The sequence below is a fragment of the Agelaius tricolor genome, unplaced genomic scaffold (assembly GCF_023055355.1).
Source record: "Agelaius tricolor isolate 1412-34295 unplaced genomic scaffold, bAgeTri1.0.p SCAF_37, whole genome shotgun sequence".
Taxonomy (NCBI): Eukaryota; Metazoa; Chordata; class Aves; order Passeriformes; family Icteridae; genus Agelaius; species Agelaius tricolor.
Window position 1 is genome coordinate 620,220 of NW_027269297.1, and position 72,089 is coordinate 692,308.

Consider the following 72,089-nt stretch of genomic DNA (forward strand, 5'->3'; position numbering starts at 1 on the left):
GTGATGTCTGACCTTTCCCATCCAAACCCAGCATTAATTTATAGTTCTTTTATGATCCTGAGCACATCAGCTTCACCTCTCTGTATCTCATTTTATCTATATGTAAAATTAGAAGAGTAAAAATATGACCCCATTCTACAAAGGTGTAACAGGTCTTAATAAATTCCTGATATTAAACTGCTGTGAAGCCTTTGCTTTATGAAATGCAGGCAGTGTTTTCAAAAGAGCTCAGCTCCTATTTAGATACCTCTGCAAGAACCTGGGGCACTGAGGATGTTTTATGTTCTGAATCTTTGCAAATATGTGGTTATGAGAACCTTGGTGCTCTCTGTGGGACCCTGAGCTCTTAAAGCAACCCAGATTTTACTTAGATGCCAAAAGTGAATGAAGGCTTTTTGCAAGGGAGCTCTGCTTCCCATCCAGGTCTCCTTCTCCTTCATCACACTTTGCTCTGGATATGGATTGAGGGAAAAAATGCCAATATCTGTGGACTCAGATATTTAATAATGGAAATCTAGGGCAGCTCCACTGGAATTCATGTTTTCTGCAAATTTTTATTGAACTAATGGAGAAGGTTTCTGCCTTCACTTGTTGTACAAGGTGGAGGAAACTCTTCCCATGATCGATATGTGCAGGATGAAGAGGGGAAAGCAGAGGGCTTAGAGCTCAGAGAACTAGAAACACTCAAGAATATTAAGAATAAAAGATAAAATGTTATTTTTTCAGGAGGCCAATGTAAGAGGATGATTTAAACCAAGAAGTACCATGTCAACATGTTGCATGACCTATGACAAGTGTGTGCTCGCCCTTGGAGAACCATGAGACACATGAACATAGAATAGACTCAAAATGGAACCAAACATGTCATTGTTTGAACATGAGATCCACCTCCCCTCGCTTTACTAATGTAAAAATTTGCAGTTTCACCTCGCCCAGTTTCCTCAGCTTCCTCAATATTCAAGGGAGGGGAGGCAGCTTCTCTGGGTGAGGTTTATAAAACAGGATGAGCAACACTTTAGAGATGTCTATCCATCTTTATGTTAATAATAAAACGAGCCTGGAAGCTACCTTTAGCAATTCACATAAATTCAGATTACTGAGGTGAAACACGTTGCATGTTAACTGTAGCAATTGTCATCCTGGGGACAGGCAGAATTACAGCAGCTGCTGTCACCAAATCCATGTGCTACAACTTGCTCTGAGTGGCCAAGTTTTAAGTTCATTTAAACCATATTCTGTGATGTTTCTTTAAAAAAAAAATGAAAAAGCCCTTTTTGTGTCCACAGTTAATTTCTTATCAGGTTTACAGGCAATTATCTCATCTCCAGAACAATTAAGCACAGTGATGGCTGGGGGGGAGCCTGTTTGGGCTGCCTGGAGTCACCTGCTTATGACTTAAGATATCTCCTTGCAAATTCAGCTCCATCCACAGCTGGCCCACAGATAATGTATCACACACAGCTCCAACTCTCCTGGTGCAGATGGATTTCAGGGAGAACAAGTTCAGCCCACACTGGAGTCATTTTTCAGCGTTTCACTGTGGGAATTCAGAGGATTTTTCCTTCCTTCACCCTTGTTTTTGAGGAAGGGAATCTCTGTGCAGAGGCTGTTGCTTTCTGCTTGTAATGAAGAGGTGCTCGAGTGTGAATTTCTGTGCTCTTCTGGCTGTTCCGAAAAACTTGTCAATTCTTCATAGAAGCAACACATCCCTTCCCAAATCCTCTAAAGAACAAGTGTGCCACACTGGAAGAACAGTTAATTCACTTTAGAAATCTATCCAGAGTAATAATAACAATAATATAAATTCAAGAGAGGAAAATCCTATACAAAACACTCCTCTTTCCCTGTTCTGGGAATGAAAAAAGGGCTCCAGACCTTATTTCACAGGGATTTGTTTTACTTCTATCCCAAGTTGCCAGACTCATGCAGTGCCACTGAAATTTTAGGAGCATTGAAGTTGTTGCTGGTGAACTGCATGGGGCTGTCTTGAAAACAAGGTCCATTCCCTGAGCAGCCTGAGGCAGGGAGGAAACCCTCTCCTGCTAATTTTTTTCTTTCTCTGAAGGCAAAATAAAAAAAAAAAACAACTAAGTGAAAACAGAACAAAGCCCACGAAGGTGCCTCTGCATTTTTGTTTGGAAACAAAGCATTTGTAAAGTTTTGCTTTGACACCCTTAGATCTTAGTCACATTTTTTTTTTTACAACTTTTTTAAATGCAGCACATGTAGCTAAATTCAAAAGCACAGTGGGAAAGAGCCATAAGCTTGAATCCTAGGGGCTGCAGTTTCCAGTAAACACTTCTTTTCCTGCCATCAGTGGAAGTTTCCATGGCCAGATTTAACCTGGGGCTCCTCACTGGCAATCAAGTCCTTTTGGTCTCTGTAAGCCACTTCCCCAGTCACTCACCATTTGGAACTGAAGAGGGGAAAACAGAGTAACTTCCTAATTAAGCAGGCAAATCCTCATGACCTGGGCAGGTGCTGGGATGCCTTCAGTAGATTTATGAGTTCCAAAGCTGACTTTCAGCTGTTGAGGAATGCAGTTTGATTTATCAGGGGGGGTGATTCCCTTATCCCAGGGAATCTCATTTCCTTACAGATGGATTTTTCTCTTTACAGGTAATGGTTTTTTTGCTTTAAGACAAATTGTTGAAGACTCTGTTGCATATACCAGGGGAGAAAGGAATTATCAAGGTGGGCTGAAAATCATTCCAAGATTCTCAATGTCTCCATCAGACTCTGAACCTGTCCCAGGTAGCAGCAAACTGTGGCTGACAGCAACAGTGATTTTGACTCCTTATGAATGGAAGCTGAGTTTTTATTTCCTCTGGTAGAATCACAGAATCCCAGAATGGTTTGGGTTGGAAGAGACCTTAAAGATCACCTTGTTCCACCTTCCTGCCATGGCAGGGACACCTTCCACTGTCCCAGGCTGCTCCAAACCCTGTCCAGCCTGGCCTTGGGCACTGCCAGGGATCCAGGGGCAGCCCCAGCTTCTGTGGGCACCCTGTGCCAGGGCCTCACCACCATCACAGGGGAGAATTCCTTCTCCATATCCAACCTAAATATTCCCCCTGTCAGTCTGAAGCCACTTCTGTGAGGTCTCCACACAACCCTCTTTTGTCCAGGCTGAGCAGCCCTAGCTTACCCAGCCTGTGCATGCAGATGATTCAGTACTGGTTGATAAAAGAGGCTCAAAAAATGAGGCTCTGACTCAGCACTTCACCAAGTTCAGCTGTCTGAACCAGCCAGGGTCTATGGACACATGCTGGTGTGGGAATTTTGGACTAAATGTTCCTTTCCAATAGTGGGGATACTCTTATGTGGGTTGAATTTGGGATCTCTCCTGTTTTAGTGAAACAGAAGAGACAAAGGCAAATCTCTGGCCATCACTAAAGGACCAAAAGTTCTTTTCTGTCCCTCAACTACTCTGGGGGAAATTTTGGATCCAAGCACATCGTTTCCATACATTCCAATATCAGAGAATACAGCAGTTTTTAAATGATGAGGGCTACTTAAATGCAGCAAGGAAATTGTGCAGAGTGCTTTCCTCAGGGAGAACAAGAGGCCACTCACTCCTGTGACCTCACTGAGGTTTCACAGCCGAGGTTTCCCCATTCCCAGGGGTGTGAGAGTGCCCAGCATGGAACACAGGGAGAGCTGAAGGGCAGGGGGCTCCTCTCACCAGAAATGTGCTCAGCTGAGGGCAAGCTCTCATTGTGACCTGTGTGTCTTCCTTCTCCCAGCTCTGAATTTCACCCTCAAATCTGCTCCATGGGAATGAGCAGTGCCACTGCCACTGCTTCCCAGTGGGGAATGGAGACATGGAGACACTGCTTGCCTTGCCTAAAATCCCAATTGTGGCTTCAGGGGCACTGGAGGCAGCAGCAGCTGAACAAGGAATTGATCACAGGGCTTCTGATAGCACCCTGATGATTAGAATAGCTGGCTTTATCTGCAAATAGGTGTAATTCCACTCTTTTTACCCAGCTTTTTGTCTGCCTTGCCTTCTGAGACAGCAGGCTCTTTTGAAGAGGTACCATCTGATATTTTATATAGCACTTAGCAAAATATAGTCCCAATCTCACTGAGCCTCTGGGCATTACCATAATCAGTGCATTAGGGGTCATTTTTTCAGGCAGAGATTTGAAAATAACTTTGAGGAGTCTCTTCTAATGAAAGTTTTTTGTTTGCTGCTCTCTGGAGAGGAGATGGAGAGGGGGATTTCCGTTCTCTCTCTCTCTCTCCCACACAGAGCTGCACATCTATATTAAATCTTGAAGAAGATGTAAGTCCCCAGCTCCCCCAAAAGAAGTGGAGCATTCTGGGTGTTTTGGAGGAGAAAAAAAAAAATTGTGTTTTGAATGAGCCAAGATATTTAGCTTTGAAAATTACCTACTCAGCAGGCCAGCATTAAAATTAATTTAATGGAGTGTAAATTAACATACTTGACACTTTTTTGATCATTTTTCATAGACAGTGCTGACCGATGGAAACAAAAGCTTCGTCTCCCATGAGATCAGGACAAGAAAATTCACAAATTTGCCATTCCCACACCATGGGGTGCTTTATATTCAGGAGTCAAAGTAGTTCATTGAGTGTAAGTCTTTAAATATTAAACACTGGCATTTGCTTTTGCATATGATAAACGGATGTTTTAGTGGGGGACTTGGCAGTGCTGCTTAATGGATGGACTTGACAATCTTGGAGGACTTTTCCAACCTAAACCATTCTGTGAATCTGTGACTTTAAAAAAAAAAAAATGTTTCATTCACTAACAATGAAATGTGTAAAAAATTTCCCTTTCAAATAATCTGTGAAAGTTAATTAAGTTCACTCTGAGTTTATGGCAAGGATTCTCTAAAAAACACAGGGGGATATTTATAACCTTGCCCAAAAATGCCACATAGTGAAACTTTTGATATGTTGATAAGTGATAAGAATGTCATTTGAGGTTTATTTTTTTAATAATAATTTAATTGTCATTGTAAAATGCCTCATAGTTGGGACAGATTAAATTACCACAAAACCCATTACTGAAATTCATAACCCCCATAAATGTAAAGTGTTTGCTGCTGTGCCATAAATAACCACTCTCATTCCAGGAAAATGAGGTGCAGGAAATAAATTAACAAAATCCAAACACACAGGACATTAGGTTACAACAATTTGCTGTAGAGGAGGCTGATGGGAACACAGCAGAGCCCAGAGGAGAGGCAAATTCAATGTTTAATTATGGCCTCAGCAAATCATGCCCCCTCTGTGTGTTTTGCCATATTGACGTGTTTCAAAGATTATTTCACAGTCCAGTTCAATAGCTCTGGTAAAGCATGTGCATTTCAGATGTCATTATACTTGAAAAGGTCTGAAGAGCCCAATATTTCTCCAAAGATGTGGAGGATCCACTCATGGTTAAATGAAAGGAGGTAAATCAATTTTTGTTAGTCTCACTCAAAAAGCTCTGGATCTCATTTTCCATCCTTTGCACCCTTGGTGGTCAGTTCACCTTGTGTTTTGTGGAAGAGAAAATACAGTTAATATTCCAGAACTTTCTGTCAGCTGGAATGGCCACAACAAGGTTCTGACCTCGGGCAGGTTTGATCTTTTAGCTGGAGCGTGGCATCAGCCTGGAAAAGGAACCAGGCTGCAACAATTCCTCTTGGAAAGAAGATGGGAAGGCTGGGAGGGACAGAGTTGGTGGCAAAAGGAGATTTTAAACAACTTAATTGAGACAGAGAAATGGCATCTGTAGTCAACATATTGAACTGATAAACAATGCAGCTGCTACAGATTTCACACAGAGAAGTAAATGCCATGGCCATATGCAATTCATTACCTGGGATAATTGGGGAATTACAAAAAAAAAAAAAAAAAAAAAAAAAAAAAAAAAAAAAAAAAAAAAAAGGAAAGAAATGGTAGGAAAAGGGGACAAATTGGATCACCAGACAGAATCTGTGTCTGTGAGCTGCACATCTGGCCTGTCCCAGACTGCACAAGAGACCCCCAGCTCTCACTTCTGGCCAAGGCAAGAGGGCATCACCAGCACCTTTCCTGATCCAGGATAATGCACTGGGCACTGGTGATACCTTGGTAATGTTTTCTGGGGAACAAAAAACCAACACACACACACACAAAAAGATAGGCAAGAAAATGAAGGGAAATTAATTTTCAAACACCAGTTCTGGGTGTGTATGCTCAGCCCAGTTTTCCAGCCAGGTCCCTCTCTGTTTACCTGAAGTGAAATCCCACCATTTCAAAGCAATATGAGGCCTCTCTACATGAATATTTTGATTACAATGCCCCCAAAATGCAGCTGGTCCCTGGTTTTGAAGCTGAAATAGGTGCCAGAGCCAGTCATAGGCACTGAAGGCACTTTGGAGGATGGAGGGGCTCAGGGATGGAACATTTCTGCTCCGCAGCCAATTACCACCTGAACTCACCAAGATGGTCTCCCTTACACATTTAACAAAACCAGCAGGAACTCACCTTGAAGGCACTCCAGATACACTCCTGCAGACATGAAATGAAACTAAAGACTCCTTATTAATTGGTTGGAAACCCAGCAACAGCTGCTGAAAAATAAAAAGTTATGAAAACTCTCAGCTTTTCAATAGGGCTTCATGTTAGTACTGTAAATTAATGTAAATGTCACTTTAAAAGAGAATACGGAATAGAAACCTAATAAAGCAGCACAGCTCTGCAGGGGTGGTGAGTAAATTGAGGGAATATTTGATTAGATTTCAAATGCTGCTCTTTAATTTGTATGCTCTCACTTATTTCCCCCCGCCCCTCCCCACACTTTCCTCATCTATTATATCTGCTGGCACACAGTGAATTTTTGCAGTTGTACCTAAAAGGTCTCTCTCTTTGCTGGATGATAACCCACATTAGCTTGGACCCATGTGGTGATGACTTCCTCCAGCCTGTGCTGCTGCAGCAGCAGCTGGGGAGACACGAACAGCATGAATTCCCTCTCAGGGTACTGCACCTGTGACACCAGCAACAAGATCCTGGTCACCCCCATGTCCCTCATGAGCTGAAAATAAATGGATTGCAGCCCAAACAGCCTGGAGTCAAATCCTGTGATGGAAAGGCAGGGCCTCCTTTTGGCTCCCTCTGTGCAGCAGAGCCAGGCTAAGATTAAGTAAACTGTGAGCTCTCAGGGTGAGCTGCGTTGGCAGAGACCTGCAATCCCAGGAACAGGTGCTTCTGGATTAAACCAAAGAGTTTCAACAAAATGGAATTGAGAGGTTGTGAAAGCTCCTGTGTGTTGTTTCTGACTCACAGTGCAGGTACCCAGTGAGTCAGGAATGGGAGTCCCTTCCAACCGTGGCTATTCTATGAATCCCTGGCTCTACTGGTGCCAGGAACTGTAGGGGGATAGAATATAAGAAAATAAAGATGGTGTGGAAAGTAATCTTACCCCTAAGGAGTTGCAATTATCAAAGATTAGGAACAGGCCTGACTTTACCAGGCCACAGCTGTGACCAATGAGAACAAGATGCTATAAAAGAGTGGGGTGTGTGGGTGAGAAGGCAACTGGAGTCAGTTGGCTGCTTTGTGGAGAAGAAAGAGACGGTGCTCTGAGGAGAAGCCCATGAAAAACCACCAAGAAGGTATGGAACTTCTTATATTGTTCTTATGCTTCTTCTTATATTGTGATAAGGAGACAACAGTATGGAGCCCCTGCAATAAGATGACAACAGGGAACCAAGTCAGTCTGCAGCTCATGTCCCCTGTGTCCCAACTGCACAGGTTTGGGAGATCCCCTGGTCTCTTTTCCTGCCCACCAAAACTTTGCAGTGATTTGGGACCCACTGGGATAGCAGTGCCAAGATATGCCTGCAAAGCACAACTCCTGGTGCAGTACATTTTGCTGCTGTTAAAAGCTGGTGTCCTGGCAGAAAGCTGTGCTCTGCTTAGGAACAGCTCCTGTGTAGCCGAGATAATGGTCTGAAATCTCTGTGGCCTTTATCTACCTCTCCTCCCCTTAGTGAAGTGCTGTTGTGGCCTGGCTGCAGCTGCAGACTGGTCACATCTGAGCTGATGGGGCTCTTATCTTCTTTCCCTGAGCTTTGGCCAGACTTGCAGAAGAAACATGCTCAAAGGCTCTTCTGTCTCAGCCAGAGAGTTATCTTGGCATTGCTGGGCCTTTGCTGCTCTCTTCTCAGGTGGCATCAGTTATGTCCTTGTGGTTTGAAGGCAGAAACGAGCTCCTTCATCCTTACACGTATTATTCCTTGAGCTGAGCAAAGATTGACCTCTCCGTGTCCTTTCTATTCCCCTGCTGCTTGAGAGACTGGCAGGAAGTGATGGACTCTGTGCTTTGCTCTTGGAGATCTGAGGGCTGGTCCTGGTGTGTCTGTCAGCCTGAGCCCTCTATGTTCAGACAAGAATGCTGACAGCAACAGGCTTGTGTTCCTCAGTTCCCCAGCTTGTAACATTTCCAACACTTTCAAATCCATCCCTTCCAGGAAGCAGTGGGACGGTGGAGGTGAGGCCAGACAAAGTGAGGATTTTAGCAGTGTTTCATTATTCCTTACTAATTTCTGCAGGCACCACAAAGCAGTGAAGCAGCCAGGAAGAGTTCCTTCAAAATCAGGAGCTGAAGGTGCATCCTGATGGTGGGAAAGCAAACACAGGAGAAGGGAATTCCCATTAGGAAGAGACCCAGCCTGAATGAGGCAAGCACACTCCCCTCCCTCTCTGCAGGGCAGTGCCTCTGAACGTGACCATGTGGGATTTTTGTTTTAGTGTTTGCTCCTGTTGCTGTCTGAAGTGCCTTGGGACAGATAACAATGACAAGCAACATAAATTAATGAAGCAGGGGCTCTGTTCTGCTTGAGTGGGAGAAGAGCTGGGAACAGGATTGGTGCTGCAATGCAAAGTTTGGCCACATGACACATCAGTTTTGCCTTATCAGGCTAAGAGCTGTGATAAGGCAGTGATTCAGCTGAGGGAAGATGAGGCCAAGACTTTCCTTATGTCCTTACTCACATAAAGAAAGTCAGAGTTATTGGACACTGCCAGGTGATCTGGCTTTATCCAGACATTACCAAAATTGCTAAAATGGCCAATTCCCTGCTGAAACACTTCCTGTGAGTGCTACACATTCTTCCCCCAATGGCTGGTGGGTTTGGTGGTGTAGCCATTTGGCCATGACTCACTGTTTTACAGATCCTGTTGCAAAGCTAAATTTATAGCAAATAAGAAAAGGTCAGGACTTTCAGCAGAAACAGACCCAAGAGAAAACTTCTAATGAGTTTTTCTTGGAGATCATCAAACTGCCAAAGGAAACCTCCAAAAAAAAAAAAGTAAAGGCAAAACTTGGCTTTCCTTTAATGTTCTCCTCTACACAGTCATTTTGAGCAGTCCCAATAATCCAATAATCTAAAAGTGAAGATCACAGGAATGCAATGTTCTGCTCCTCTTCCCTCCCATCTCAAAGGATGGAGATGCCTTTGAAGGACACCTGCACCCTTGCAGGAGTTTGTAGAAAACACAAGATTGGGCAAAAGGGTAAATACCTCCCCAGCTTACCCTGTGATGGCAGAGAAGGACTTTGGAAAGGCTCCTTGTTTTTTGTGCACACTGAATTCCCTGGAGCCCCAGGAAACCCTCCTTGATGAGTCTCAATTGTGTGGCACCAGAGTGCCTGGGTCCTCTTTTATGGCTCCTGATTAATTTAAATGTCCTAACCCTGGCCAGGATGAATCACAGTTACATTGTGAACAAAGTCACAGCCTCTAATTCCAACCTTCCTCCATTCACCCCTTCCAAAATTCCTTGTCTCTCACACTGAAGATGATTTCTGCCCCCTCCTCCCCCAGCTCTGATTTCCAAGGGCTGGACACTCCTTCTCTTACCTCCTTCTCCTTTTACTGTTCTCCAAAACTCCTCAATCAATCCCAAGTGTTGCAAGAGCCAGTGGGAAGCCTCTAACCTTGTTGTCATTGAGTTGAATAATGCAAATATTAATGAGTGGAAAACTCATTAGGAGCATTCTCACTGACAATCCACCTCTGCTGTAAAAGCAGGTGGCTCCTGCTACAAACAGGAGAAAAATGAGGGAGGTTTTAATTCTGGCTCCACTGGAAAGCTTACATCAGCTCCACAGCCTAGGGACTGTGTCATCTATGTGACCATATTTTTAAGAGTGATGCTCTGCTTGCATGTTCCAGACAATATGTTTTGAAACTTATTAATCAGGAAATGTCCAATCTCTTTATGCTGAAGCATCAGTAAAACAATTACTTCAAGGCTAAACGAGGTCCACTGAAGAATCACTTGATTAAAGTGAGAATTTGCAATAAATAAATACATCAAATATTTCATTATTGATGCTCCAGGGGAAAAACAACTCTGATTAAGTCAAAGAAGGGGAAAAATATTTAAATTTGAGTAAGTATGATGGACTGGCTACTGTGTTGGTGTGAATCAACATAACTCAAACGAATTCACTGGCTCTGTGACAGCTTGAGTGAGCTGAGTGTTAGATAGAGTGTGTCACTTCTCAGTGGGGATATTGTCTTAAAGGAACTGGGAGGAAAATGCTCGTGTGCCATCCATTGCTCTGACACCTCCTTGCTGAGCTCCTTTCTGGAGAATCCCTCCACATTCCTCTTGATAAGGTACCCACCTTTAATCCAGGGCTCACGAGGTTTACAGGTACCAAAAAATCCTGGGAATCCTAATAAACAACAGTCAGGAAATGTCACTTTTCAAAAGTTGGTGCCGGGTGCCATGGATCCTGCAGAACAGCAGAAGGATGTTCAATTTCTTATTAACCCTGTGAGAAGAGATAAGGAGTAATGAGTAAGCACAAACATTTATTTAAGTGAGGATTTGAGGTGGATACTGTAAACACAAAAAAGCCAGAAGGTTTCACAAGATGAAGGGTCTACATTTCCAAGCTTGGAAGTCTGAAGTCTCTGAATCCAAGTGCAGAGACCAAACACATTGTGACTCAAATGTTATGGGCGTTGAGCACCCGCATGGTCCCTTTCTAGTTGTTGCACTGCTTCTCACACACATGGAATTCAGTGGAATTCACAGGTGGAATTCAGAGTACTACAGCATCAGAGAGATGTAGAAGTTACAAAGTTTAATGGTTTGCTTGGGTCCTGACAAAAAAAAGAATTAAAAAAATGAAAGAAGTCACACTGTCCCTGCAAGCTCTTGGCTGCCTTCTGACTCTGCTTTTGGGGACAAGGACTGGGTCTGACCAGGTTTTGTGTTGTGTCTGGCACAGTGGGGTCTCGATCTTGATTGGAACCTCTTGCCACAGGTCACAGCAGAAGCAGCAAAAATACAGGCAGGAACAACTGGGGGAATGTGATTACAGGGTATAACAGCACAGGGAATCCTGATGCAAGGCAGCAGGACATCTGTGGGATGGGGGAGCAACACTTCCAGGCTGTATTGCTGCAGTCAGCAAATTTGGGACCTGGTTTTTTCACCTTTCCTCATTGTGGAAGTGCATCACTGTCCAAAAAATTGTGCTAAATCAAAGTATTGGGCCTTCATACAGCAATAGTACTGCATAAAAGAAAAGACAAGTGTGTCTTCAGCCATTAAGTGTATGAAAATCAAGCAGTGTTCACAGCTACCAATAAAAAACCCCCACAAAAAAACACAAAAGTGTTTCAATAAATTCAGCTTTTCATTTCACACAGAGCTAACCTCAAAGTGGCTAAATACATACTTATTAAGACAGGGGTTTCTTCCCCTACAAAAAATTTCAAAAATAAATTTTGAAATCTCATAATTTTCTGGGAAGAATCTTGAAAAATTTTACTTGTAAGGGTATTTTCATAGAAAATTTTTTAATCTTTTATAATTAGGGAACAGAATGAGAATGCCTCTTCCACCATAATTAAAAGCAGTGTTCTCCATGGCAGAAAAACTTAGATTGTGATACTGATGTTTGCTATAATGTACCTAGAGCACATAAATAGGCCTTGGATTCACTGCAATAATTTTATGTGCTGCTCACCAAATTAACTGATTTTTTTTTGTATTTTTCATAAAGTAGAGGTGTTTTACATGTATACTTTTCATTGGAAGCAATTCCATTTTTTACCAGTTACATGGTGGGGAGAAGCAGCCAGGAAACTCAAACTGGAGTTGCCATGTGAAAAGGAGTAATGGTTTAAAGGTTTTATCCCATGATTTTCCCTTAGGAGGACAGAACTTCTGATGGGGTGTGTTGAGAATTTTCAGATAAACAGGTTTCAGCTCAGGAAAAAGAAGTTGGTATAAATTAGCAGCTGAACTTCTTCCCTGGAGAAAAGGGTGAATGGTAAAAGATCACTAGGAGTTTCCATTGCCATGTTTCAGCTTAAAAATCAAATAGAAAAAATTAAATTCTTTGTATACTTAATAGAATCACGGAACAAAACCTGAAAAAAACCCTAACATTTCTTTTAAAATTAGAACAAAGATATTTTCAAAATAAGGAAAAAGACCTTCCATTTACACTCAGAAAAATCAGTTAAAGAGTCTTTTTCAGTCTAGCAGAGAAAACTTCACACAGCTGGTAACTGACACAGAAATGAATTAAGTGGATTTTTTTAAAGTATTCATTAATTACTAGAACATCTACCATGGGATTTGGAGAATTTGCTATTTCTCTCCAGCCTGGGTGTCTGTCTCAGAGCCACTCCAGCAGCACTGAGTTGTGTGTTTCAATACCTATCACTGGAGTAATCTTTACTCAATCCCTTCCTATCAATGGGAGCCATGAATCTTTGACATTTCCTATCTCAGGCAAAGAAGGGCAGAGTCTGTGGTTTGGAACATAACATCTGATGTCAGATCCAGTGGCTTGAGATACACTGAGATATCTCATGAGGATAATGATTTTATATAGAAGCAAATTAGTCTGGCAGCTGGAGTGGGGCTGTCGCCGTAACGGCTCACAACCAATTACATACATTCTTCTCTGTATGAGCAGTGCTTGCATACCATCAGTAAAGTGCCACACTAATGAAATAAAGCAGGAAAGAACAAAAAGTAGCCCAGTCCCCAAAGGATGTGTCCCTGCCATGAAATGCTGGTTCCCTTCTGTTCCCCTGTCTCCCATCCATCCCAAGCAGAGCATGGTGTCGGGTCCGTCTGTCTGTCTGTCTGTCTCTGCCCCGACACGGGTAGGGTGGTTCTTGGGCAGCCCGCGTTTCAAAGGATGAGTCTGGACTCTTCAGCTTTTCGATCTTCAGATTGTTTATTGTTTCTTATCTACAAAATTTTCTGTCTGCCCAGCACAGGTCTGATCTGCAAGGCAGCCAAGGGCACTCTGCCCACCCACAGGGCGGTCGTGTCTTTTTATACTAAAATCTACGTACATGATATTTACCTTTATTTTCCAATACTTTTCACCCATGTTGGCAAGTGCACCTTCACCATAAACCAATCCCCAAGTGCCACCATCACCACAGGAGATGGAAGACAAGAAGAAGAAAGAAGAAGGACGAGACACGCCCCGATCCCTCCATCTTGTCTCCATAACCCCCCTGTACCAAAAACCTTAAAGTTTATATTTCACCCTATAAATGTGTCCCTTTTACACCCTTCACTCTAAAGTGATTCTCATGTCCTCAAACTGCTGTCACTTCTGTGGATGGATCAAAATCAAGCCACCAAACACTCTTGGGAACATTCCAGGATTTCCGAGACCCCCAAGGGTTCTCCTGGCATCTCTGGACATCGGGAACGATGTGCTGAGTTCCCACACATGGAAATCACACCCGGGGATTTCCAGTGCTAGTGCCTCATCCTGGGCCCTCCTTATTGTAATGTGAGCAGTAGAAATCCTGTCCCATGGCAGGAGATTAGAATTCAGAGTAGAACTGAACTGCCCCTGACTCAACCATGCTAATTCTGGCTTTATTCCACAGACTGCCTGCCAAGGCACTCAGGGGTTCCAGGTCTTCCCTCTGCCCCTTTGACTGGGCTGAGCCTTCCAGAGCTCTGTGGCTGTTGCCCCAGGCTGTGTTTCTATTTTATTTGTAATCCTTTGAAAGCAATAGCCATTTCTGGCAGATGAATTATATTCTGTTGAGAAGCAGCAGGGGATGGCTGGGACCATCTCTCTCTCCCTCTCTCTCTGAATTCTAATTTAAAGAGAGGAAACAAGATTTCATTGAATTTTAACAAATTAACCATTAATCACTTATGAAAACCTCCTGATGAGGACATGGATTGCCTGGGTTATGAATGGGAACAGCTTCATTTTGCTGTGATTGTTCGACCAAGTTAATCCCCAGCTCTCCCCTTTACCTCCGCCGTGCTCCTCACCTTGCTCCCCGTCTCCCTCACTGCTGCCTGCTCTTGTCTTCTCTCCCCCACCTCCACCCAGCACAGACACCTTGCTCCCTCTTGTCCTCTTCCCTGGATGCACAGCCCCTGCTGAACCCATCTCTGAAACATTTTTGATGTCATGCTGAATATGGAAATTAAGGAAAAAACAAAGTCTTCCGCTGGCTGTGTGGTGTGAATATTTATGAGGAAGCCAGCAAGGAAGCTAAATAGGGGCTGTGAGGGAGCCAGCCAGTGAGGATGGCAGGGGATGGCAGCTGACAAGGGCTCATTCAGCAGCACATCCTTGGCTGCCAGCAGCATCCCAGAGAGTGGGGGCTGTGTGAGTGACAGAGCTGCAGCATCCTTGCCTGGGCAACACAAAAAAAAACTGTCACAGCTGTTTCTCTGCTTCCTCTTTATTCCTCCCTTCCCCAGCTGATCAATTCCAGCTACAAAAATAATAATAAAAAAATCTTGGATGTCGTTCAGCTGCAGCAGACGATTAGGCCTTAAAAATCAATGTTTATGTTCAACAGGACTATAAACCCCAATGCTTCCTTCTGCTTCTCAAATCAGGACTGGAATCAGAGGAGCCCCTTGGCTCCTCACACAGGGGGCATAGGGGGTGACATTCTAAGTCAGGGCTCCCTCCTGGGCTGTTTCTCCTCCTGCTGCCACAATCCCACATTCAACAGCAGAGTCCTTCCCACAGGGAGACATCATCCAGCTAAAACCACCCAAGGGCCCAGGGCATAGGTGGCTACCAGAGACCTGCTGGGGGGAGAGATCCTGTGAGTGTTTCCATTGAGTCACACCCTGATGGAGATCTGAAAAATGGCACCTTTTGGGGGTTTTCTGGCCTTAAGGATAAAGCAGACCTGGGAAGGAAAGCGATCAGAAGCTGTGTTGGGCATGAGTAAAACAAAAGTCCTGAAGTGAATCATGGATCCTTTTGTTTGCCCTGGGCCCTGCAGAGCCCCTGCAAAGTGATTCTCCTGATAGATGAACTCGAGGGACAGGGCTATTCCTGCTGCTGAGCACAGGATGCATGTGGAGCAAGGAGAGAAACTCTGCCTCTTCAAGCCACAGCCTTCTGTGGAATAAATCCTGATTCTGCCACAGAGATGTTAATGATTTCTAACTTACCTGCTGTCTGAATTCAATAGAAAATAAAGCAACTTTTTGATTGTGGGGTGTGCAAATCCCACACACAACTGAGCTGTGCTGTTTTCCTAAATATCATCACAATTCCTCCCCCTGGGCTGCATGGCATCACTTTTAAATGTCTTGGTGATGGCAGGTCCTCCCAGAAAACATCTTGAATGATCTAGCAGTCAACTGCCCAAAGAATGGGTGGCCATGAGAATCAGTGGCCCAGAAGGTACCACATCCAAACTGCATTCAAACCATCCCCAGATACAGGCCAGGCTGTTAAATGTTTGCACTGCTGGGCCACTCAGCCCCCACCCCACTGCAGCCACACAGAGATGTCTTCTTCTTCTTCTTCAGTGAGCTTTCCTAGCCCACACCCAGCATTTTGCCCATCTTGTATTTTTTGTCAGTTCCCCTTCAGAGTGGTCTGGACTGACTCTTCTTGTGTCCACTTGCAAATCGAGGCACACAAATTTTTGTAAAGATGCAGGACTGGGAGGCTCCCTCCTTAATTAGAGCCTCTTCCCAATGATCCTTGATCCTATAACCTTGTCTAACCTTCCCAGCAAAGAGCTGGGAACTCTTTGCACTTCCAGACTCATCCTGTGGGTTGGAAATTTCCTGCTCCATCTGGGTAATCCTGTTAATCCTTCCCCCTGCACACACATTTCTGGTTGTAGAGCTGTGTTTTCTGCTGCTTTCCCCACCAAACCTTCCAGAGAGGAACCCAAAACCTATAAGGAGTCACTGGTCAATGGATGGACTTGATGGCAGAAAACTGAGACAGGAAATAAAAAGGCAAGAGGGTGGATTTAATGATGTGGATGAAAATACCGATGTATAAATCCCATGGGAAAGTATGCTGGAATAAATCACCAGTGCCATAAGAAAAAGGGGCTCTTCTGCCTGGCATTGTAGCAAATAAGATGTCTGAAACATGCAATATAGGAGGCTTTTAAATTAAAATTGATTAGGCCATCCATCTCCACTGATAAATGGCGCTGAAATCCTATAGGCAACCAAGGCAAAATCATCCTAAGGACACTCCTAAATTTTGTGTCTTTGCTCATCCTCCAGCTCCTGTGAACATTTATATGACTGGTACAGGCAAAAAAAGACCTGAAAAGAAAAATCAGAATTTTCTTTCCAGGGGAGCTCAGGTATGGCTGCAACATCAGAACAAAAGACCCGAATATCTCTGTTTTCCCAGATGTACTTCTTGGTTATTAGTCATGATTAGTCATTTTCTCAGTCATTAAGTCACTTTAAAGATCTTTCCTCAATCCTAGATTGTATTAAATCTCCACTTATTTACTCATTTCAATCCATCAATCATTTCAAGAGTGAGAAGTTAAAAAAAATTGAGGAGAGCAGAATGTTTGTTCCAGGTTTATATTCAGTTAAATGAGTAAATCTACACCAAAAGCATTTTACATGACATGTTAAATGTCTGAGTTAATGCACATTGTTTGCACGTCCAGAAGAACAAAATTCCATTAAAAAAGATTTCTGGGGGAACTACAGCTAAGCGAGATGACCACTAATGTACAGAGTCATTTAAAACTCAGTATTTTACTTCATTATCACTGATTAATAAATAAAAAGAGCAGCCTCTAAAACATTTTTAATCCTGCAAGAGAAAGCAGCAGGCAATGAATAGAAGCTTTCTCATGATCAGTTGTGAAACTACAGATAAACAGGCAAGCAGCTTCCCAGGTAGATCATAAGTCAGTAAAATATATTAATGCATATAATAATAATATATCTGTGCAGGGCTGCAGAAATGGTGCAACATCCTGACAGTGCCTCAGTGCTCCTGCACATGCCTGCAGCAGCAAGCCCAAGCAGCCCAGCTCAGAAGAGGCCATTATTTAAATAGCTGTCTCATTTCGTGTAATTTCGAGTTCAATGGTGCAGCAATTCTGCAGTATTAGATGTGCTGAATGATTATTAAAATCACACCTATTCAAGATTAACTATGAATTAATTATGAGAGGAATTCAGAAATTCAGATACCTTCTGAGATAGACTCAGGGGCAAGGGTAGGGTAAGTGTCAAAATCTGGCACAGGCTTAACCTGATGTGAATCTCTCAAAGCTTAGGCTCCTCTTTGTCTCAGCAGCTCTCCAGGACAGGGGATTTCTTGCACCCCAGATGTGAATGAGGGCCACACATTGTACTAATTACATATCCTCTGAACTGAGAGAGACATGGCTCTCCCAGGAAAATCTTGGGAAGCTGTGGGAAACTTAGAGGAAAAGAATTCAAACAATTATTATCTCTCTTTCTGTAACCATTGTTTATAGATATGGTTCTCCAGAGAGTTTGATTCATAGCTCACCAACAGGTGAGAGAAGATTCCTAAAGGCCAAGCAGGTCTTAGGTCCACCACTGTTTCTATAAGAACAGTAGATTTCTAATAAAAAAGTGTCTTTTCATGCCTTCTGCTGATGGAGCCTCTGTATCACCTTTAACTGTCCCTGATGCCCCTGCAGGAGTAACAGGCAGCAAGGCAGGGGAGTCCTGCCCTGGGGCTGTTATTTCTCTCCCTTGATGAGGAAGGGAGCCCTGATTACCCTGGATGCAGAGAATGACACCTCTGTTGAGTCACAGTGAGTCCCCACGGGGGAAATCTGAAACATTCCATCCCTGAAGGACCTAACAATCCCATCCCTGAAGGACCTAACAATCCCATCCTTGAAAGACCTAACAATTCCATCCTTGAAGGACCTAACAATCTCATCTTGAAGGACCTAAAAATCCCATCTTGAAGGACCTAACAATCCCATCCCTGAAGGACCTAACAATTCCATCCCTGAAGGACCTAACAATCCCATCCCTGAAGGACCTAACAGTTCAATCCCTGAAGGACCTAAAAAGCCCATCCCTGAAGGACCTAACAGTTCAATCCCTGAAGGACCTAACAATCCCATCCTTGAAGGACCTAACAGTCCCATCCTTGAAGGACCTAACAATTCCATCCCTGAAGGACCTAACAATCCCATCCCTGAAGGACCTAACAATCCCATCTTGAAGGACTTAACAATCCCATCCCTGAAGGACCTAACAATCCCATCCCTGAAGGACCTAACAATCCCATCCCTGAAGGACCTAACAATTCCATCCTTGAAGGACCCAACAATCCCATCCCTGAAGGACCTAACAATCCCATCCCTGAAGGACCTAACAGTTCAATCCCTGAAGGACCTAACAATTCCATCCCTGAAGGACCTAACAAGCTCATTGTGGGACAGAGATGTCCCATCAAACCCGATTTTGCAGGGCAAATTGCAGATAATTTGGTGAGGGTTCAGGTGTTGAGTTGTACTTCACAAAGCAAATCAGAGCCTCACAGTGAGGCCTCACAGCTTGGCTTTGTTCTGCAAGCAGCTCATCCAGGCTCCCTCTGCTCCTCCTCCCTTCATCTCCCAGGTGTGCTGGGACTCCTGTTCTGCTGCCAGCTCCATGCAGGTGTCACTGGGAGCAGAGTGAGGCAGATGGACACAGGCAAAGGGTGGAACAGCTCCAGATGTGTCCATACACAGCAAAGAGAGAGAGCAAATCACTTATGTTTGTCCACAGAAGGCTGTAAGAAACTAAACATCAGACAGGCTGGCTCAGAGGAGGGGCCTCTGCTGATCCCTGCAATGTGAGGGACATCAGTGTTTTCTCATGAGGGAAAAGCTCCTTGGTGGCTCTGCACTGTGCTCTGGGGTCTGGGGAGGGAAAGGGAAGCTGCAGGTGTTTGTGGCATTTTGGTCACATTTCCTTGGCTGCTTGCAATAATTCAGCCCTACAGCTCCTCATGGACAGTGAGGTCTCTTTGTGTCTCCATTCTCTCCCAGTTTCTCAGTATGGTAAAAGATGGAGTGAGCTCTGACAAGCCAAGGACAGTGGGTTAGAAGATGCTGGAGACTCCTACCAGTGGCAGCTAAGCAATTCTGGGGAGATCTAAAGTGATGAAACCCTTTTTATGTTTACTTTATCCCCAAAGTAATTTCTGAATTGCAGGAACTTGAGGAGAGGAGGGTCACATTGTCAAAAAATCCCTTTGGATTGAAGCTGAGACCTTTCCTTTGCCAAGAAAGCTCAATGGCAGGGCTGTTAAAATCTGGACCTGCATTTCCTTGCTCTGTTATGTGAGCCAAGAAAGAAAACCCAGCTTTTTCAAAGACCAGAGGACTTATTTTTGAAGCCCACAGTCTGAAAGCCACAATGTGAGTGTGAACTACCAGCAAGAGTGGGCAGGGCTCTGTGTTTGGTCCCTTCTCTGCCTGACCCTGGTTATGAACATTTCATTCACCACAACAATCACAGAGATGTGGAATAAACAAGGGCAGGATGGGCACTCAGAGCTCTTATCTTGCCTCTTCAGTGGGGTTACTGAACACATCTGGAGCCAGCTGTGGTGTGCAGCTGTTCCTCAGGCAGGGCACAGCCTGTTCACCCCTGCAGACACAGTCTTCTTCACCCCAGTCCTGCTGTACCTAACCTGAATGCCCTGAGATACACGAGAGCCAGGCCAGACTTTGTCCATTAAAAACCATCTTCCAGCTGGCAGGAACTGAGGCTTGGACCCGTGTGACATCCCCACCCTCACCATGGGTGACCTCAGGAGAACCCAGCTCTGAGTTTTTCCATTGCTGTCCTTCTTCTTCTTGCCACCCTGGTGCTCCTCAGGGAGCGTGGGGAGGTTTGTGGCAACCCAGAGGATGTGAAATGCACTGCAGTGGTGGCAGGATGGAGAGCAAACATGACAAGGACACCTACAATGGCATTTTAAAGGACAGTGGGCCACACTGAGAGGCTGGCCCTAGGAAAGGCCATTACACTGGAGACATGCAGGAACTCAAATGGCAATAACTACTGTTTTCTCAGGAATTATTTTTCCTTCTCCACTTGAGAAATGGCCCTGAAAGAAGCCCAGCTGGAGATGCCTATACTGTATTTCCTCATTAGAGTTTGGCTGTCCCCTCCATCTCCTCCTCACTGTTTCAAAGTGTCTCCTAAGCAAAATGAGAAGCCACCAGTGTTCCAGTGAGTTCAGCATTTGGCAGAATGAGTTTGTTCATTGCTAATTAAAAGAAAAGATTTCTGAGGTGCTTTGCACTTTGGTTTATTAGTTTTCCTGTGTAATAGCAAATCAGAGCCCTTGTTACCTTGTCAGCAGAACTATTATTACTATTATTATTTTTATTATTATTATTTATTATTTACAGTTCAACTTGTGACTCACTTCCTATGTTGGTGGATCTTTCACCATCTGTTAAAAATAATAGCAGTCATTTTCTGAAATATTATTCTAATCCAAATGTTAAAATAGAACCATATGAAGCCAATTAAATAGACTGTGTGTTGTTAATCTGAGTTACTTCAACTCAGCTAAAGAAAAAGAAAAAAAAATAAAAGGATTGAGATCATAAAGCAAAGATGCAGACTTCAGAAATCTGCAGAGATTCTGCCAGCATTCTCCTGGAATTTTAAATTTGAAGTGGAAAAATTTGCAAAGATGTCATCTTCCAAGCTAAGTTTAGGAGCCAGCTATGGATCCAAATCTGGATGTAAGATTGCAACTCCAGACCAGGCTTTATGCAAATCCTTAAAAGATCAGAAAATTTCAATTTTAATCCCTTTAATATTTAGTCCTCTTAGCTGTTTTTATTCTTACTTGGAGTGAAAGCAAAAATACTTGATCTGGTTTGGTTGCCTCCACCTGAGAGTTTTATGTTGGCTTGTGCCTAATGAACACAGAGTTCCCAGGGGGTGCCTCTGAGGATGCTGCCCCTGCCTGCAGGAGTCAGGGAGATATGAAGGAAACCTGTAAAAACCCATCCTGTAAGAAAAAATAGGGTGCCCCAGCATGAGGAGATGATTGGCATCTGACTCCATGGATTCAGAATGCTGAACAATTGCTTTATTAAACTGTACTATACTACATTAATACTATGTTATAACTATACTAAAGAGATACTAAAAAGATACTAAAGGAAAACCCCTGACTGTCTCCAGACAGCCAGGACACAGATTTGAGTGATTGGTTAACTAATACAAACAACCATCACCAGAATCCAATTATTAAACCCCTTCAGGTAAACAACACATTCCAATCTTCCTAACACATTCCACGTGTGCAAAAACAACAGGAGCAGCAAGTAGAGATAAGAATTGTTTTCTCTTCTTCTCTCTGTGCTTCTCCAGGAAAAAACCTGGGAGAGAATGATGTTCAAAGAGTGAATGCCACAATGCTGAGGAGATGGTGGTGGCCAGGCTGGCAGCTCCACTTCAAACAGCTCACACCTCTGAGCCCAGGCCTGAGCTCATTGAAAACATTTCATTTCATGCTAACCCCCCTTTTAATTCATGATATCTCTGAGCAGGGCCTGCACTGCAGCTCTTGTTTAACTCAATTTGGGTGAAACTGTGCACGTACTGAGCCTGGAGGAGAGAGATGTGAGCTTGAGGGGTGTTAGGTGGGAGCTCCTCTCACCTGATGGGTGATCACACCTCACCCCACCTGTCCTCTCTCTCACAGGTAAATCATACCACTGGAAATTTGAATCATTTTCTGAAAGAGGGAGATTTAGGTTAGGTGGTAGGAAGAAATTCCTCCCTGTGAGGGTGGGCAGGCCCTGGCACAAGTGCCCACAGAAGCTGTGGCTGCCCCTGGATCCCTGAGGTGTCCAAGGTCAGGTTGGACAGGGCTTGGAGCAGCCTGGGATAGTGGAAGGTGTCCCTGTCCTTGACAGGAGGGTGGAACAAGGTAATATTTAAGGTTCCTCCCAACCCAAACCATTCTGGTATTCTCTGTTTGAACACATAGACAAAACTCTGATAGCTACAACCCAAAACACAGCACCTTCCCAAAAGGCCCAGCATCATGGATGCAGGAAAATTGGGCTCTTTTAAAAGGCTTCTTCATGGTTTTTCAGGTGAGGATAAAAAGGCTTTTTGAAAAGCAGCCTCCAGTGCTGAGGGCTGAGGCAGAGAAGGTTGGGATGCAGGAGCATCCTCCATTTGAGGAAAGGATCTGGGCTGTGCCCCAGCCCTGCAGCAGGAGCTGAGGGATGCTGCTGAGCAGCACTCCTGGCTGCAGTTATTTATATTCCCTGAACAGCGTTGTTTACACAGACTGCATGAATGCAAATCAACGTGAGGAAGTGCTGGAGCCACTGAGGTGTGCAGCAGGAACAGGCTCCTGGGATTGGTTTTAGTAATGTAGTGTTAACACAGCTACACATGGCTACACACACTTTCAAATCCAAGTGAGGGAGAGGGCAAGGGAATGCTCATTACCTGGGACACTGGCCGAGTCCTTGTACCTTGACAAGAGATAAAAAAATCAAAATGGACTTCATTATCACAGCCTGCCTGTCAATCAGCAAGCCTGCCTTACATTTCCCCCACTGAGGGGTTCCTGCCAGTGCTGGCCAGGAGAGGTGGAGGGAGCAGAGCAGGGAAGGTGAGGAGCAGCAGCAGGCTGGGCTGGCTGCCCTGCAGCACCGGGGTGTTCCAACCCCTGCAGATGCGAAATGAAGAAGAGGAGGGGAGGCTTCTCCTTCCTCTGGGCAAGGGATGCCTGGTGGGTGACACCTGGGTCCTCCAGACCCTGTGGGTGGCCTCAGAGGGTGGCATCAGCCAGCTGCCCCCTAACATTCACCATCTGAATTCACCACTTCCAGTTTGTACCCGCTTGAGCCGTAGTTTTCTGATACTGAGGTACCAAATACTCACCCCTAGGAATCCCAGGTAGTTTCTTTGGACATCTTTAGGGGTACTCCCTGTTTGGTTTTTTTTTTTTTTTGTCAGTAAAATGGGGTTAATGATGCTTCAATGCAGGTTTACCCATGTGCTGCAGGATCTCTTGAGTGGCAGTGACCTTTTATTTAACCCATCAGCATCAAGCTGTCTTTCATTCCATCACCTTGTATTCTCAGGAGGCTTTGCTGGCAATTCCAGTCTTTTTTTTTTCCCACAGTACAATAAAACAATAGTAATAAAAATTATTTTAAAAAGTTCCTTGCTATTTTATGGTAATTAAAAGCAATAAATATTTCTGCATGCAATACCATAGACCTTGACTCATTGGTGGGTCAATACTGCTTTCCTGTCGAGGCTGGGTAATAAATCTTTATTCCTTTTTGAATGGAAATAAGGATGGGATTTTATTCATGAATTCTGTGACCCGTTGAAGTGACATTTTCAAAACAAACACTCCAGAAATGAGGAGTTTTCTCTGCAGTGTGGGTTAATCTGCTCTCTTCTCAGCGTGTCTCTTTCATACTGATGATTTGCCCGATGCCTTTTTAATCCCAGCAGCAACTTCTCAGCAAGAAGGAAGAAAACTGAACTAAAACAAAGTGGCATGGTGAGAGCTGAGCTGCCTGTGCTGGGCAGAGCTGGGGAGGCTGCTCTGGGAGGGCTCTGTGCAGATGTGGCACAGCTGGTGCTGCAGACCCTTGGCCCAGGCACGCTGCGCCTCGTGCTGAGGCTGGGGCTGGCTTTGGGCTGCCAGCCCTGCACAGCCACACTGCTGCTGGCCTCTGGGAACCCAGGGCACAGGGAATATTTGTCTGTCTGCTCTGGGGGGTCCTGACCCCCGGGGGAGCACTGACTTTGATCCTCATCCATGGAGAAAGCTTCTGAGACTTGAAGGTAAACTAGAACCCAGAAAAGTGTGGAATAGATTATAGAGAGTAGTGTAGGTGTGTCACAGACATCTTTTATGGAAAATCCTTTCCTTGGGATTTTTCCTCCTGAGAAGCTGAGAGGCCTCAGGAACAAAATGTAACCAATGGTTATCTGCTGCTGTGGAATGCAACAGGTGCATCTGGGATTGGTCTCATGTGGTTATTTCTAACTAATGGCCAATCACAGCCCAGCTGGCTCAGACAGAGAGCCGAGCCACAAGCCTTTGTTATTCATTCTTTCTTTTTCTATTCTTAGCCAACCTTCTGATGAAATCCTTTCTTCTATTCTTTTAGTATAGTTTTAATATAATATATATCATAAAATAATAAATCAAGCCTTCTGAAGCATGGAGTCAACATTCTCATCTCTTCCCTCATCCTCAACGTGGTCATATAGGTGTGAAATTTAGGTTTTGGGATTTTTAGTATGCTGTGAATGGAAGCAAGATGAAGGACACAGGGTGTTGTCCTAAGTTCCTTCTTCATGCTTCTTCTTCCTCCTCCTTCATGGATTTGGGTGGTATTATGTAATTGGGCAGAAAAGTCCACATTGTGGGCTCTGTGGGATCAGTTATTGGGTTAAAAGGGGAAATAATCCAGGTGTCAGCTCTTAATTGGATAGTTTAGTCTTAAAAGACCTTGGAAAAGAGATTTTTGGCCATTTTTGTGGTGCTTTTTCATCGCGCTTAACCTGGTGTGGACAGCGTGCAAAACTCTAGATAAGATAACAATAAACAAGAACCTGAACACCAAAAAAATCCATTGCATCTCTCTTTCCTGACACCAAACCACTCCATCACCCTCCTCCCCACAGAGCAGGGTTTGCTTTATCCTGCTGAGTATGGAGCACACCCAGGCCTCACAGAGAGGACGTGTGAGGCTTCCTGAGCTCGTGCAGTGGCTGCAAGGATGCAGAGCTGCAGTCACCAGCCAAGCCTGTGCTGAGACGGGACAGGGCTCGTGTCTGGCTGTCCTTATTTGAGCTGACTTTGAAACAAAAGAGACTCGACTGGAACAACACTTCCCCCCCTACATTCGGAGCACTGAAGTGGCAGGAGCACTCACCAAGATTAATTTGAGTTATTTTAATTATGATTCTCTCCTGTCTCTCCCTTTTCCCTCCTCCTCTCTCACACACGCTGTCTGGACAGGGAACTGCAGGTTTTCTTCCACTTAGGATTAATTAAAAAGGAAAAGTCAATAAGTTTCTCAGCAATTACTGTCTTTTCCATCTGGTCATTTGAGACAGAAAGTGGCTCAGAAATTGAATTTCAAGACGAGAAAATCATGCCTCACGGATCCTAGCACAAGGGTTTTGGAGGGAGGAATATCTGCATCTTCCTCAGCCTGCCACCACATCTGGGAGAGAGCAAGAGGCAACACAGGTGGGAGACTGGAGGTAATAATGACAAACTTGGACTGCCCTGGCTTTTACTGATGTTTTCTTCACCAGATAAGATGTCTGGATGTTATCACAACTCTAATCCAGAGCCCCATCCACAGTCCTTGTAAGTCAATGGGAATCTTCCTGCTGTCATATGTGATCTTTGGGTTAGACTTCACCTGATGCCTGCAAATGCAACGAGCTTAGTTCAGCTCTAAGGTACAGCTGCTTCCCAGATTTCTGCTGGGACTCTCAGCTCTTGTTCCTTTGTTTTGAGACTGTGTAAGGACAGTAAAACACACCACAGGTTTTAAGTTCTCATTTCTTAGAATGCACCAGAGCTGGAATGGAGAAAGGGTGTAAATCCAGAAGGTGGGGAAAGGAATGAAAATGAGCAGAGGCCTAAAGAGAATGACAGGGGAGGGAAAAAATTAGAAAAGAAAAGAAGCAACCACTTCACTTGGTTTTGTTTTGCAGTGGAGTTGCACCATACAGCAGTGAGTGCAGATTCATTCCCTCCCCTTTCAGTTTAAACTCAGCACAAGCAGAACTTCAGGTTTGTTTCCACATTCCCGTGGAGTTATTTTCTGCAAGTATTTCTTGGAATGAAAAAGCAGAAAAACGAGGGAAAAAAAACCAACAAACCCAACCTCCCGAACGCTGTTCGTGCTCTTTTGCTAACAAACCCAGTTTGCCCCAGAGGCCCTGCTGGGTGTGAGCGATGCTCCCTGCAGCTTTGTTTAGGAAAGTTCCATTTGCTTCTCCCTCAGCGAGGCCATTAACAGCCTTTTCCCAGAAGCGCAGAGCCTCCTTTTGTTTACCTGAAATTGCCGGGCATCCAAATAAATCTACATTCAACGAGTAAATAAATAAATGAATAGATAAAAGGGGGAGAATCAGAGAGAGTTCTACCGGGAAAAAAAAAAAAAATTACAATCCCAGAGAAATAAAGCGAAAACCTTGGAGGCTGGGTGCCTCACACAGTGCTCTCTGCAGCTCCTGGCCTGTGTGAGCTTGGCTCCCAGCAAGACTGATTACACTGTCACCACAAACAGCATGTAAAAAATTGTGCCTCATTTTATTAGCTGGAAAACAGTGTTTAGTGCTGCTGGAGCTGCAGCTCAGGGTAAATGAGTTTCCTCTTGGGTAAATGGAAGTTTCCTCTTGGAAAACTGTCGGGGCTGCTGACGACATCATTTCTCCAGGAGTTTGACCACAAAGGGCCGTGGCTGTCAGGATTTATGGTCAGTTCTGTCTCCCCTGCCTTCCCCATGTCCCATCCTCAGGGAGCTGCAGAGCTTTAGGGCTGTTCTGAGCCAGGAGAACTCATGGATGGTGGGAGGCAGCCACCAGCCCTGCCATGTAGGGGGATACAGGATGGGTGAATGGAGGTGGTACAGAATGTACTCTTAGCCCACAAAGAGTTGCAGCTGGACCAATCACTAAAGATTAGGAGCAGGCCTGATCTTAACAGGCCACACCTGTAGCCAATAAGAGCAGTGGTATAAAAGAGTGGATTGGTGGGATCAGGAGTCAGATGATGGCCACTGTAAGGATAAGGAAGAGTCAGTGCTTAGAGGAGCTGCCTGTGAGAAACACTGAGAGGTATGAGTCTCTGGCAATGGGGAATCCTTGCACTATAATGATAATAGAACTCTTGATATATATGAGATACCACTGCCAAGGGTTTTCCTCATGGCACAGCAAATCCATAGGGGTGGCACTGAGAGCTGGGATTGATCCTTGTGGATAACAGCAGCAGAAGTGGTTGAAAGCTCTGCCTGCCCCCTGCCATTGTGGAATGTGGGGGAGCCCAACCATCCCTGAGCTGCTTCTTTCAACTCATGGATCCTGGAACCCTCCTGTGCAGCTGGAAAGGGTGACAGGTGGATGGATCTGTGTGTCACTCTAGTTTTTTAAGATTTTTCTTAGCTTTCTGATGTTGACATTTTTGTAGTGAACTTTTTCACACACTTTTTATAAATTACTCATTGTTTTACATTCTTTTATAGAAGAAGAAAAAGTTAATAGACTGTTAGTTTGACCAGTGTCATTGGAGAGGTGGCACTATCACTTGCAATCCACTGTCACTTTTGGAAAACTATAAATGTTAAATTCAAAAAATAAACTTCCCTTTTTTCTTCACCTTGAGAACAGCGGTGTGAGCTTTTGTGTCCTATAGTGACATCTGTGCTCATTGATATTTCATTTCCACCCATTAGATTTGTATTACAGCATTGATAATTTTAGTATTCTGATTTCTATGACTTCTAGGTGTGACAGCACATGCCAGCATCTGCAGAGCGAGGGATGGGAGGGAGATCTGAGGAGTGAGATGTGCCAGCACTGGAAACCATTTCCCAATTCCTGTGTGCCCGTGTAGCCCAGGGCAGCAGATTTAGGGTGAAGGCACAACAGCCACATGGGGAAGGCTGTCTGCTTAGTTCAGTGACTCACAGGGGGCTGTTCCCTTCCAGGAAAGGTTTCAGGGTGAGTCCTCCACTGGAGATGGGTAAATCTCTGCATCTGCCAATCCACAGCACACAAGGAACATGAATTTTCAGCTGAGTTCAGTGGAAAAATGTGACTCACTACTGGTTTTCTGTCTATAGAGCTGGGCTATTGAGCTTCCTGACAGATATCCAATGATTCATCACAAAAATCCAGTCCCCCTCCCCTCCTGCAAGTGGGCCACTCGCTAATTGCAAAATTCCCAACAGCTCTTCATTGCTGAAATGTCTATTTATGAATGTCTTCAGAGGATGCTGAGCTGCTCACAAACAGTGCATTGAAAATATCCAACATTCCAAGTCTGAAATCCAGGCTCTGTGGATGGTTACATGAGCTGCATTGTGTTATTTCTGATCCCTGGCTGGGCAAGTTGTGTAACTAATCACATCAGAACCAGCATCCATTTTGAGCTGCATGTTCATGTGTGTAATTTGGAATATGCTTTTGGAAAATATTAAGCTATTTGAGTTCCAAATTGACTTTTGATGAGTATTCACACTAGTAAAGCTCATTTGCTGGAATATTTGTGGAAAGCAGCCATAGAAGCAGACCAGGAGATTCAAAGCAAATTTGTTCAGGACTTCAAATGAATATACACAGACATCTTTCTGCAGTGTTCACTCCCTATTAGTCATGTTGCAGTAATACCTGCACTACACACTTACAACTGAGTTACCCTTCCCACTGCAAGGCTGGGGCTGGGAGATTTATTAGCTCAGTGCTTCCAGAATGGATTTGACTGAGATTTTTAATACCAAGTTCCCAGCTTGGAGGGACACTTTTCAATTCCATCCCCTCGTGCCCCCTTCCCTCTGCCACCCATTACAATAATTTAAGCAATTGATCATTCCTATAGCTCAAAAACCTGGGCACAGAAGAAAAGGAGAGGGAAGTGGTGGCTGGGGAGGGGGGCACTCAGGGGATTTTAAACACTGAAACAGAGAAGCTCCACGTTCTCTCTGAGTTGACTTTCTCATGCTCAGTGAGAATGCCCAGAAGTGTGAGTAATCAAAGAAAACGCTCCAGAGGTAAAAAATGAAAGGACAATATGTGAAATCTCATTTACAAGGGGGAAGCAAATGAGGCAGGATCCAAGTGCTATATAGCCAAGCAGGCTCTAAATCAGCATTTATAGCACTGACTTGGCAGGTGGGTTTTACCTCTCACCAAGCACTCTCTGTGTTAGTCAACAGGCCAAAATGTGCCCTTTGTTCCATTCAAACAACTCTCAGCTAAATGTACTGAATTTAAGGAATTTAACAGGCACAGCCATGAACAGAATGTGCCTCAAAGAGAGCTGGCAGAGAAATTTCACTTCTCAGGAATCTTGCCTCAAACAAAACCTCTCCAAAAGGGTCTCATTTAGAGAACCCCCATGGTCCTATAAACCTGAATATCAAAACATCCCCCCCAAAAGTCCATACCAACCATATTCCTGGATATCTGTTTTGAAAAAAAAAAAAAAATTAAACCCCAGACAATGCACTTCAACAGTCAATTTTGGCTCATTTGCAGAACCCCCTGGTCCTGTAAACCTGAATATCAGAACATCCCCCCAGGAAGGTGCCATCCAGTCGTGCTCTCCCTGGAATTGTCTATAGCATTGCTCCACAGCTTCCAGTTTCCTCCAGTTCCCTCTGCTCTGCCCCATCCCCAGCATTTCCTCCATGCCTGCATTTTCCACATCCACTTTGAATTCAGTGCAAGCTGATTGGCACCAGGAAGTTTTGTGGGGTCAGAGGCCAGTGGTTCAGCTCACAAAATCCAGGACAGGGGCAGAGCCTTGGGGCTGCTCTGGGACTGTCATTTCTCCAGCAGGTCAATGCCAGGGATCCCATGGGGCTGGAGGGCTCACATGGACCTGTCCATGCCATGCCTGACCACTGGCTTTGTCTCCTGGCTTTTCCCTGTGTCTCTCAAGGCTCCACCTGATGCTGGCAGGGGGCTGTGTACAAATCACAAATGGGATGAGACTGCTGAGGAAAAGTGCCTTGAGCTGTTTGATTTTCCAGCATCAGCCTCATTCCATGGTTATGACAATGGGAAGATGCCAGCAGCTCACATCCCAGGCAGCAGACACAGAACTTAATGTCACAACTCACTTTATAAGTGTTTTGACCAATCACACAAAGCAAAAGCACATTGACAGTAGTTCCATCCAATCACCATAAGCACAGGTACCTTTGGTTAAACAATGCTTGCTTATTTCAAATACAATACCTGCTTGTGAGCCTTCAAACACAGCACACAGAGCTCCATTATTAAGCTTCAAACTTCCTAATATCTTGCTAGATAAACTTTTCTGTAGCTTAGGGAGTTACTCTAGACAAGTGTTAATACACAGACCATTGTTCTATTTGTCCTTGCTTTTCTACAGTTTAAATAACTTTTCTGCTGACCAATCTCATGGCTGCTGCTCGGCTCCAATCACAGTTCTGCTGTGTCTGAGGCTGCCTTTTGCAGCTTTCCCAAACCCCTCTGATTTTGTGGATTCCCACATCCACCACTGTCCTGCTCACTGTCAGAGTCCCAGGCTGAGTCTCTTGAGCTGCTCTTTTTCACCTTGCACTGCTCACTCTAAGCACTGACTGACTCATGCTCTACCAAAACACAAACCACACAGCACATCAGCACAAAGAGGCACAACAATGCTGGGGCAGGGTCCCAGAGCTGCCTGCTGGCTTCCAGGAGCACTGTGGGAAATGTTCTTTTCCCACAGAAAAATCGCTCTTCTTACCCACAAAGGTGGCCTTGCATTTTCTGTTTGAAAACTCCACTGCACTCTGCAAGAGTTATTTTCCTTCCTTCTCTAGAGTGGAGAGACAGAGGCATTAAAAAGTTAAATCATGCATGCTAAGAAGGGAACAGAGTTCACCTGAGGCAGAAATAAGGCTTAAACCAAAGCATCTAATAGGTGTTTTTCTCTTACCATTAATCCATTCTGCCTTACAGGAAGGTAAAAATGAAAAGAGACCAAGCTCAGCAAGAGCCCTTCCCCATCCTCCCTGATTGCAAGCAGGCTCAGTGAGGAAAAGTCCATACCAACCATATTCCTGAATATCTGTTTTGAAAGAAAATTAAACCTTATAGCAGAAAATACATTTCAACAGTCAAGTTGCTTTTTCTTCCTGCAAGAGCCCTCCCTTTCCCTGTGATCTGGAGACAGATCACAGTGACTCCTCTGAGTACTTCTGTACTACTTTTGTTTCCATGTGGGCAGATTAAACAAGGACTCTTGGCCACAGGAGCCAGCCTGGGTCTGCCAGGGAATGGGTTGTGTGCAGCTGGACACCTAAAGGGGTTTCTCTCCCTGAGATTTCTCTTCCCTCTCTGGTATTTTCTGCAATTACCCCAAATACCTGACCACTAATGTGGCTGCTGCATTATTTGTTTGTTTTTTTTTTTAATTTGCTCACACTGGACACAATCCACAAAAGCTCTTACTCAGTCAACAGAAGAGAAAGAGAACACAAGGATGGGAAAGGCTTAAACACCTCTGCTTTGCAGGAAGTGTTTACCCAACATGCTTCTCTAGGTTGGTTTTAAGCTGTGGTTCTTCCATGGGCACAGCCCTGCAGGTCCCAATTCCACAGCAAACCACATGAAAGGGAGTCTGAGCTTGGGTGATCACAGGGATTTTGTGATGCAGAGCTTGGTCAGGGGGTTCAGCACCTCCTGGCATGGATCAGCTCATGGGTTTGCTGTTTGTTGTGTGGAACTCCCCCTCTCACCTGCCCCTCTCTGATTTGTGGTGTAGAGGCTGTCAAAGCTAAAGGGAGGAAGGGTTTGTTCTGGCATGAAGCCATGGCCACATTTGATCCTAAAAAACCACTGTTTGCTCAGTTTTTCACCAGACTCTGGGCTGTGCTTGGCTCTTAGAAGCTACATTTGACCAGGTTGAGTTATTGCTCAAAAGGAAAGGCTCTGGGCTGGAGGGGGGGAAGTTTTCTGCAGAGCTGTCCCCAGGGGAGAGGAAGGAACAGTGGGAATGGGGACACCCCAGAGCTTTCCTTTTCCTTTTTTCCTTTTCCTTGTCTGGAGAAACCAAGGAAGGGACTTGTCACTGTGGCAGTGACAGGAAATCTCCCCAGTGGCACTGGCAGCTCAAATCAGACACTCCACTATCTCTACATCAAATATAATCCAGATATTTAACATCCTTTAGCACTGATTCCAGGGCTGGAATACTTTGGGGTGATTGGAGCAAGGCCACCCTGCACATCTGACCAAGGGATGAAACAAGAGCTTGGGTCACCCCAACCCCTGAGGTTTCACAGCTCCTAGGGCTGCAGTTCACAAGGTTTTACCCAAATATTCCCATTCAAAACACACCTGCAACTGCTCCCAGTGCTGCAGCTTTCTCTGTGAGCAAATAACTCGGGAATCAAGTTCTAAGGGAACAGAAACACAAAATGCAAAATGACACCTCTTGTAATAGAGCTTTTATGCTCCTTTCTCTGAAAAAACATGCATTCAGAAGAGTTCAGGGGATGGGAATGTGCTCATTGTGTGGGCAATGCCTGTAGTCAGCTGGATCGTGGTGATCTCAGGGCTGGAATGTGGGGCCTGCAGCTCCTGGCACTGAGGTTTTGTTCCCTGCTCAGACATTCCCAGCACAACAAGGTCCTGCTCCAGGACTCAGGGTCCCTCCGTGCTGCTGCTGGAACACAGATCAATGGTGGGAAGAATGTCTTTAGTGCTCAGTTTCATCTTGTAAGTGTCCCAGTTTTGAACAGGGAATGTAATTATCATAACATTACAAACTGGCAAATGATAACTGAAAATGTGTTTTTTGTATGAGAGGGGGATTTTTCAGGTTAAAGGCAAAAAAAGCAAAGTACTCTTTCTTCCCATTTTCTTTTTTTTTTCTCTCTCTCTCTTTTTTTAAATTTAACTTAGGTAAATTAAGAGGACCTGCCCCACAATTTTTTAATGTTAAACTAAAGGCATGGATGAGTCACCAGATTGTTATGAAAATGAGAGAGCTGCATGGCTGACCATGCTAATACCACTCCCTTCAAAGCTCATCTGCCTTTAACGTGCACCTGAGAGAGCAGGCACAGACACTGTGCAGCTGGGGAAGGCAGGAGAGCAGATTTGGAACAGCCCTGCCTCACCTCAGGGTCTGGGGGACAGGGATGTGTCCCCATCCTCCTCCTCCAGTCAGGGATAACCAGGTCCTGGCCCCCAGCTGGTTTTGCTGCCTGTTGTTGTGTCAAGTTCTCACATTTCTTGGTGGCTTCTGTTTAATGTGAGACCTTTAGAGCTCAGACCTCCACCACAAGAATTAGGTTTGATTTGGTTTTATATCTGGTCTTGTCTGCAGTAATCTTGTCTCTCTTCATCCACTGACCATGTGAGGAAAGGGTGGAAGAGAATTTTGGGTCCTGTCAGCATCTCTTGGGAGAGGAAGAGAAGGGACTGTGACTGTGTTCACAACGGTGAAGAGATGAGGAACTGACTCCATGTTTCAGAAGGTTTGATTTATTATTTTATGATATATATTACATTAAAACTATACTAAAAGAATAGAAGAAAGGATTTCATCAGAAGGCTGGCTAAGAATAGAATAGCAAAGAATGATAACAAAGGCTTGTGGCTGGAACTCTCTGTCTGAGCCAGCTGGGCTGTGATTGGCCATTAATGAGAAACATCCAACATGTGCCAATCCCAGATGCACCTGTTGCATTCCACAGTGGCAGATAATCAATGTTTACATTTTGTTCTTGAAGCTTCTCAGGAGGAAAAATCCTAAGGAAAAGACCCCGGTCACAGTGGGGTGGCAGCAGCAAGGGGCTGCCTGGGACACCTTTTGGTCCCTGAGTTACAAACACATGCCTCTAATGAGTCTTTAAAATTGCCCTTTGGAGAAGGATGGGTCTGGTTTTGATGAAATCTCCCAAAACAAAACAGGAAAATCTTTTTGTATCCTTTTTCTGTACAGGTGTCCCCTCTCATGGCTTCAGCTTTGCAAAAGAGCCACCAAAGCATCTGAAAATCTGGATGCTAAATAACCCCCAAGCTGATCATTTACCACACAACTAATTATAAATTTTTCAAGGCTCCCATTTGTGCCCTTTCCCTCCCCTGAATCCTTTTCATTTCCTGTGTCCAGGGCCTTGAAATCCTTGGGCTTGACATGATAATTGATGGCTTGTGGCTGTACAAACATAAAACCTGGAATCTAAATAGAGCCAGATGGAGCTTGTGTTGTAGTGTGTGTTTTTCTTAAATAAGGGAAAGATTTATAAATTGATGAAATCTATTGTTAATAAGAGAACATTGGCACTTTATAATAGTCTGTTGTAATTGAAAAACACCCAGGAGCAGTCTGCTCTTGGGTCATATTAGTGCTTTGTTTTCCATTTGCTGCTCTCCTGAAGAGTTCACGCAGATGTTTTGTGTCTCCTGTCCCTGGCTGGGCTCTGTGTGTCACATTCACCCTCACTGCAAGCTGCTGAGCTCACAAATACCAGCCTTTTACAGCCAAAATTACTGATCTGGGTAAGTCTGATCTAAACTAAATGAGGCCAAAACCCTCTGGCTGAATAAGGTCAAAACCTGGCCTGGAAGCTTCAGTAATGCTTGAAACTATCAGGTGCTGGGGAACAGGGAGCTCTTTTTGGGATGCCAGTGGAGGGGTGGGAGCTCTGGGAACTTCAGGGACTCACATTAAGGGATGATTCACCCTTAGCAATTAGAGACACATCACCCACCCTTGCTCACAGCTCATGCTCAGGTGTAGGAGCAGGCTCAGGTTTCAGGGTTCACTGGGGTGGGATCAGGTTGGTCATTACCTGTATATTTGGGTTTATCACCAGAATTATCAGTAGATTTCCCTGGGGACACAATGTCCCTGCTGATGTCCCCAGGGGAAGTGTTTCACAGCTGCATTTCCCCTTGCTTTGCACTCCATCAGTCTCTGCACAGAGATTCCCTCAGAAGCACATTCAGCTCCTTGGAGGCCTTGAAGAAGGATAGACACTGTCTGAGCCTCCTTATGCTTCAGCTCTTGACATTTTTTTGTTTGGTTTGTTTGACTGTTTGTTTTGCTATTTGTTAAGCCTTAGAATTAGTGTCAATTTAATTTTGTGTCTCTAGCTAGCTTTTATCATTTCAGGTTTTTAGTTCTGGATACACTCTAAGGTATAGAAAATGAGAGGTCTGGAATCTACAGGATCTCATTTTTCTTCCTTCTCCAACTGCTAAACATCATTTAGGAGCTTAATTAGCTTCTCTGTGCCTCAGTGTCTTTAGCAAGACCAAAGCAACAGTGACTTGGCAAAGTGCTCAGAGATCTGTGGATGATTCAGAAATTCAGGGCAGGAGGGGAATGTTCCCCTCTAGCCCTGGTTCTTTGAGGAGCCTGATGTGATGCAAAGGAGCAAAGGACTCAGAGGAGCAGGCTGTCACCTCAAAGTGCACAGCAAAAGCAGATTCTCAGCCTCAGGTCACAGGATCCAGCCCTCACCTGTCCTGGTTCTGGCTCTCTCTGACTCACAGAGCAATTGCCTTTCCCAGCTGTGCCTGTGACCTCCAGACACGGCCACGCTGGCCAAAGCCACAGCCAGAAACCAGGGTCCTGTTCCTCATTGATTGTCCCAATTACCTCCTGCAGCTGGGGAGAATTCCCAAAGCTGCTTGTCCTGAGGTTGCTGCCTGCTTCCCAGAGGAGCTGTGACACTCACAGAGTAATAAAGACAGGCACAGCAGTCCTGCTGCTGTGTGCCAGACCTAGCTGAACCTGGACAGGACACAGAAGCTGAAGCACCTTAAGCTCTCTGAAACCAAAAGCCTCTCAGACATATTTTAACAATTTGGGATCAGCTGTGGTCAAACTCACTGTGTCCTAAGGGCACCTTCCACTTAAAGCTCCCTCCTGTCTAATATCAGGGTGGCTTCAGCCTGCAGGCAGCTCCTGATCCAAACTGCAGCACGAGGACAGGGAAAATCCCCTCAAAATGGAAGGTCACAACCCAGGGCTTAAGGAAGGGAGATTTCCTAAAGAAAGGTCTTGCTAAGGATGTATTTCACCCAGTTAACAACCACTGCCCCAGCTCTTGCACTTATCCTAACACCAAAGCCCAAGCAGACACCAGCACCCTATGGAATGGGGGAGTTTGGGCAGGGACAGCAGAACAAATGCTCTCCTGAACCTGGTCTTGAGACCTGTGCTCTGTGTAATCCCATACAGGTCCTACAAACTCTGTCCTTCCTCTGCTGAAGGCTCCCCTCCAGTGCCCTCATTTTGTCCTGCTTGCTTTGGAGGGGCTGCCCTGGGAATCAGGAAAAGCCTGTCAGGCTCCTGTTGCTCTTTTGCTCACTGCACGATTAAGCTCACGCCGTAAATTCTGCCCTAAAAATTCTTTATAGAGTCCACCTGTCCACAGCAAATAAATCAAATGTTCTAAATTAAATCCTGTAACAGCTGAGTGGCAGAGGGTATGATGTCTGGATTTATTCAGGAGACAGGAAGACTGCAATTTTCTAAGTCAACACTCTGACCCTGCTTTACTCATTTGCTGCTCACAATGAAAGTGGATCTCTCCCTATATTTTTGGCTGGTTGTTTCTTCTCTCTGAAATAGCTTTAATAAGCATGTCCCTGAGAAGGGGTAGTGGGGAGGAGGCACAGAGGGCTGTCATCCAGAGGAGGGAATTAAATCAGGAGGTATCTGATCATGCTGGCTCCTGTTTTCACACAGCCTTCTGCTTATATTTTGCCTGCGTTAACTTTTCACAAGCAAAGCTAAAGTGCCAGGCAAAGGCCTCGTTAGACACACATCTTGGGGAACTCTGATGTGCCGTTAATTAAGCTCTTTCACTGCCTCTTTCCTGCTGGTTTCAAGGACCAGCCTGTGTGCCTTAACTCTTTTCTTCTCTTTCATTTCCCTCTCTGCTCTGAAAAGAGCAGTGGAAGGCTCCTTTGCAGATGGGGATGGGATGCTGTAGTGCCCTCTAAGTGAACTCAAGTTTTCTCTAGCACAGGGAGAGCCCTTGCCAAGTTCCTCAGACACTGGCTCAGAGAGCTGCTCTCTGTAGATGGATTTGCTGGGCAAAGCCAGTTTGCTTTGACAAAGAGGGAGCTGATGCCAGCACATCCTGGCACAGCAGTGGGGATGGCACCGTCCCCCTGCCATTCCCCTTCAGCTGATGGCCTTGGGAGCCTGGCCGTGGCAGGGCTGTGCTGTCACAGTGATTGATGCACCCAGCTGAAGATTCTAGCAGCAACGCTCTGTGCTTGGCTCCAGGTGTTGCTTTCCTTTAATTTTATTATTCTGCTCCCTCTGTTGTCCCCTTTGGCAGGGTTTAGGGGTTATTTAAAGCATGTTTGAAGAAACATGGGGTGCTCTGGCTGGCTGAGCTGTTCCCTGTCATCCCTACCCTCCATCCTACAAAATCATATTAGCAAGTCAAGATCCAGCTGGTCCCTTCTATGACCCCACTAACACGGTTGTACTCAGAAAAGGCATCTTCCCTCTGATCATGCAAGAGACATTAATAAAAACATATAAATATACACTTCAATACTAAATATATCTGTGCTAAATAGACTTTATTCAAAGTGTTGAGCAGTCAGGGCTAAACCTAAATTCTGAAGGGATATTTTCATGTCTATTTATTGATTAGAAAATAAGGAAATATAACACCATATATCTCCTTTGCTAAAAAGCTGTGAGATAGAGATGATATTAATATTTTGAACTTTTTCTTCCCTTGGCAGCTCAGTCTTCTCTTCATACATCTTGGAGGAAAATTTGGTGCTACTTTTTTGCTGAGTCTATTGTCCAATTGATCCTTAATGTCCCACTTTTTCCCTATGACTTAAATCCTAAGCATGGAAAGCTTTAGCAATGACTCTGATTTTGTATCCCTGCCTTCTCCCATCCCTTGTAGCTGCCCCCTGGCTCATCCCATGCTGAGGTTGTGTCATTAACAGGTATAGGGGACACGTGGACTCCATCATTCCCAGAAGGCTAATTCTTTTCTTTATCATGAAACCCATGCTTTTTATACCATAATTCACTACAGGTTGACTTTATTGGTCCTTTAATTAAAACACCATCACCATTGGCCAATTAAGAAGCCACCCTTTGGTAAACAGATCTCCATAGCACATTCCACACATTCACAACAACAGGTGCAGCAAGTGAAGATAAGAATTGTTTCTCATTCTTTTCTCAGATCTTCTCTCAGCCTCTCCCAGGACAATGCCTGGGGAAGTTTTGCCTGTTCTCTGTGGCCAGAGAGCTGCTGCCACAGGGCTGGTGTCCTGCATTGCCAAGCAAATTGTATTCTATTTGCCATCTGCATGGCAGCTACCTTCTGTTCAGTGGGCAGTTTTCCTTATCTCTTCCACACCCACTCCTCCCGTGCTGTTGTTCTATTATTTCTAGAGTCCCATACTGTTGTTGCTATCAGATTTCTAAAGTCCATACCTCTTTGGAATATTCTTATGGCTGCAGATCTTCACAGACTCCTCCTTCTACATGCTGCTCTCTCTCAGCTCAGGGCTCCTCCAAGGCTCTCCCTAACTGGCTAACCCACCCCCTTTTATCCCAGTCATCTTCATTGGTCACAGCTGCAGCCCAGTTAAGAACATGGCAGCTGCAGCCCATCAAGGGCAACTGGGACCTCTGGGGCAAAGCCTCTATACAGATATTCAAATACATTTCCTCTACTATACTCCCTCTGGGAGACATCTGCTGATAACAGCCATGGAATGTCCCTGCATGGCTGATAAGAGCTACAGCATCCCATTGGGAGATGTGAGCCCAGAGGGAGGAGCCAAGCATTCCTACCCAGATATAATCTGGAGATTCTGGAACACCAGTACAGCTTCTGCACTGGATTTCCCAGAGGAACAGCAGCTGCCTCTTGCCCTGGATCTTCAGAGTCAGAGACTGCACCTTTCTCCAGGATCCCTGCTCCAGCAGAACCACCCCTGGCACTGCAGGAGGGCTGAGCCACAATTCCAATGGTTCTGCCACCAACACCCTGACCCACAGGGTGTCAGGCTGGGTTCTGACTCTGGCAGTGTTGTTTTAGTTTACTGCATTGTTTATTTTATTTTTTTATTTTCTTCCCTAATAAAGAACTGTTATTCCTGCTCCTGTATTTTTGCCTGAGAGCCCCTTAATTTAAAATTTATAGCAATTTTTAGGGAGGGGGTTTACATTTTCCATTTCAGGGGAGGCTCCTGCCTTCCTTAGCAGACACCTGGCTTTCCAAACCAAGACAGTTGTTTTGCAGGCAGGGAGGATGTGAGAGCCAGGAGTGAGACCCCAGTGCTGGCTCCTCCTGCCCTCCCCTTTCCCAGGTACCTGGGCAGAGCTGTGCCCTGTGTGGGAGCTGCAGCACAGCTCTGCTGGTGACATGGGAAGGTGACAGCTCAGCGGGGGGACTTCTCACGCAAGGCAGCTCCTCTCCACTCTCTGCCTGCTGTAATTAATATCCTTTTCCCTGCAGGCTGTGAGTCTCTGACAGGCTTTATTTTTAACTCCACTTAATGATAGAGTATTAAGACAAAATGCAACTTCTGTGAGCTGCAGGCCTTGGGGAGGAGAGAGGGTCTTGGGCTGGTGCTGTACCTGGGGAAGAAGCTCCTGTTTGCAGGGGTGTGGGAATCACAGGGAGTTCAGTTATTGGGATACACCAGACAGGTGGTGGGCTTTGGGCCTGGTTAGCATAAGGGATTTGATAGACAAAATGCCTTGGCAAGAGCAAACAGAACTTTGAGGATTAAATCAAGATTGCAGGAAGATTCAATCCGACTGATTTACCAGAAAAAGAAAATTACACCGGACTTCTGCAAGCAAGAGATGTTTAAAATGTGGAAGTTTGTTTATGTGATGATGAACCAAGTCACTGTAGTAAAACACTACTAGTCTGCCTGGAATAAGTATATAAGCAGTTGTACCTCACAGTAAACTTGGATTTTTGACCATTTCACTGAGTCCCCTTCAGTGTGCAGGGATCTGGGACTGTTCTGCCTGTGGAGACCCCTGACACATCCAGAGGGTGGCAGCTCAAGAGGATGCTCTTCCCATGACTGACCCTGCTGGAGAAACCTGTGGGATTTTGATAAAAAGGGGAGCAATTCTAAATCAAATACTGTCAAGAGACACACAGAGGCTTGGGGTATAAAACTTCCAGAAGTGATGATGGAAGTGAAGGGGAGCAGAGGGAATGACTTGAAATTTTCTGCGTATCTGCAAGAATTGGAGTAAAAAGAGACAAAAAAAAAAAAAAAAGATTTCCTGTTGTTTGTAAGGCAGGACAAGTTCACAAAGTGGTCAAAGTTATCCCAGAGTGGGCAGATAAAAGATTGGTTCTAACCTAAATGTTGGCCAGAGCTTATATATTCCTCATCTATAGATTAAAAATAAGGAAGAACATATGGAGGAAAAATGTGGAAAGTACAAAATAAGCAAATGTTCTTTCTGGAAATAAAAATCCTGGGCATTCTCCATATAACTTTTTAGGGTCTGGGAAGTTAGTAATATGAGGAAAAGAACTTTGTGCTTTTTCTTCTCACAGTAAGGGAAGAAGTGAAAAAAAATCGTGCAAAACTGCTAGACATTGACTGTTATTGCCTCCAAAGTTATCAAAAGTTACATTTCAAACACCCCAGCTTGCATTTTTCAGCTGTCCCTGAGAGGTGGTGAAGATGATAAAGGCTTGTTTTGTTTCACACCAGCTGGTCTTCCCTAATGCCAATTTTTCAGTAAATTTTTTCTTTTAAAAAATTTGCCTTTAAGGCAAAATTTAAGATCAAACTTTAAATTTCTAGGTATGAAAGAGGGGGCAATATAGAAAGTTTTGGTGGAAGCCCTGTCTTCTTTGCTGCTTGTGAATGTGAGCATGTGAAGTTATGAGCTGGAGGCCTGGTGGAGCTGAAAGTAAAATTCCTTTTCCTTGGGAAGAAACAGCTCATCCACTGCAGAGCTTTGCAGCTCTCAGGCTAACAACAATGCCTCTAAGCTGAAGTTGGTATGAGACTTCCCCCAGTGAAATGTCACAGGATTTTTCTCTCTCCTCCCTTTCCCAAAGGAAGTGTGGCAGGGTGAACTACAGAGGGAAATGTTTTGTTAGGGATTCTCTGAGCATCTTGCTCTCACTGGTACCAATATAGCACTTTGTGGAGAGCGTTGCCAGGCAGTGTTTTGAGGGAGTGATACCAAAACTTAGTGCCAATAAGCACTGAAATGAAATAAAGCCTCAAATCTGACTCTTACTGCAGCTTTATTTCCAGTGGAGTGTTGGACCGCACTGCTGCAGCCTCCTGAGTGTAATGGTGACCCTTCCCTGGAGGATGGGGAAATCCTGCAGGATTCAGTTTCCCCTTTGGGAAGGTCTCTTCTTTTATAGATGAGGAATCAGGACCTCTCAGTTTTGACTCTTAGTAACTGTAGTGACTTTTTTCTGGTATTTTTTTCCCCCTGGTTTGAATCCTGCAAGAAAAACATCACCAGTGGACCCCGCTGAGAGTGAGGCTTATTTCACCTCATGTTCATCTCTCAGCCAGGCATCCTCAGAGGTGTGTTCAGGTGACCTCCTCAGCTCCTTAGTCCTGCTTGGAGATGCTCTGTCCATCCCCCAGTGGAGGAGAAGCTCTACCAGGCTCAGCCCCACTGGCTCTGCCCATGGATTCCAGGCCACTGCACACAGTAATTGCTGCTTGAGATTGCTGATGACACAAATGTTGACATTCTGTTGGCATAACTTGCAATAATGTATGCAGATTGCATCCTTCTAGTGCCTCAATTATTACTTCTCTGCAAGAAATAGTCAGGTTGCCCTCTGCTCTGATTTGAAGGAGATAATTCCCCTCCAGAAGCCCGGCTGTTTGGAGAGGGGAAGGACAAACCACACCGAGATGCCACAGCACAGTTTTCCCTCTACATGGGACATGTCTGAAGCTCAGCCTTGGCTAAGTTTTCTTCCTCACCGTGGGAGTGGGGAGGTCTCTCTCAAGGTGAAACTATCCCTGGAAAAACAGAGGAGTGCTGCATTTAATGAGCCAAGACAGATGTCCTGCTCAATGCCCAGCAGCAGGCAGGGAAGTGTTTAGTATTTAGTATCTGTAGTGTGGTGGTGTCTAGAGGCCAGAGCCAAGGTTGAGGCCTTGTTGGGCTAGGCCGTGTATAAAACACCTAGTTAGATAAAATTCCTGACCCATGGAGTCTGAGCTGTAAATTAAACAGGAGGCTGAGCAAGGAGAGAGGGAGAAGAGATCCACTTGCAAAGCAGAGATCAATGCGAAAGCCAGCAACAGAAATCCAGTTAATTGGACATCACCTTCCCCTTATGCTTTGCATTTCAGTCTAGAAGAATCCTGTGAAAGCTGAGAAATTACACAGAAATACTGTATTCTGACAACTTCATAGAAAGAGAAAAGCAGAAAGGAGCTCTAGAAGCCTGGCTGGGAAAGGAAACACGAGGTTCAGATTCTCTAACAAGTTCAAATATTATTGTTTTATTTCTATAAACTGAGAAACACCTGGAGACATTCAGAATAGAGAATGAGACGCACGAAAATATCTTGTAAAGTGTTCTATTGGAGCATACAGCTGCACAGCAACAGGGAATGCAGTCCTGGAGCTCTGGAAATAAAACCTCTAAAGACTCATGTTTTACACATGGGAGAAGGAGACTGCTCTGTCTTTGCTAGGGAGGGCAGAAGGCTCTGCAGGAGGACACATCACTGCTTTGATGTGGAGACAATAATGCCTGTCCCTCATCAAAGCTCCTCTGTGTCTATGACTTAGCAGAGGTTTAGTCTGCCCTGCCAGATTGACCATTTATATCAACTCATTTATTCTGATATCCTGCAGGAGGATACAATGGTCTGCAGGAATCGTGTCAGACAGTCATTCACCTGCACCTGCTTCCTAAATATTGCATTAGGTATGCAGCCAGGTGTACATATCTTACTTTGGAGAAGAGAAATAAAAGCTCTTCAGGCCTGGCTGACTGAGCTGAGACCTCATTCTCTGGCTTACCTGGTAATCGATGCTTCCATTGCAGGGGGAAATAAATAACCTTAAAAACAAGGGAGCCTGGTGGATTTCTTCCCTCAAAAAGCACCCTGAGGCACTAAGCTGTAGATGTCACCCAAATTCTGGGTGCCTTTCCCTGAGCTGACTTTTTTGGTTTCACTAATTGTGTCCATGTTCTTGCACTGCCTGATGGAAAAAGAATGGATCTGCTAAGATTAATCTGAAAGGGCTTGTGAGAAATGGGTCTCCTGAGATAATTGGTGGAGAATAATTGACATAATTGTTAGTGTTCTCTTTCTTTAAGTCCTTTCTGGTCAGGAGGGATCGATTTTCCAGGATTTAGATAAAAATGGACACCCTCCCCAAAATAATTTTCTATTATTGTCCCAGAAACCAATTAACACAAGAAACTTTGGCCATTTGTTCCTCCTGGGGACTATCTGAGTGAAAACCTTGGAGTATATTTAAGTAATAGACCTAGATACTATAGTTATCAACCTCTCCAGCAATTTTAGGCACAATAAAGGAGTAATAAATCAGGTTTTGGAGGGCTTGAACTCTGACTTTTCCAAATAATATTGACAGAAGTTTTAGAACAGATAGATTTGTTAGATCTGATTATGTCCAAGTGATCTTGGTGGCACTGCTGCAGCTGCTCAGCCACAGCTGCAGGGTTGTAGAGCATCCCTCAGTGTCCATATTTTGTGTGCTGGATTGGAGTCAGCAGCCAAACAGTAAAAATTAAGTTCAATAGGATTGTGTTGTTGTGGTATTTTACCCCTTTTCTTTGGAACTGAAGCTGAACTGGCAGGACATGAACCAATTTCATTCTGCCTTATTCAATAAATGCACAAGCTCCTGACTAAAGTCTGTGTACACACATTTTTATCTGTGAGAGCAGTTTTGGGCTTGAACTCTCTTCTCTGAGGGAGTGTGACTAACCCTTGGGCCAAGCCTCCATTTGCGCTTTCCAGGAATACTTTTCACTCACTTTCTCATGGATTTGGGAAATTCTGCATACATGTTGACTTCTCTTTTGCCCCCCTTCAGCTTGCTGCCCCTTTCTTCTCTGCTTTCCCCCTAAAACATTCTTCTCCCGTGTCAAAAAATCACCTTTCCTTTGCCTCCTGTCTCAGCCAGACAGGGACAAGAGTGGTGGATCCTGATCCTTCCATGCTGGGTCTCTCCCATGGGACCTGCCCCATCTCTTCCTGGAGCTGCCTCCTTGTTTGCAGAGGGAAATGAGACATGGGGGATCCCACTGTGAGTAAGCTGAAGGGTTAAAACACAGCTGGAGGGACAGGAAAGGCTGGAGTGGATGAAAGGGCAGGAGAAGGGTGCAGAGCCAGGGCAGGAACAAAGAGCAGTGATGAGAGCCTCAGTGCAGCGGTCAAATCCTCCTTGTTTTTCCAAGCAAACCCTTGAGCAGCTGCAATTGCTCCAGAGGGGCACTGGCCCCTTCCCCTTGTTCCTGGCCCCAAACCCTTCCCTCCCTGCCAGCCCTGGGGCCAAGGACAGCAGCACCACCCCAGCCTGTGCCCAGAAAGGTGCCCTGTCCCCACTCCTGCCTGTCCCCATCCCTTCCCACCCTCCCAGCTCCCACGAAACCCAGCCCAGGTTTGTTTAGACAACTTCGAGCGCGTTGGCCAAAACCCTCCATGAAAATCCTGTTAATTTGTTTGATGAGCTGCCTCCAGCTGCAGACAGACGAATAAAGGCTGATTGGCTCCTCCTGTTGCACTCTCCCTGACAAACTCAGCCAGCTCCAGGCCTCGGCTCCGCCGCCAGCCGGGCTCAGAGCAGGGTGGATGTGTGGGAAGGAGGAGGGAGCAGGAGGCAGGGGGAGATGTGTCTAATGGCATCATTTCCATCTCACAATAGCTAATCCTGCCTAAATCAATGAAGCCCTGGCATCCTAATGAAATTGGGTTGGAACCTGTTCAGTTTATGATGAGCATTTTAACCTCGGCTTCTTATTTAGCCTGGTGCAGGGTTGAAATGGGAAAAAATGTGATGTTTTCCTCCCTGGCTCATCTTTCATGGGCAGAGTGGAAATGGTGGAATTAGATGCTAATCTGCTGGTTGGGTTTAAAAATAATCTCTGTGTTTAGCTCTCCTTGGGGGGTGTGGAGGGAAAATAGAGCAGGGTTCTCATGTTTGCCAGGCTGACACCTTCCTGGGCTGTGCAGGTGATTCCCAGGCTGGAGAGAAAAGGTCCTCAAAGGGGAGGGTGGGATGATCCCCTCACTTGGAGAGAAGGTTAAGGGGAGGAAGGGGTGAAAGGGAAATTTTATTACTGGTGGTGAAATCCATTAGAACAGAAATGCTTCAGTTTCTTCCTCAGAAAGGACAGTGCTCGGAACCAGGGGGGATGTTTGGATTTATGCAGATGTCTTAAAGAGCATTTTGGGGAATCTTTGAGAATGAAGAATATTTGTGGCTACTGAAGCACAAAGGGAATGAACCAGCCTGAAGAAGACCAAGACCCTCCAGAGAGGTAAGGCTGAGCTCTACCCTGGCAAAGGTGCTCCAGTCAGGCAGTTAGAAGGTTTTCCTTGTTCCAAAGCCTGTTCTCATAGTAGGGACAAGAAAATCTCTCTACAACTCCATATGTCCTTCCTTGCAAAGGAAAGGAAGGCCAAATATCCTTTCTCTTTACACCCAGGTTGGTGCTTGGTGAACAACCATAACACTGGGGAGAACTGGGAGGCCACTGGGAGCCATTCAGGCAAACAAGAAGCTCTTACTCTCCTGCAGTTTTCCTCCACAGAGAGAGAGGGAAGAAAATGAACCTTCTTTTCCCCATCACACTCTCCAGCAGAATAAAATGTGACTTTCCCCCTAAATAATTTACAGTCTGTCTCCTTTCTGAAAGTTTTGGTTAGTACAAAATGACACTTCCTACCCTTTAATTCTCTGATGAAATATCCTCCCATGTATAATTTAGGAACTGGCAGCTGGTAGTAGTGGGGCAGGTGTAGTGCTGGCGTTGGCAGGCAAATCCCTGGGCACCCCTCTGCTCCCAGGCCACAGGAGGGGACAGTGCAGGAAGATCTGAGGACAGGAGCAGTGTAGAGACACCCCTGGAAGGGTGAAGGATGGCTGGAAAACCAGCTCTGGTGCAGCTCACAGGGATATCTGACTGCAAAGCAGGCAGAAGGGCTCAAGGCTGTGTCCAGCAGAGGCAGGTGGGGTCCTTGGTTGAGATTTGAGAGATTTGAGTCTAAAGAAGGGGAAATAAAGTCAAAGCCTTGGTCCACCACAGGCTTGCTTTGTGGCTGGGGTCAGCACTGTGGGCTCAGAGCAGCAAACACACTTATAATTGCAGATTGTGCTCGAGTAAGCTCCAGCTTTCACAGAATGGGGCTTTACATCTTTGTGTCCACAGAAGAGAAAAAACTGCTCCTTGCTTTAGTGCTTTAAAAAGAGAGAAATAATTACTTCCTTTTTTAGAGGCCCATTTTGAAATACAGCAGGTGTTTTATTGCTCTTGGAGCATTAGCACTGTGTTTTGAGTTCAATTTTCTAAATCTTAAAACTGGTAACAATCGGCAGCGTTCAGGTTTCATCCCACGCAAGCTCTCTCTTGCCAAATTTCCTGTTACATTTTGAGGACATTTATTTTGTCTTGTCATTTTTTTTGAAGCTGCTCAGAGCACACGGAGAGAAGTGCAGGAGACCTGATCCCAGTTCTTTGAATGACACAGCCCTGTCCCACCACAAAATGACAGGAAAGAAGCTCAGGGTGGAATCAAGTATGGACACACTCAGCAGCAGGAGTTTTCCCAGCCTGTGCAATAGGTCCTAGAATCACAGAATCACTAAGGTTGGAGAAGACCCCTAAAATAATCAAGATTATCTTGTGCAAATGGAAATGAGGGAGATATCAACCTGAGGGCAAAGCAGTGATGGTGCTTTTGGCTCCTGCCCTTCTCTTGCTGCCCATGGCCTTGTCTGGAAGGCACAATTAGCCTGGAGCTGCCCTGTGCAGAGGCTGTGCTGTGCTGGAATGCCCCTGGCCGTGGGTTTTTCCCAGATATTTCATTAACGTTCAGAAATGGCACTTCCTCGCTAATAGCCTACCGACATTTAATAAACACAGCCCAAGAGTTTTATAACCTGTTAACTTCCAAGTGGCAATAATTAAACAAAAATGATAAATAATTAAGGCCTAATTACATGGTATCAGTCATTTCATTTTCCAGCAGGCACGTTAAGTGCGTTTGCCACTGCTGATTGGGGGCTCATTCCGCACGCGCTCAGCACTTTCTCTGCGCGCCTGGATGGAGAGTCAGGTTCCATGCAGCTTTATGGTGGAGAAGGAAAAAGGAAAATGTGCTTCATTAGCTGGGTAATTGTCCCCTTCCACCACTGAAGATAATTCCCACCGAGGCTCTTGCATGACTTTGGGAAGGCAGCAAACAGAGCCGTTTGTGCGTTGTGCATCTGCGGCAGACGGAGCTGGAGGAGATGGGGCAGGTGCAGAACAGAGGTGCCACTTTTCACTGCCCTTCCCCTTGGTTCTGGATCCCAAACTGACATTTGTACCTTGGGGCTGATGACATGGGGTGAGACCAACCCCAGTGAGTAGACAGAGGGCAGGGGTTTGAAGGTGTGACACCAGGATCCTTCATCACCAGATCCAACTCACCGTCAGATCTGCAGCTGAGGGAAATCCCCAAAGCCCCATTTTTACACCAGTCTAAAACACCTGGAAATATCTGCTTCCCTAGTGCTTTGACTGGGTATTGAGGACTGTTCTGAGGACAGAGGCATAGCTGGAGGGGCTCTCCATAGCTGGAAAGGTCAGAAGAACAGACCCAGCTAAAAGAGAAGGAGTGGGAGCTCCACAACTCTGTGAGAGCACTGAAGTCCCTGGTTCTCCTAATGGACAAGGAAATATGGAACAGTCTGATACAGCCTAATAGAGGGGGGGATGAGCTGATGCTACAGAAGATTGAAGCTGTTTGGCCACAGTGAAGGGATAGAGCAGGGCTGGTGAAAGGATCAGGAGGGAGAGCATGCACTAAATCCACTCAGGTACCTGCTGCCAGGGCAGCATTTGTCTGCTTCAGGGAATAAATGGCCTCCATTGCTTGGAAAGCAGGGAATTGCTTTAATTGATCTCCACTGGACCCTTAGTCAAGGAGGAGCCTTGCACATGCTTTCCTTGCTTCCCTGAAGCTGTACAATGAGCTGGCTTGCTGCAGTTAATTTCCAAATGGCTGCAAAAAGCTTCCCGGTATTCAGGCAGCAAATTCCACTCAGTTTTTTTTTAGCCTGTTCCAGTTCATCCCCTCAGACAGAGGACATAAGTTGATTTTCCCCAATGAACCTATTTCCCTATTTTACCCAGCCCCACTGTTGCCAGTTTTGGTTATGTCTGACAGTTCCATGGGTGCTCCCCAATATCCCAGTGCTCCAGTGCTGTGGTCGTGGATTTCCCAAATTTCCTGCAGTGTGGGGTGGGGTGGGACATAGTCAGCCCTGGAAGTTTGCTCTTTCTCTGTTTTTCCATCTGACGCTCCTGGGTGAGGGATTTTGCACTGCAGAAGAGTTTGTGTGAGTCAAAGAGCATCAGGTGTGCAGATGATCATGGGAAGGAGCTGCTTCTGAGGGTTAAGGCAGGACTGAGCATTGCAGGACTTCCCTACCCAGCTCACAATCATACATCACAGCTGCTCAATGAGCTTTGCTCTTTGGCTTCCCAGGCAACTCTGGATTTTATTTTTTGATTTGTGTTTCTTCCCCAGGTGGAAAGAGAGGGTGACTCAGCTACAGGGTGAAGCTGTGGCTGCTAAGTTGTCATGTTGGCTCTCTGTGGGACCTGAGAGCCCACTGGAAATGCAGACAGCCTCTGTATTAGAGGATAAGCTGGGCTGAACCCTCTCCCATCTGCCAGAGTGCAGGAGCCTCTGTGACACCAGGCACGGAGCCGCAGCTGTAAAGTGATCGCTCGTAATGCCTGGTGCCTGGTGCACAATTTCATGTTTAATTGCACACTGTGGGCACCAAGGAAGAAATCTAAACCAGCATCCTACTGCAGCATTTATCCTTTCTGCAAGCCCTCCCCAAAAATAGCCTGGCCCCTCGCTCGTCTTTCTGCTGAGACTGGAATGTTCCTGGGGGAACACAAACTGCCCTGCCAGCAAAATCTGCCTGCCCAGAGCCCTCAGCAGCCGCAGGGAATTCAACACTCCCACTCCAGCAGCTGGGACTCCATCAGGACAAGGTGTTTCTTCACCAGCTGGAGCATTACACAGTGAGATGCTGAGGGAGCCACCTTGCCTGGAGAGCCAGTGAATTCCCCATGGGGAAGGAGACAGTGGAAGGAGTCAGTGGAGATGCATTGGCAGAACAATGAGGATTCCCACAGAAAGGAGGGCAGGTGTCAGCTGCACCCCACTGTTCAGGATGTGTAGTGCTGTGTTCAAGGAACTGAAGCTTCCTCAAGTGCACAGAAAAGTGAGATTTGCTGCGAGCAAGTGCCAAACCTGGGTTGCTGGATAAGTCTGAGTGCCTGTCTTGATCTGCCATTGACATGTGAGGGCTTGTTCTGACCCCAAAGCAGATGTTATGGCCCCATAGCAGTTGTTCTGATCCAAAAGCAGCTCATTAGGGGGATTTGGGGTTTGGCTTGAGGTTTGACAGCACCAACATGTGCAGCTTTTAAATCTATGGATCTCTTAGAAGATCCACCTTGGAAAAGGAGGAGAAGAAACCATGGTGGCAGCTCCCTGTCTGCCAGGTGCCTGCTCCTTCTAACACAGATCACTTTCAAAATGAGCTGTTACAGCCTCAATGTAGGGGTTTCTCTTCTATAGAGGGTTTCTCTTCAAATGATATCATCTTGGGTGATACTTCACTCAGCTCTAAGGAGAGGGTAGTTTGCTGCATTCTGTCCAAGACAAAATTTCTCCCAAAAAATTACATTTTCAAGGGCTATTTTCATACTCAAGATCCCCCTCAGCGAGAAACACTGAGCTATTTAGAAATATCTCATGTGTGATTTTAAGGAATCCAGTCAGGAGTTCCAGTGTAGCCTGTTCAGAGCAAAAATTGATGTCCTTTACTGAAACCTGGAGAATTACCTGTATTTCCCCGTTTTCAGGGTGCCCTGAGGTAGCTGTGCTGTGTCAGCATCCAAATCTAACCCAGCCATCAGAGTGCACTGCTGGGCTGGAGGAGCTCACCCAAGCTTCATGGAGCATCCAGGAAAACTTGTGGAGCACAGTCCTGGTTTCCAGAGGAACAGCTGGAATGTCTGGATGCTCCATCCATGAGAAGAAAAGGAACTTGCTTGCTGGGCCATGTTCTCCAGCAGCAGTGGAGAGATCGTAGGGAGAGCATGGAATACCAGCAGTGGGAATGCAGAGATTGACCCAGGGATAAGCTTGTTTAAGGATTGGGAAGCTGGATGCAGAGAGGGCAGAGTTGAACCTCCCAGTGGCTCTGTCCATGGACAGATGTTTGCTGAGGTGTTCCTGCTCAGCCCTGCTGCTGCTGGGATGTGACAGATGTGCTCCTGGCCAGGAACCCACCCTGCAGCAGCAGCAGATGATGATGATCTCTGGCAGAAGACAGAACAGCACAAAGTTGCTCCAAGTTCTGTTAGGCTTTTTTCCACAGAAACCCCTCCTGCTTGCCCTGCAAACAGCTTGCAAGGACCTCAAAAACCCCCACTGTGACAAAATTCTTTTCTGCCTGCCACATCTCAATCTGCATTTTCAGGTCTCCTCACCAGCCACCTCTGTACATACTCAACTGCTTTAAATTATTAGAGGCCCTGCTCTGTGCTGTCATATATGTTGATGTCCGGGCATTAAATATTTATGGAAAGATTCATTATTTGGGCATTAAATATTAACTCACATGAGGGAATGACTTCAATGATTTGTGTTTGTTTTTTGTGAATTGCCTTGGAATTGAAAGTGCCTGGTTTCCAAAGGCTGGTGCTTGGGGGTAACTGGTGTTTCACTCCTGGCTTTGTGGTGGAATTTCTCCTTGCCAGGCAGGACCAATTGCCCTTCACACATCCTTTCTCCCACGGTCCCTGGCTGCCCGTGCCCTGGAGATTCACTTTGCTATCAATATTTTTGCTTTGTTTATAAACCGTGCAGTTTTAGACAATTTCCTTCTTCCTCCTCTGGCCCCCTCCATCACAAGGCTCTCCACACACTCACACAGGAGAGACTTAAGATGCTCAGGTATCAATATAATTGTGTTACCAGGAGCTGTCTCCTTGTGCTCTGTCTCTTTAAGTGAAGTTTATGGCCTGAAAAGTAATTGATTTGCAACGGTATTTAAGACAAGAGCTGGAGGATACTGCTGTGCTCTTCTGCAACACCGTAGCCTGGAGAAAACCATTGCTAAAGCAAAAACATTGACTTTTTTTTTGTGATGTGGTCTCTTCTGATGCACCCAGCAGGGGTGAAGTCTGCTCTATTTTTATGGAATTGTCTGCTATTTTTACAAAGGTAGTTTGGACACTGCTCAATCCTGCAAGTTGAGCTGTGGTTCAGGCAATGGCTGCAGGAAGGGAGGGCAGGATGCTCCAGGCTTTTGAATGCTGCTCCCTCCTTAAACTTTTGCCTTGGATTAGATTTTAGCTTGTTTTGTTGAGGGGTTTTTTTTGTGGTTTCTTTGTTTGGTTGGTTTTTCTCCCAAGGAAAGGTAGTTTTAGAAGGAGTCAGGCAAGGCTGGAGGATCTGCTGAGGTTCAGCTACCTGGTGGGTAATGGCACGATGGGAGGGATAAATACATCCTTGATTGTGGGCAGGGACAATGCCAAGGCAATATTAGGGGGGTAGGATTAGACCAGGAAGATGGGAAGATTTTCTTAATACACTTGAGCCCTTTGTACAATCTCTGTTGGACAAACTGTAAATTGGAGTGAGAACATAAAAGTCCCAAAGCCGGTGGCAAATCTCCTTTTTTTCAGTAGGGTTTCAATCTGCCCTGCTCTCTGTGGAGCAGGAATACAGCAGTGGTTGGGTATTTTAGCTTAAAAAAAAATCAGACCAGGATAATTTCAGTAACAAAGCTGGGCAGCCAAATGAATCAAACCCTCCTTGCAGCCCACAGGACTTGCTGCAATCCCATCCCAGGAATTTCAGAGCAGAGCCATTTCCCTGGGCTGAAATATGAAGGAATTCAGATTAGCTGCTGCTTCAGGAGGAAGAGCAATAATCAAAATGATCGAGATAATAGTCAAATTGACCATTTTGTGCAAAGACTTCTGTCAGCAGCAAGTGGAACTTCTCAGGGAGAACCAAACTGAAGTCAGTGTTTGGGAGCTTTCCAGGAATTCACCTACAGAGCTCATATAGGTGCCCATGGTGAGATGCACGTGGGGACTTGCCAATGTTTTGTGCCATGAGAAATCCTTTCCTGGGAGCAGTGGCACTGGTGTACCCAAACTCAGGGTGCAACAAGGACAGGGCTGCAGCCACGCTCCAGAACTTGCTCTTTTCTGACATAACTTCCTAAGGGAACATCTATTGTATATTTTGACCGAAGTAATTTTTCCTTCTTAAAACCAAGGAAATTGATGCGCGGTTTTAACACTTCCAATGGGAATTAGATGCCCTTGGTGAGACAGATCCCTCCAGAACCTCAAGCCCAGACACAAAGTTATGGATGAATCAAAACTGCTTCATCCAATCACATCAGAGATCAAGCCCAGAATGGAAAATTTATAAAAAATGGAAAACAATTAAGAGCCTTGTTCTGCCTGGCTCCCTGTTGCCCAACACCTGCTGGTTTGTTCTGCAGGATTCCTCCAGTGGGGCACTGAGGGAGAAGCTGCAGCTCCACAGGAGCAGGAGGGGGTCAGGAAATGCTCATAGGGGTGACCCTTTCTTGCCATGGCCTGGCATTTGGGAAGCTTTGCCTTCCCAGGAAATCCAGAGCTCTCAGTGTCTGTCCCTATTTTTACAGCAGTAGGCACAGGAGCTTCAGGAGGTGAAGGTTTCTTGCAGTTCCTTTGTTGGACTTTCTGCTCTGTTTACACATTATAATTATTTCTGCCATTTTTTTTTTTTAAGCTGCCACCTGCAAATTTCCTTTCTCCTGTTGCAGGCAGTGACAGATTCTCTGTGTCCCCCTTCCTTCTCCACCTTAAGGGGAGCCTACTCCTTCCCACCTTAATCTTTTATATACTCACTGAATAATAACCTTTTCTGGTCATTTACTCAGGAAGGATTTGTCATTCCAATATTTCATTAATCCTATAACATAAAGCCCAAAAAGATATGTACATGGCTGAGCAGCAGCAAATAATTCCTTCTGTAGCCTTAAATTCCTTCTTCCCAGATTAAATACAGCACACCCTGTGTAGGAGCAGATAAATTTGGAAGGGAGGTGTCAAACCCACACTTTTCCACCACTTTTGGGGACCACTGACTTTTGTCACCAGAGTGATAATCAGGCATTAGAAGGAGACAAGGGGATTCCAGCAGACCAAAACCCCAAGCCACTGAGAAAACGATGTCATTCCAGGCAAATGTAATTTATTCCTGTAATTTTGGTTCATCCCTGTGCCGTGTGGACCAAGGGGCTGCTCTGACAGGTGCCAGAGATGTTCCCTGACTGCTGCTCAGGGCACTGTCCCTCCTACAAGTGGCTTTCTTAGGAATGTGTCCACTCTCTCAAGCACCTGGGGAAAGCTGCTTTTCTGGGATTGTTGCAGAACCTCCTGGGGAAAAGACAAATCAGACCTTTTATCTGCTTTTCTGCTTGCCACAAGCTTGTCCCAGCTTCTAACCACTAAAGGCACTTCTGCTCCTCTCTGCTCTGTCAAAGGACTTAAGATGATCAATTTATAATGTCTACAGAGTGCCAGTATGAAAAGATCTTCTAAAAATGCCTTGGATGAAAAGATGCTGTTTAAAAAAAAAAAAAATCTTTACCCTGATAGACTGATTACAATCTATTGTGCCATGGATTAGTGGGTGAGTATTTATTCAGCTTATTTTTTATTCCTATGTACAGATGCTCTGGACCACAATGACCTCTTTGAAGTCATTATTGGCTCTTGCATCCCTGAGTAGCACAGAGGGCACATTAATAAGCTGTGTATAGAAAGAGACAATGAAGTCCCCAAGAAGTCATTAAGAGTCTATTGTGTCAGGCTGACTGTAGCCCACAAAATACACCAAATCTGAAAGCTAAAAATATCCTTTGGAAATGCTGTTGACACAGTTATTTCACATTGGCAGCAACATCCTCCCCACATACACACACACACACACAGAGTCCCCCTGCTAGTCCTGCTCAGAGCAATGAATATCCTGGGAATATCTGCCTTTTCTTGGGATCCAGCCATGTCCAAATGGCTCTGTCTGCACCAGCACCTCCCAGCTTGATTAGTGAACTCTGAGCAACTGCACTTTCCCCTCAGTCCTGCAGTCCCCATGCCCTGGGCTGATTTAATGATGATATTTTATTCCCTAATCATCTGCTTTATGCCCAGAGGTGTCTGTGGTGTCTTTGGGGTGAAGCAGGGGCAAGGTTGGAGCCTGGGAACACCAGGCATGGGCTCTGTTCAGTCTCCCTCTCCAGTGGGCCCTGGACAGTGCACACCAGGGATGCTGCATTGCTCCTTTAGTTGGATTGGATTTTTTGCTAGCTCAAAGCAAGAAGCTTTTTATCCTTCCCTTCCCCTAGCATGAAGGCTGTACCAGGAATCCTCTCAGTGGCTTTTTGGTTTTTTTTTTGTTCCCTTGAACAGTTTTTGGCTTGGCTTGTTTTGCTTTTCAGCCCATCCAGGAGCCAGTGGGGCTGCCCCAAACTCGAGACCTCAGAGGAGCTGAGCCAACACGAGAAAGGGCATTAAAATCCTCCATATCTGGCTGCTGTGAGGAGGAGAACCACACCAGAAATTCAAAAAGTTTCCCATCTTCTGCTTCAGGCTGCTTTGTGAACTCCTCTTCCCATCCCAGAGACAAAAGGACCAGTCACTCTTTTGCTTTAAGCCCTTGTATTTTTCTCCAGGCATTTTTTTGAGTTTGGTTTTTGGTTTGTTTGTTTTTTTTTTTTTTGTTTTGTTTTGTTTTGTTTTGTTTTGTTGTTTTGTTTTGTTTTTTTTTTTTTTTTTGTTCTGCTGTGAGTGTGTGTGGATGGAGGGTAAGTTTCTGGGAGTTCATATCCAGCATTTCTTCAATCCTTTTTTGTGCCTTGTGGGCACCTCCTCTTCCCTCCTTATTTTATTTTATTTATTTATTTTTTGTTTTTCCCACTTTCACCTGCTGGTATCAATTTCTCTCATTGGCAGAAGAAAAGGGAATTATTGAACCCCTTTCCTCTTTAGAGGAAATGGTCATTCCAGGACGTTCTCTCCTGAAATTTGCCTCCAAAACTGAAACACCCCACAGAGTGAAAAGCTGCACAAATGCCCATCTGGACACTGCTGCTGTGCCAAAGGGCTGTGGCAGAGAAGATCAGGACAGGAAAAGAAGGGAAGGCAACAGGTACTCGCTGTGCTCTGTGCTTTTTGGAGCCAGAGGTGCTCCAAGCTCACCAAAGCAGATTTCTGTGCCTGAGCAAATGCCAAGAGGGAGAATTTTCCCCACTCCAACAGCAGAGGAGCAGCCCTTGTGGATTTTCTGGCAGTTTGCATCCCAAGTGCTGGCTGGGACACTCCAAGGATTCAGTCCCAGAGGTAACAAACCTCAGGTGGCTTCCAGCTCCTGCTCTGGGCTCCCTGCAGCTCCAGACATCACCATAGCTTCATGGTATTCCTCACAATTTCTGGATTTAGACACAGTGTTTCTTTTTTTCTAAATAGAAGCTGGAATTTGATTGTTGCTAATTAAAACCAAGTCATGCACAGCAATATATGTTCAGCCTTTATTTGAATCTGAAGAAGTCCTAAACTAAGAGGAAAGTTCATATTCTTAGTACAGTTGTCATGGTTGATGCAAATAAACCCTCTTCAATGGCCCAGTTTTATTTAAAAAACCCCTAAAAACCAGCACAGCACAGTTACCCAGATACCTAAAACTGCTCTGAATTTGACAGATATTTTAATAGAGGGTTGAAAAGTCCTTGAATGGGTCTCATCTCATCCTAACACACTCTGATCCTGCACAGAGAGGTTGCAGAGTACAAACAGTCACTGCAACAAGCAAAGAGAAAGGTGGGAATTGATGTAAAATCCAGTTCTGCTTTTCCTTTTCCCTATTAAAAGGATAAGGGACAAGATTATTCCCTGCCTTTCTTGGCTGTGGAGTCTCCAATACTGTGTCTAACTCATGCTGAGTAATGGGTATTGATTGCTTTGTTACCAGCTTTATTGTTCAGTCCATCACCAATAAAAAGTTTATGTAAAACAAGAGCAGAAGGAAGCAAGGGAGGGAAAGTGACTGGAGAGTGCAGATGCACACAAGGAGTAAATGCTGCTTTTATTTCCACACAGACAGGCTGTGCCCAAATTTTAGCAGCAGGAATTTATTTCTCATCACTCTGTTTTAAAGCCTTCAGAGAAGGTTTGGGTTTTTTTTTTTTGTTGTTGTTGTTGTTTATTTGCTGGTTTTTGGTTTTAGTTTTTTGGGGTTTTTTTACTTGCTCACGCTGAAGCTTTCTTAGGGAAATAAAGTACTGGGAGAATAAGTGAAAACCAGGTGAGGAAGACAGATTTTCTTATGAAAAGGAGTGGGTGAGAGTTTTGCTGTGGTTAAAAGGAAAGGAAAAGGGAAGAATTGGCTGAGAGTCTGGGGCTGGGTTTCTCTACACATGACACAGGTGATGAGAATAATCACCATCTTTCTCAGAGGCTTCTGGGCTGAAAACAATTTAATTTCCACGGCCAAATATTATTGTGTGCTGTGGCCTTGGCTAGGAACATAAATGAAACGGGGATAGAGATAATTTTGTGTAGAGTGGTGCTCCCCTCTTCCATCATCTGAGATCCACCCAATTTGCTTCTTCAACCCTGGAACCACCCTCACCAGGCAGGTATGGAAATAAATCCAGGGGACAAAGGAGGGTTTGTGGATTCCAGACCCGGCCTGCTGGGGCACCCACAGGGCTGTGAGGGCTCCCTGGGGGCTCCTGCTGAGCCCAGCCCTCCCTGGAGCTGCCTTTGCTGCTGGATTTCCCCGCAGAGCATCCCAAGGACATTTGTCAGTCTCGCTTCTTGCGGTTCCATTAACTTTTCCTGGCTTCAGACAATAAAGCTGGGGAGTTAATTTCATTCATTTAAGCAGTGGGAAGGGGGTGGGGATGAAAAATACACTGAGTGCATTTTGTTTGAATCTGATGGATCCAGGGTGCCGTGCTCGCATCCCCGCCACAGTCAGCAGCGTCAGCACTCAGCAGCAGCTCCAGCCCTGCAAAGAATGACTCACTTGGTTCACTGGTCAAACTGAAGAAAAAACATGAACTAAAGTACTGTTTCAAGGTTATTCAACAAGAGGTTTTGACCCAAAACTGAAAGTTTGCTTTTTTTTATTTAAGGCATTTGTGTCGTCTTTTTTGGGTTGTTGTTGTTGTTGTTGTTTCCCCCCAAGCGACAGAAGTGTCAGTTTAAAAAGGAAGTGTTATTTCAGAAGGAAAAGTGGAAGCATTCTGTTAGGAAAGAGAAATGTGGGAAAATGTTTTGACCTCTCTTTCTTTCTTAATTTTAACTTTGTATTTTTGTCCTAGATGAAATTCTTCACATGTTGTGTGTGTAACTGAATTGTTCTGCTAATCACTTCCCCCAGATTGCATATTTTGGTGAATTAGATATTTTCACAAGGAGTGGTGGCTTCATCTCTTCCCTTGATCCTGTGCTGTGATTTGACAGTGGCCAAACCTCAGGGACTCACAAAAGCCATTCACTCACCTTCTCTTGCTCTCAGCTGGGCAAAGGAGAGGGAAAAAAATTAACAGAGGGCTCATGAGTTGAGATGAGGGCTGGGAGAAAACATTTCTGGCAAAGCAGAGCAAAAGCAGTGCCAGGGCTGCCACCACCACTTAAATACAACAAAGAAACACAGCCATAGAAAGCTGTGCAGGAAGGATGGAGAGAGGAAACAGAGGGGATGGCACAAAACCCTACAGTCCCAAAGCTGGGAGATTTGGTACAAAATAAACTCCTGGTAGCAGGCCAGGTAACCCTTGCCAAAGGCTGACAGGTGGCAGGTGTCACCTGGGACATGAGGAGTGATGGATTTATTTAATCTTGCTGCAGAACCCAACCTGTGACAGCTTTCACCTGTCCTGTGCCTGCTCCCACCTCATTTCCACAGGTGCAGCAAATCCCTTCCACTGCCTCGGGAACAAGAGGCTTTTACTGTGTTTGAGTGAGCAAAAACCCAAATGATTCTCTTCCTAATTAGCCTAATGAGCCTTTTGGCTCTCTCATGATGACAAGTAAATGAATTTGCCCTTTGCTTGACAAGTTCTTATGGGAATGATCTGAAGCCTTTCGTAACAATGCATCAAAAGTACAAAGTCATTAAAAACCGTTGTCCAACTATGAAATTAGTTATTGATTAATATTGCTTCCAGAAAGCCATATTGTTCATTTAGAATAATAAAAAAAAAGAGATTAAAAAAAAAAAAGATTCTAATGTTCATATTTCTTCATGAAAGAGGTTATTGAAATATGGAAAACATTTGAGATCCTTGAGGTCATGTGTGTCTGTACTTCTGTGCTCAGACACACTCATTCTATTCATTTCATCTTCACAGGGGTCTTGCACGTGGAAAAAGCTGTTGATCACTGTAAGCACCTGGGCTGATCTCATCTTGCTGTGCCCTCTCCCAGCTGAAGAGAGCAGCTCCTTCTGAAGAAGCTTTACAAAACTGAGCTGAACAAGCCCTGCCGTGAGTCACAGGGAGTTTGTCATCTCCCAGGCTGTGAGGCACAGCTAAAACAAGAACAGAGGCTTCCTAAAAGTGGCTGAAAGGCCCCTGCTCTGTGAATAGAGCCAGGAAATAACAGCATATCAAGTGTTATTAGGGGCCAAGGGAGGGGTGTCAGAGGGAACAAGAGCACAAACAGCCTGTGTGTGCTGGTCTGCCTCCACCAGGACGATCTCCATGGTCACCCAGACAGGTCAAGAGATGTGTCTGCACTTTTGTTCCAGCCAGCCTCCAGAACCCCTCAGTCTCTCAAGAGAGAGGAAGGAAAATGATGTAGGGGGGAAAGAAAAGGAAACAGTACTTGGAATCACCCTAACCAGAAAGGGATTTTTTAACATTGTGCTGGTCAATGAAGTGAAGTGACTGGCTTGCCACAGTGCTGTGAATTTGTTTGTTTAAAATCAGAACTCATTTTGTAATCTCCTTCCTTCCACAGAAGTGCCATTTGTCAGAATACAAAAAAAATTCCAAATGCAGTTTAGGTTCCACTTCACTTTGAGGTGATTCCCAGCCAGCATTCTTTTGTGGGCTGAGCTGATCAGAAGTTTTCCAAAATATAGAGGCTATTACCACATAAATATCTACTTCCTGAAACCAACATGTATGAAAAAAAAATAAAAATAAAGGGGAAAAAAAAAGCATATTTCCCTGAAAATTCAGCTCTAGGAGGAGTCTGGCCCCACAAATGGCACAGTTATAATATTGTTCCTCCATTACAATTGCCTCAGAATCATTACTCTTGTATTTCATCCTCAGCTGATTAGTCCCTCAGCTCAATTGCTTTGAAACAAATAAAATACCATCTATTTGTGTTTTTGCTTCTGTGGGGAAAAAATCTGCTTATTGTGGTAAACTAAATAGATTGGTTTTGTCTGTGCAGGGTTTTGTTTTAAAGAATGGAATAATTTTGCTGGAACTGAAATTTGGATTTTTCAGGCTCTGTAATGAAATTCTTCTATTGTGTGTTGATTTGGGAAACAGTCTCGACAGCTGATATTAAACAGCTCTGGAAGCTTTAACTGAGGTTTGGAATTATAGAATCCCAGAATGATTTGGGTTGGAAGAGATATTAAAGCTCATCCCATGGGCAGGGACACCTTCCACCATCCCAGGTGCTCCCAGCCCTGTCCAGCCTGGCCTTGGGCACTGCCAGGGATCCCCAGCTGCTCTGGGCACCCTGTGCCAGGGCCTGCCCACCCTCCCAGGGAAGGATTTCCCCCTAAGGTCCAATCTAAACCCACTCCCTGTGTATTTGAAGCCATTCCCTGTGTCCTGTCCCTCCATCTCTTGTCTCCACCTTGCAGCTCCTCCAGGCCCTGCAAGGCCACACTGAGCTCACCCCAAAGCTTCTCCTGCCCGGGTGAACAACCCCAGCTCTCCCAGCAGAGCTTCTCCATCCCTCTGATGCCTTTGGTGCCTCCTCTGGGCTCTCTCAGGCATCTCCAGCTCCTTCCTGTCCTCTGAGCACCACTCAGGAAATGCTGAACTAAAAAGCTGTTTAGTCCTTGCCCTCCTTTTCCAACACAAGGAGTTCAGATAGTCTGGAAAAGTTTTAGACAGTCACCCAATGTGAAGCTTATCAGGTTTGCCTATTATTTCTTATCAAATCTGAAACATGCCAGGCATCATTTAGCCTGAGATATTTGGCATTTCACAAACCCTGACTGCCTGTCACTCAAACCCAGGTGATGGGCACTTCAAAGAAGACCAAGGTGCAGTTTTGAGCACATTTTTATAAATTTCTTTGGACCCACATTTTTTACATGGAAGCCCTCTAGTTAAGGCTTGAATTCCTGATAAATTCCATGCATTATTAACCTAATTGGACACAACATATACTCTGAGAGTCTCATTAATATTTTTTAACACATTGCAGCGTCTTTACTCTTGAGCAATCAACCGAATTTTCATCTCCATAAAAATGGGTTCCTCATAACCAGACAATATCCAATCATTTCCAGTCCATAAGGTAAATGTCCTATATATTCTTTCAATTTTGCAGTTTTCTCACCATTCACCACAATAACTTTCACCCTATGGATTATTTCTCCATAAACCTTGCCAGAAGCTGCCTTGGAAGGATGAAAATTTGAGTTGGAAGACACATCAAAGAGAGAATCTCAGGCTAAATGAAAGCTCTTTTTAACAGAATTATTCCATTTATTCCCATGATTTCTACTCTTTACTGATTCTAATAGTCTTCAAAATAAAGTAATGAATTGCAATATGGTACTAACATATCAATGATATAATATTTACCAATATTATTAAATAGTACTGCAGCCCTCAACTGGCTGTTGAGTGATTTTGTGGTTAATTTATCTGTGCAGCAGGAACAATTTGGAGTCCAACACCTGAACATCACAGTCTGAGGTGATACAAGAAAACATGAAAGGAATGACCCTGAGCTAAAATGATTAGTGGTGTTTGTTAGGCACCATGGCTGCAACAACAAAGTTAATCAGCCAGAACAATTATTAGGTAAATTTTTATTTTAAATATAAACTTAGAAGTTTTTTTTTTTATTATTATTATCTAAAATTGAGCTATGTAGATTATTTTAAGTGGGTAGATTTTTGTTTGTATCCATGAAATTGCTACCATATTAACAAGATTTTCCAGACATTAATGGATTGATTTCTGTATAATTGTAACTATATTAATTCATCCCAATTACCTCTAAGTAAAATTTAAATTAAGTTAAATTGAAGAAATTAAAAATGTTTGAAAACCCTGCATGGAAACCTTGAGGCATCACAAGATTGTCATTTCTCATCTCTAATATCATTAATTCTGCAATAGAAGGAGTCTTGGTTCTCCCAAGACTTGTAAACTGTTGTTTTCTGTACATTTCAAACCCAACTTAGAGGCCTTTTCATGAATTCAGTATGATTTTTTTTTTCTCCACTGATGGAAAAAGTGTCTTTGTCTCCAGACATTGAGTGTCCCTGCAGGGCTGATCCAATTCCAGCATCCCATGGGGAGATGCTGCATTGCCCAGGGCAGGAGCCAAGCATTCCTACCTGGATCCAATGTGAGCCTGGCACAGCCCAGCAGCCTTTGCCCAGTGCATTGCCAGAGGAGCAGCTTCTGCTGCCCTGCATGGCCAGAGGGAGCCCAGGCCCATCTGCAGCAGCCCTGGAGCTGCAGAGGAAAACTCCCCCCTTGTGCAGGATCCCTGCTCCAGCAGAGCCACAGCTGGCACTGCAGGAGGGCTGAGCCCCCATGGGATGGGGCTGTGCCACCCCCCTGACACACAGGGGACAGGGCCTGCTCTCACTCTGGCAGGGGTTTGTTTGCTTTTTTTTGTACTATTGAATTTATATTTTTGATTTTCCTAGTAAAGAACTGTTATTCTTCTTCCTATATCTTCACCCGAGAGCCCCTTAATTTCAAAATTACAATAATTTATGGGAGGGGGTTTCCATTTTCCATTTCAAGGAAGGCTCCTGCCTTCCTTAGCAAACACCTGGCTTTTCAAACCAAGACATTTATGTTGGACTGGAAGAGTTTAGGCTGAAACTGCCTTCAGCAGGAGCTTCCTCATGACCAAGTTCTTCCACTCCCAGAGTCAGAGGAGCTGTGCTGAGGTTTACATGCAATGAGAACTTGCAAGAGAACTGCTGCACATCCGAGAGGAATTTGGACAGTTTGGGAAAGCAGGCACATGTCAACTACACATATGTTTTTCAGCTGTGTTTTTTGGGACCTTAGCAGCTGATATCAACAGGTGTTTCAGCTCACTTGCACCTTTTTTAGTCATCTCATGGCTGGCTGTACACTCTTCCAAAAGACTCCTCCATAAATACGGATCTCCAGTTCCTGATTTGCAGATCACTCTGGGCTGGTTTGCTCTAAAGAGTAACAGGGCAGCCTTGGGCAGCATCTCTGCTCATCTCTGTTCAGGTGCTTGATAGGCTGCACTGATATGGAGAACAGAATTTGTTAATAAAGGCTTCCAGCATATCCTGCCTTCTCTTCAACTGGAATTTTCCACTTACAATGGTCTCTGTGGGCTTCAGGGGCTGGCCAGGTGGTCTGCTCTGAACTGAACATCCTGAATCAGATAAAACCCTCAGTTTAGATCATCTGTACCCTGCTAGAATTAGACAGATGCAGGTCACACTGAGAACCAGCCAAAGCCATTCCCCTCCCTGCAGCAGAGTCATCCACATGAAGAGGAAGGTGCTCACAGGGAAGAGATGGTTTGCAGAAAGGTGTTCATTAATTGCAATTTTGTTCTGGACCCTCTGGTGAACAGAGACACACTGGGAACAAATGAAAGTTTTTGGAGTTGGGGGGAAAAAAAATAAAAAGGAGGAAAAAGTTTTGCGTCTTAGAGCAGGGAAATAGTTTGAGGCTATGTTTTAATTAAAATGAATATCTGCACTATCTTAATGTTATTGCCAGTTAAGTGTAGCGGGGTGATTTAGAGTTCTGTAACACAATTATACTCCAGTAATGAAGCTCCGCAGAATTATCCCAGGAATTCCAAATGCAGAGGGGAGCAGTAGCTCTCATTTGTAACCATGTTACAGCCTCTATTGCTACAGGATTTTCTGGTTTCCTCAAAGATGAACTCGGTGGTGTTTAAGTCTCTGGTTATGTTAGAGAGAGGGGGGAGCAGTGACAGCAGCTGTTTTGCTGTCCCTGGGGTGAATCCTTCCCAAAGGGATCCAACCTCCCAGCAGAAAGCTGTCCATGCTCTGGTGTCTGCTGGGGCCAGCACTGCTCAGTCCCTGGAAACATCCCATGCTCTGCAGGGTAAGATGCCCTGACAGGTGATGTGGAGCCTTTCAGAGCTGCTTCACATCTTTGCCTCTGCTTCTGGTTCCTTCTGGTGGGCCTGGGAGGTCTCATCTGCTTGTAGGCTCCTGATGGGATTCCTGCCATGGAAAAGAGCGACAGATCCCTGCCCAGCTTGATCCCCTTCTTCCAGAGACACAAAAACCATCCCCTGCCTCTTCAGCTGTGCCCCAATGCAGCCCAGGTCACACACACTGCAGTTGTTTTTACATTCAGATGTTGGGTTTGATCTCCAGCGTGTCCCTGGGTCACTCCTGGGTTTGTGCCTCAATGGCCTTTGCCAAGTGAGCCAGAAACATCCACACACTGTGACAACACCACTCAAACACGTTCACCCTCCCATCCATCCACAGAAATACTCATTTCTCCACCCCAAGAAGAAATTTGCTCAGTCCAGAACTGATTCAGTGCACAAGTCCTTCAAGACCACCAAAATGCTTTGCTGGGGTGAGATCCTGAGGTGCAGAGTGAAAGGGACACCCCAAAACCTGCTCTCCCTCAAGAACTCCTCACCTCTGACTTAGAACCACACAAGATTTTGTTTCTGGGAGTGGGAAAATGGTTTGGAACAAGGAAGAAGCCCTGGCAGTTTTAATTTCCATTGGAAACAAATTTGTTTGGTATTGAGGAAAGCTGAAAACTGAATTTGAGGTAACTTCAGAAACTTGAGTTTCTGATTTGCAGCAAGCAGATTAAAAGCAGAAAGGAATCGATACAATAATTAGCATAATCCCCAGAAACGCCTCCAAACCTCTGTGGCAGACCCCAGCTGTCTGATCAATCCAAGAAAATAGAATTTGTACACTCTCTTCCTGCTTCTGTACATTGTTTTGCACAATTTCATATCACAGCTAAGGTCCAGACTGTTCAAATAAAGCATATCTGTCAACCTTTTGGGATTTCCAGTGTTCAAATCTAGCATCCCATTCCTGAGATACAGACATTCTAGCTCCAGCCAGGTGGCACTTTTGGGAAAAAAAAATAAAAATAGGCAATAAAAGCAGGTTTTAAAAATGTCTTGCTGCTCTGCTCTGTGGTTGAGTATGAAACAAACTGGCATGAAAGAAATGTTTCACACCAGAAATGTGCAGCGTGCCTTACCTTTTCAAGATGGAATGTTTCTATTTGCTTGCTTGAAACTAATTTTAGTTTGTCCACTTCTTTCCAGTGGAGCCTTTTGCAGCCATATTTCCCAGATCTTAGCAGTGAGAACAGCTCATTCTTTCAGGCCCTGGTCTGTTCATACTGAGCTGTGCTTTTCTGCCTTCAGGCCTCCTAAAATATTATCCAGTGGGGCAAAATGCTGCTCGACGTGTGTAAAGACCTTGCCTTTCACCTCTAGGTCAATTCCACCTCTACGAGCCAAAAACCACAATTCTGCCACTGTTCAGTTTTACCTGAGGAGTAAAGGCAGTCACCTCACAGCTTTGTGAAAACCCACAGCTCAAGCTCTGACTCGAGGCAGAAGCTCACTGTTAGCATAAAAAATAGGTCAGTCCATTTTCTTGTGCAGAAAACATTCCTCCTGCAAAGTTTTGGTCCCTCTCCAACCACTTGCTAAAAGCTCATGACCATGGAATAAAGGCTAAGGTCAAATGTCCTGGAGCTGTGAGACAATATCTCAGGATGCAGGTGTCCTTGGGCTCTGATTTAGGTTTCCATGTGTCTCACTGCATTTGCTTAATGATTTTCTAGGCACCTATGGCCATAGCATCTGGGCTGCTGCCACAGATTAAATGCAATCAGACATTAAATCAAACTGCCTCCAGCAGGCTGCAGGAACAGGGCTCCTCCAGCAGGCTGCTGCCACTGCTGGGCAGAGGGCACTCAGGAATGGCTCAAACTCCTGCAAAGGTGCTGCTGAGAGGGGCTGTCTTGAAAAGCTGGCACTGTGGATTACCAGGAAATCCACACTCCTGAACTTGAATTCTTCCTCCTTGAATATCAGAGAAAATAAGGCCAGAATATATCTCAAATAACTTAAATATTCTACAGCCTCACTACACAGTGAACCTGCCCTTAGGCTTCCTTTTGGGCAAAATCCCAGGCATCATTTATGCAGCACAAGACCCTGAGGTTCAGACACTGGGACTTTGGTGTTTTATGGCTTCTTATTAGATATTTATTCTCTCAGCATGACCACTTGAATTTCCAGCAGCACATGGTGGGGGAGGTGGATGCCTATCCCAGGCCCCTGCCTGGTGGGTTCCTTCCCTTGTATAGGATCCCATTTGGGATTTTACATTCCGTGTGTTACTCTTGGAGCCAGACACATGCATGACCATATCAGCCTGAGTGCTAACAGCTGGAATGTAAAAACTGTCTGATAGAAAGGAAGATTTATCAAGAAATTTTCCCAAACAGCATAATGTAAATTCCACCCTGTTTTGGGGTGTGGAAAAATTGTCATATCTCGAACTGTGACAGTATGGAGCAATATCTGACTCTGTGCTGGTTTGTCAAAATACCCCAAACAGCCAGATAACAATTCAATTTAATCCTCTTTATTGTGAGAGGGTGAGGGAGACTCTCAGGGCATGTAAAATCTGTCTGCATGTGTCCATCTGCTTGCAATAGCTCTACGTGGCAGCTTGATTGGAAATTATTTACATGGGAAGGAAAGGTCGCTGTCTCTGAAGGACAAAATCCTCCTCTCTGTCCAACAAACTCCGGGAGCCATTGGTCACCCTGGAATGACAGCTCTGAATTGCAGGGCAATGTTTGCTGCATTTATTTCTCCCAGTAATTCAGGGGGCGTGCACAAGTGGAGGAGGTGTCACACATTTGGCTGGGTTCGGGGTGTGACAGAGGCACCAGGCCACGGTCACCTCAAAAACACTGAGGGATATTTACAGAGCAGGAAAAAAAAAAAAACCCATCAGGAGCTGTTTACTGATTAAACTTGAAGCAAGCCCAGTCCTTCCAAAAGAGCAATCATCTGCTATTCATCACAGATTCCTGCAAGTCTGGATGCAAAGGCTGCTGCAAAGCTCGGGAAGTCCTTCATGCTCAAAGTCACTTTTCTGGTGTTTGTGTTAATGATATGGGAGCCCTTAGGAGCCTGGGCTGAGCCTTGTTTTAGCTTCTGGACAGAGAAGAAAATACACCAAATACAGGCAAAGAAGAGACAAAGGAATATCCCTTCTGCAGGGCCTCATGTCAGTGGTGCAGCTCAGGAGCCTCCCAGTGCTCCAGAGCCATTCTCCAACCCTGCCCACACTGGGTCACACAGCACCTGTGACTGGAGCCCAAATCTGCTCAGTTACATGCTCATTGTGGCTAGGGTGGAGTTCCAAACTTAATGGACACATAAAAACTCTCAGGTGAAAAACAAAAGAGGATTCAAGTTCATTCATATCTGAATGAAAATGAGATCGATCTTTTCCTTTCTAATTTTTCAGGAGGATTTCCAGTTTCATGCATTTGAATTGTTCCTTCTTCCCAGCTTTGGATCCTGTTGGTCAAAGTGACCACACTTGGCAAATGGGGACACTGAGCTTTGTGAACACAGGCAGGGTGACAAGAAAAGACCTCAAATGGTGTTTTATGGCACCAGCCAAAGTAATCCCTGTGCATTTCTTACTGTGGTTACTGAGAGTGGCATGGCTATTTAAAAAAAAAAAAAGGTCAAATAGCTCCTGTTTTATGGACAGAGAGTTGTTTTCAGATTTGTACAACAACTGGTGCCATCAGACAGTGACCATCAAGTACAGGTGTTTGTACTCACAATCTGTGGAGCATTTCCAAGCAGCAGCAGTTCCACGTGCATGGCAGGGAGGAATAAGTTGCACCAACCTGTACCTTGTACCTCTACTCTGGTCTGAAGATCAGAGTTTTCAGTGACACCACAGCTTGAAGGGTTAAATCTGATTGACTTTCCACACCAGCAACACAAATCACCACGATATTTTCTCCCCTTTTAGATGGTGATTGTCTACTTGGAAAAAAGAAATGAACTGCCAAGAATTTTGTCCTGCTGTGTAGGTGGAACTGTCACACATTAAAACTGCTTTCAATCACCAGCAAAACTCAAAAGCAGCAATTTTCTTTCTCTGTTTCACCCTCAGTTTGAGGCCTGATTTTCTATCACACCTGTAGCTTTGCTGGGGAAACTGCCTCCTTCCTTGAGCACGAGCAACAACAGAAGGAAGAGCAGTTTAGTACTGAGCATGTAAAGACTCTAGAAAGGAAAATGAAGCAGAAATCCTTGGGAAAAGTATTTCTGAAGGAACAGATCCTGAGTTTGAAAAAAGTTCATTCTGCAGCACTGGGCTATAGTAAAATCAGGCGACCCTCAAGGCAGGAAATGATTGGCATCTGACTCCAAGGTTTGGGAATGCTGAACACTCCCTTTATTAAAACTATATTACATTACATTTTACTATACTACAAAGAATACTAAATCTTTGTAACTATACTACAAAGAATACTAAAAAATACTTACTACTAACTAACTTGTGACTGTGTGCAGACTGAGTTCACACATCTTGGACCTGAGAGGCAAATTAACATAAACAATCTCCACCAAAATCCAACGACCAAATTCCTTCAGGTAAACAACCTTCCCAACACATTCCACATGTGCAAAACACCAGGAGCAGAAAGCAGAGATAAAAACTGTTTTCCCTCTTGCTTCTCCAGGAAAAAACCTGAGAGAGAGAAAGAGAGAGAGAATTATGTCTCTCTCTGTTCAGAGGGCATGTGAATACCGCACTGGGCTTGGAGAGAACACGAGTGCTGGATCTCACCAGGAATGGACAATTCCAGAGCCCACATCCCAGGGACATCACTTCCAATCTCACCCATGTCACACAGTTTATGCTGCAGAGCCAGGAGAGTGCTTTGGTTATTGAAACACGGAATGAGCTATCAGGGAACGCGGTGTTTAAACCAGCCTGAACAATGACTCCCCGTGCACTTTGCAGCAAGTCATTTAATCTCCCCGTGCTTCTGTCCTCTGCAGGCTGAGGACAATGCTCATTGTGTGTACCAGGACACTGCACAGCTTCATCTGCTGGAATTATTGTTGCTCTTTGTAACTCCAGAGTGTTACGAGAAGAGATAATGGAAGCAAAAGTGAATTTCACTTTTGAGTGGTGGCCATTAAGCCTTGCTGGAGTCCTCTGACTTCAAAGACATTTTATCTCTCCACTCCAGTGACAGATTAGACTTCAAGGATTAACGTTGCACATCAACCTACACAGGGCTAATTTTTGGCCATGTTTCCCCTAGTGTTGCTATTTACCCCAGAGAAAACAGAATATGGGAGTATTATTTGTACCATTTTCCTAGTTGGAAATGTCTGCCTAAAAATACCTGTTGCTCCCATTTTCTCTCATGGGTAGTGACATCAGCATTGCCAGAAGTCAGGAATGTGCATCCCAAATCTTCATCTGAAGAGATTCATTGGAAGCCAGGGACAGTCTCACCCACAGTTATTTTCTTTATGGATGTTTACTGCCCTTTGTGTTGTCTGTGGTGCCATTTGTGCATCCCCTTCTGATGGGGAGGTGCCGTGCACCAGCACGCCAGGGCTATAATCAGATAATATCTCCTGTTAGAGGAGAAGAGGGTCAATCCTTCTCTTTACAGATGGCTGAGTGCAAGCCAAGGGCAGGGGTCATCCCTGGCGTTGTTTGCTGCAGCTGGATGAGCAGGGAGGGCACACGTGGCACACAGGAGCATTGCTGGGTTTGCTCTCACACTCACACACCAACTGCAGCTCATGCCCACGGCAAAGCCTTCCCCAAAATCCCTGTCTGGCTTTGGTGGAGCTGATCTTGCGCGTCTGGTGGGCACAGGGAGCTCCTTTGCCCTGCCAGAACTGCAGGGTAGACGGGGAAGGCCTGCACCAGAACACCAGGATAGGGTTGGATGTACCAGGAGAGTGGACAGGGGTGTCCCTGTGAGAAGCAGGAGCTGAACCCTGGCAATCCCAACATTCTGCCAAGAGTCAAGGCATTCCATTCTCCATTCCAGCAGAAATGACCAAACCTCACCCAAAGGCACAGCTCTGTTTGTTCCCAGCTGGGCTGAGCTGTGGACCTGTCCTCGGTGGCACATTTCAAACACTGTGGTGGGGCTGGAAGGACCACTCTGTTTCACTGCTTCAGTTTGTGGGGCAAAATCAGTGGGGTTTTCAGGTCTGTGGTTGTCAGTCAATGTTGTCAAAGTGTTAAAAGTCAACAAAACATAAACTCTTTGAAATGGAAAGCAGAATTTTGCAGAGAGCCCGGTCTGAAAGAACTGGGACCAAAAAAATGGCATTTTTATTCATTAAAATTCAAATGCAGATAAATAAGCAACAGCTTCAGTGAGGATTATGGAACTCTGGTATTTATGAGGAAGCAGAAATTTTATAAATATTGAGATTGGCTATTTTCTACCTACATACCTTTTTTTTTAGAAGAGTAATAACATTTGCTAGTCCAGCAATAAAACTATGCATTTATGCAGCAGCTTTCATCCAGAGATCTCCAAGTACTTTACTAACATTGGCTGCATGAAGCCTCACAGAGCTCTTACAGAGAAATAAGGAATTATTATTCCCAGTTTATAAATTGAGAAATGTTTGCAGTAGAAGATAAAAGAATTCTGTCCAGAGGCAAAGGCTGAGACAGTGGCAATGCTGTGGCAGAGTGTGGGAGCTGTTGCAGGAATTATTCTCCATCTGAGGGGCTCCACCAGTTTTAAAGATGTGTTTAGAGGGACAAAAGTTGCTGCAGGAAGAGATGGGCTGAACTTGGAGTGCATCATCACCTCACAGCAACTGTCTGTGTGCTGTCATGGGTGACAATGAATGAGAGCAACTTATTCCTACAGATCAGCACCAATCTTGTGTGAGTTAAATAAAGGGTACATCAGCTCAGAGTTATGTGCTAAATAACTCTGTGGCCTCAGTAAGATAGGGTATCTCTCCTTAGCAGAGAATCATGCCATGTAAATGTCACTTTTATGGATAAGGTCAATTTAAAATATGTTCCAAACAGCAGCAGCAGCAGCCACAACAACAACAACAACAACAACAACAGCATTAACAGCAACATCAACAACAACCCAAATAATGTTTTAATCGTTGTCAAAACTTCTCCTCTACAAGACTTTTTAATGAATTTTGCCCCTGTGTTAAAAAGAAGTTCTGTCATAAATATAAGAGAGAAAAATAGCGTCAAAATCCAACGAAAGATAGGCTGAGTAGAACATGTGTTTTCATCAACTCCTACCATTTTAAAAAGACAGAGAATGGATAGGACTGTTTCCTCTTTTCAAAAAGGAAAATTCTTCCACTATATTAAAATATGGAACAGGAGATTTGGGTCTTCCCCTGCCCAGACCTGGTCTTCAGAATAACCCTCCACCAGTATCACAAAATCCCTCAGACCATCTGGAGGTTTCCTTTCTTAGAATAAATCTTTTTGTGGGTTTGGATATTTTTTCTTCTTTTCCCCCCCTTTTCCTTTTGGCTGTCTCTATGCCATGTCTTCAAGTGATCAAGATTACTGGGCTGGATAATATCCAGGCAATTAATTGGCTAAACTGCAGTTAAGGTGATTAAGAAATTTTAATGGCTGAAGGGATGTTGATAATGAAGATGAGGATGATGACAAAAATGATGCTAATGAATAAATTTGTCTATTTCTAAGCTTATTTTACTTGTCACCATCAGTGGCTATTTTGATATAGTAGGTTCTGGCTCTGAGCTGCAACCTGTGCATGTGCAGGGGGTGGGATTGCACTGTCCTGGAAACACTCAAATGGCCTTTTGGAAGCAGATTTCTCATCACCATTGATGGAGGTATTGCTGTCTAGAACTTCTCATTTAATCTAAGGCCTTGTCTCTCACCCACTAATTTATATCAATCCCTTTCTTCCCATTTACATGTAACACCTCTTTAAATCAAGCAGGGGTGTCTTTTTCAGGGCTCTAAGTGGCAGGGAGCTCACAACATTCAGCTGTTGCAGGCATCAATTACTGCTGCTATTTAGAGTCACATCTCCATCAGAGTTTGAACACATCTCTGAAGTTTGCATCCATTGGGCTCTGCTGGAATGTTTGCACTTCAGTTCAAGAGCATTTTGTTCACAAATCCCTTCCCCATGTAAGCACTGAGTGATGATGATGATGATGAAGCAATCATCACTGCTTTACTGCACGTGACACAACCAACATCCCCTCTTGGAAATTGGCATTTTTACTGCCTCAACAAGGGCTGGAATCCAGCTGTCTGAGGCATGGGCAGCCTTTCTGCTGCCGTGCACAGATCACAGCTCTCAGCTGAAGTTATTAAAGAAAGTGATCCCAAGGGAGAGGCTGCAGAGAAAACTCAGAGATATTTCCTCGTTTCTTTAGGACTTGCATGTCTGAGTCTTGATTGTTTCTCTCCAATTTCAAGTAAAG